Here is a 72,089-nt window from a genome sequence, read left to right as displayed (position 1 = left end):
GTGCGCAAATTAACTTACAAAGCGAAATAAAAATCGCTTATGCGACCATTTTTACCAGACAACGTGATATGTGCGAGTTTCTATTTCTTTATTTCATTCTATTCTTCTCTTTCCCCCTCGTTTTGCTGTTGCTCTGTCTAACCGCCATCTGCCGCAATTTGGCTTAATACTAAACAGCACAGTTACCACTCGTCCATTCGTCCAGTCACCAGTTGCCTTTGCCTTTGCCTCTGCCATTTTGCCAGTTGCACTCAACGCAACTCGCAGCCATCTTTTACTTTTTCTCGTTGCATAGTTTGAGGCGCTTTGTTTATGGTCGCGTCTTTTATTCTCCTTTTGCTTATCGCGTCGTCGACGTTGTCACCAGGGGGGTTAAAGCCGAGAGAGTTTGCTTATTAAGTAATTTGCGGATTTATTAAAACTTTTGCGCCTTTTGTGTTGTTGTCAACGTCTTTTGTCGCATGCCCAAACTCCCAACTCCCGACTCCAACTCCATTTCGATTCATACAGACCAATTACGCGCCTAATTTTCTAGGTGAAAGGCTAAATGGCTTAACAGTTTAACAGAAAAGTTATTAATCCTTTATTCAATTACGTCGAGGTCACAAACAAAGTTTTTCAATTGAAATTTGATAAGAATTATTGACTCTTTAAAGTACTTCAAATATGAATTTTTATGTAATTTTAGACTTGAAGTTCAATATTAAAAATATTGTTATTATTATTATTTGAATTTTCGAAACTTTTTAATTTGAAGTTTACTAGAATCTTAATTCTAATGTGTCACTTTATTGGCTCTTTAAACTAGTTTCAATAGCAATTTCTATCTGCATTTAAACTAACTTTATTTACCGCTCAAGTTTTTATGGAGAAATTAGTCTACGCTTTAGAGGAAGCAAATTATAACATTCGCATTTTTTAATCAAAATTTTTGTTCACTCTGTGGATTGACATCTGCAATATTTATATTTATATACATTGACTCTTTAAAACGAGTTCATGTTAAAATTTAAATTCAAATGCAAATTCGCAGCCTTATCAGATATTAAAGTCACATTAAATGCAGCTGGAAAATCTTTATGACATTCGTTTTGGCAAATATATAAATCAAAACAGAAATCATCACCGAAAATTACACAACTCTCGACGCAGGACACGCATATAACAACATAAATCTACTTGACGCTACACGCCTCCAACTCCAACTCCGAGCAGGAGAAATCCCCTTTGGAGAGATGTGAGCAGTGGCTCTGATGCTCAGCGGGTGCTCTGAGGGCGTTAAGATTTATGAAACAGTCAAGTATTTTCTATTTAAGTTAATAACAATCATAATAATGGAACTATGAAAATTGATGCAGCTCAAGCGTGATTGTGTGGGTGTGTTGTATGTGTTTGTTGTGTGTTAACCTGATGATAGATGATGTGCATATAAGCTCAAATAAACACACACAAAATCGCTATTGTCTTCCCTCATATATTTTTTCGTTGCATACTTTGTGGCGCGCACTGAGCTAAAAATAAACAAGAGAGAGAAGGGCAAAAAAACCCAGCAGGTCGTATACGTAATAAGCAGCTAAGGTGTCTGTGAGTGGGGAGCGAGGACAAAAGTCTTTGCATATTTGAGCAGCTGTTTCTGCATTTGTGACATTCACTTAAAAATTCCATTACATTGAGCTTAAATAACCACATGAGTAGCTGAAGCATCTGCAGAAAGACAGCAGCAGCAGAAGCAAATCTTATTTCAGGCAGCGTTAAGCACACAAATTGCAAGTTGACATGATGAGAAGTTCTTCACTTCACTTGCTCTCTACTCATTACATCTGTTGAAGTGTCCTTGAACAGCCGAGCACTTCAATCATTATTACATATTTATTTCTTAAAGATGTGTCGTTGCCTGCGGCTGCCAAACACTTACCCAACACCTCGACTTATTGCGGGCAGTTGAAATATTTTCCAATAATTTTGACACATTCATTTTAAACATTGCGCGCAACCCCACAAAAATCATTGCCACAGGCGTTGAACTGCTTTGTAAATTTTGTAATCAAATTAATTTTGTGTATTTAACAAAGTTTATGTGCTCACTACTTGCGACAACAGTTTACAACAAATCGCTGAAGTGGCGAACTTCAAGTGGCCCAGAGTATAAAGAAAAAGTCGACGTTTGCTGATTTTAACATGCTGACAATTGAATGCTCTTGTTGAAAATGTTTAACGAATCAATAGAACTTTTAATTTTTAGTAAAATATTGTATTTTGATACGTTTGTAGTTCAGCAGAAAATAGCTTCTTAAGCCATTTCCTTTGGATATGTCTTATGTGAAATGATTTATCAAATTTTAAATATTTTTTCCGCGAAACTAATTGTTCATTCAAGCTTTTAGTTATTAGATGACAATAAAAGTAATTCATCGAAAGCAATTCTCAGTCGAAGTTTTGAGTTATTGTAATATTTTCTTTTAATATTTATACCCGCTACTCAGAAGGGTATTATAACGACCCCATAAAGTATATATTTTTGACTGAAAATCTAGAATATGTTGACCTCTTTGGTATATTTAGAATGTACTACAACGATATACCAAATATTACCTTCGGTATATTTCATTATTTTTTGGGGTAAATTTTTAGTATCTGGCTTTATTGTAGTATTTTTACTATTTTTGTGGTATATTTTTAGAATACGGTTTATTGAAAATGGGTAGTATTTCAGTATTTTTGTGGTATATTTTTAGTATATTCGTGGAATATGGCTTAAATGAACATGGGTAGTATGTTAGTACTTTTGTGGTATATTTTAAGTATATATGTATATTATAGAATATGTGTAGCGGGTATTTCGTAGTTAAGCACATTCTACTGTAGCTTTCTTACTTGTTTAACCCCCAATTCGTTGACTTGTTTCCATATTGAATATACCCTCTGCAAGAGTATTCCAAAGGGGAGTGCTACTACGCAACAATACCCAAACCAAGAAGTTAGCCCCAAGCCAAATGCGAAAATCAAAAGCGTCAAAGAATTCACTTTTACATTATCGAAAAAGAAATCATTCAGCATCCAGGCTGTCTGAGTGCTTCGACTACTCACAAGTCAGAACTCATTCCGCTTGCAGCCTGCGGCAAGATGTTGACGCTGAGTCTAAGACTGAGACTGAGAAGTTTCTAGTTGCCACATTAAATGTTTAATCAGCAGTTTCGCAACTAAATATAAACTGTCAATACCAAATATTGTGTGGTTTCGACAAAGCAGCAACTTCTCTGTCAGAGAGCGAGTGAGAGATCTGTTTAAGTACAGCTGTTGTCTCTGAGTATTTCAAACTTAATTTGTTTGCATTTGCATTAGCATGAGTGAGTGTGTCTGTATGTGTGTGTGCGTGTGTGTTCGTGTGAGTCTCTTAAACGACTAGCAAACATGTTTTGGCATGTCATTTGGTCATGTATATTGGTTTATTTATAATTGTTGGCATGCCTTTTGGGGCCATTCAATAATTTAAGCGAACCGCTTGCGCTTGCCTGATTTATGCCAAAGTGGCATGAGCTAATTGAAAATGATTAGCACACAGATGTCGAGAGCTTTGTATTAAACCTAAGTTTAAATTGTGTTTATAAGGCAGTTCTGTGATTAAGATGAAATACATAGTTTATGGTGAGTACTGATGTTTCTAATTGATTGAAATGTTTTAGTAACATTTTCGGCTTCAATATAAATGACAAGAACTTAATATTAAGAATAAATTTAAATTGTGCTGTAAAGTTGTGATTGAAATTCCATATTGCATATATATTTTGGTATAACAAATTGTATTGTATTGACTCTTTAAACACTAATTTGTAAAAAAAGTTTATACAAATATTATTATTTTAGAGTTAAGTAGAATCTTACTTAAATAGGATATAAAATGTTAAATTAATGTACCTTATAGCACATTCCTTTTAGTATATTCCAAACTAATGTGCCAAATTAATGTACTAGAAGTTGTACTTTATAGTATTTGATTTGGGATCTTATGCATTATGCATTGCAATCTAAACAGAAACACCGTCTGAATTAGTGAACTGATAAATTCATATTGCCCATGTTACTAAATCCCTTAAGTAGTTATGCTTGAATGCCCTGAGGCAGCTATCAAAACTTGTCAATCAGTCAGTTACAGTTGGACATGTCAATCAGTACATCAATGAGTCAATAGCAAGTACTCGAGTACAGCTGCTGCAATGTCCAAGTTAAGAGCTAGTAAGCAACATTAAGCGGATCAGTTTAAATATGCGAAAAGCCTTTAAGCGGTTCTCCGACTCGAGACAGTTGATGGCCAAACAATGACAGTTACTAGACAACATCAACAAGAAACAACAACTATTTATGTGCGCATAGGTATGCGATTCAAGGCAATTTCCTTAATGCTATTTGAGGAGCGTCTGGCGTCTAGCAGATGGCCATAATTAACGCACGTTGTCTGTCTGAAATTGGTAAGAGGAAAGTTCTACGACTCACACACATTCACATTCACATAGACTGGGAAACTTTGACTCAAATACACACATGACAATAATAATTATTGTCTTGATTATGCTCCTGTGCATGTTTTACTGTTTTACTTATCCGAGTTTTGCCATTTAGCCAAATTGCCAGACATTTGTCTTCAGTTCCTCGAGTCTCGAGACTGTTTGCCGCTTGGCCTGTCATTCCTTGTTCTCTGTCTCTGACTCTCACATCCTTCATCCTTTGCTCTGTCTGTTGGCATTTCGCTTTTTTTTTTTCTTTTTTTTGGTTTGGCCCTGCTTCACCTTGATAATGGGTCTCAGCAGCTCATCATCGCTGCCTTGCGGAGTTTATGCTTAAAAGCTTTTCATTTAGCTTAATTAACTTATAACAATTTGGTGGTTTATTATCTTAATTTATAACCCCAAGGCATAAATCGTTCGACGTCGTTTTCTCAACTCGTTTCTCGTTTCTAATTAAACTTTAAGTGAATTTCATTTATGAACTTGCCTGCTTTTATGTATATTTAATTTTTATGCCAGCTTACACGCTTAAAGCACATTGTATAGTACATTTATATGCGTTGATTTATAAGTTCATGAAGGTCCAGCTAATCAGAGCTTTCTATCAAAGTCGCAATCCCAAGTCTCAATCAATTTGACAACGTAATTTATTATATGCTTCTCGCAAACAATCAAAGAAAACGCAAAGAAAGTAGAAAGTGGTCCACGACATGAAGTTACCATTTAGTCATAGAAAGAATATCTTATTCATTTTATAAGAATGCTACCCGCTTCTTGACTTTTTCTTATCTGCAGGGTATTATCAAATGCAACTGTAATACAACTAATTTATTTAAAATGCTCATTCATGCCATATCGAATTCTTGTCCATTCATCAAAAGTCAACGCAAAAGGACGCATGGGTCAAAGGCTTTTGTGTTTGCACTGACCCTAAAGGACTTTCTTTGCCGCCCACACATACACACTGAGACGACTTTCTCCTGCTATCTGTAAAGCTATGCAATTAATATTGAAAAGCTCAGCAGTATACAAAACATGATGGTCTTAGCTTTGTGAGGGGTGACAACTGTATGCAGTCTGTCTGAAAATGGACTTGAATGAAGAAGATGATGATGGAACTGATGAAAGCAAGCGTGTGACAAATGTCCGAAGCTGCTTCTGTTCAAAGATTTACAAAATCACAAATCTGTCCTTTTGCCTCCGCCCCACAGAAAATTTCTTGAGGCTAATTAATTGAACTTTCTTGGTCAAGCAAAAACGGTTGACAACCCAACAAACAAGTGTCAGCAATGTGAATCGTTGTACGTTTTAATGGAATTACTATACCTTTGTGCAAATAGAATTTGTAATTAACTTGTTAAACAATCTCTCTTAAACAATTCATAATTGAAGGTGTGTGCTGAATTCTAATTATGAAATTGTTATTGTTCAATCAATTAATAAGTTGTTTAGTTGACGAATTTTATAGAACGTATTTGCACAGTTTGATAATTAATAGAAAATGTAATTGCCATTTGAAATGCAATAATTTTACCTAGATAATAATTTAAAATTACAATATTAAAAGTAACTGAATGTATTTTAATATACATGACAGATCGATTATTTGTGTTCTGCTTAATTTGCCAAAATACTAATTTACAATTATTTTTGCCCACAAAATACAATATTAAAAGTATCAGCGACTCAAGCTATAGATTATTTGAAGACCTGCTTGAAATCCTGTTATTTTTCGTGATTTATTAAACGTTTAGCTACTTTTTGGCTCTTTTCAAAATTTGTCTGTCAGTCGTTTAAGGAGTTTATGGGCGTGGCATGACTTTGCGCTTTTTGTCGCGCACTTGACGGGTGAGTGTTTAATGAGCTATAAGTATCTCGGAACAGTTGCGATGAGTGCCACTCATTTCTGGTCTGTCATCGCGCCGCTAAGTATGCAACAACTTTTGACAAACGACATTACGCCGCAACGGCAATTAATTGCTAGCCCCAGCAACATGACAAAGCCGATTCAAAACAGGCTATACAGAGGAGAGCTACACTGTGTATGGAAGCCAACAGTCATGGACGTCACATTACGTCTCATTAGTGGCTCGGGATGCAGCGGAAATGATTCATTTCCGCCAGTCAAAATGAAAATGAAAATGAAAATGAACAGTTTTCGGCAGTTTTCAAGTGAGTTCTGCCAGCAAACAAAAAGCGACAATGTCATCGAGTGTGCTGCTGAGTAGGTGGAGACAACTCCACCAAAAAAAAAGAACACCAACCAAAAACGAAAAAATGAAAATTCGTATTTCAATTGAATTGATTTTGAATGCTGCTGCTGTCTGCCGCCTGTCTGCTCGGGCTATTGAAAAGTGCGTGCGTATCTTTTAAGGGGTCTGGGGTTCGTTGAAGTTCTATAAAGTTTATGTCTACCTCACTTTCTCTGTGCCGCCCCCTTTTCCCCCCTCAGTCGCTGATTGACTTTTGCGTTGACATTTGCGCTCGGTTATCGCGCGAGCTTTTGCTGCCGCCCTTTTTGGTTGGCCCTGTTTGGGGATTTCTCTCTTCTGGAAACTGAGGGCTTTCCCCCTGCATAAAACGGGTGTCTGTCTGTTGCTCTGTTTGTGATTCCACAATAAACGCATTATGCTGCCATTAGTTGAGTGCCAGAGCCTTCCGCTTGTTTGCCAGCTTCCGTTTCTGTTTTTGTTTGTTTGTTTGCCAGCTCCACACTGTATTCAGTTCACTTCTGTTCGAGGGGGTCGCATTTTTTTTCTTTCTTTTTTTTTTGCTTTGTTGTCGTTGTTGTTCTCGCCTAACAATAAAGAAGAAAAAAATGTCCATGGCCAAGGGGGGTCCAGGTAGTATTACTGCATGCTGTGTTTGTTCCTTGTTTGAAGGGGGGAAACTTGCTTGCAAACTTTTCATGCAATGAATTGTTAATTTCGTTAAACAGTTTCCACTTTTCCTCGCATTTGACTTTTCATTTAGCCTCTCTAAACTACGTCAAATGACATTTACGTTGATTGCATTTCTATGAGTTGCTTTAGCACTCAGCATAAATTCAAGCATCTTATTTTAGTAATAGGAGTTCAATACGGGGTTGCTTTAGAAAAAGACTTCTAAGTACATACATTCGATATGTTTGCGGATAAACATTGCGACCAGCTGTCAGCTGCAGTTTCAATTCGAATTATTGTTAAAGAGGAAGTCAGTGAAATGCCCATCGATCTATTATCTGTATTGGAAATTGAATAACAGTTGATTTGTATCATTTGATTAATATTAACTTAAAATGTACATTAGTTTAAGGGTGTGTTAAGCAAAGCTTAATGAGATTTTTATAAAGTTAAAATGGATTTTTAGTAGCCAAGAATTTTATGATTTTTTAAAGAAGAGATTTAAGTATGCGAATACAGAAATGCAAATTATATTAGTATATTAGTATATTAGTACATTACTGCATTAGTATATTAGTATATTAGTATATTAGCATATTAGTATATTGGTACATTAGTACATTAGTGCATTAGTAAATCACTATTTTAGTATATTAGAATATTAGTATATCAGTTTATCAGTATATTAGTATATTAGTGCATTCGTAGATCAGTATTTTAGTATATCAGTATATTAGTATATTGGTATATTAGTATGTATATTGGTATATTAGCACATTAGTGCATTCGTAAATCAGTATTAGTATATCTGTATATTAGTATATTAGTACATTAGTATATTAGTATATTAGTATATTAGTATATTAGTATATTAGTATATTAGTATATTAGAATATTGGTATATTAGTATATTAGTATATTAGTATATTAGTATATTGGTATGCTAGTATATTAATACATACATATAAGTGTGTATTTACCTTTTCTTCCAAAACATACATACATATATACATACATTAAGTGTCTTAAATTTTATCAATCTTTTTCACTGGAATGAAAATATCATTTTACCATCCACTTTTCAGAAATTTCACTAAGAAAATAATCTATAAAATGAAATGATTGCACTTGTAATACATATTTATGCAGATAATTACTTTGAACAAAATTTTCTATCGCTCTTTGTTTTTACTTTCTCCTCGCCTCTAATATATAAATGCATCATTATACATTTTCCTCTATCTATCTTGCTTTTGCTTATCATATATTTCATTTGCCATTGCCTCTATTTTACATGTATTTGTTTTAATCCAATTATCTAACAATATTAGTTGAACATCAGTTCTACAATAATACAAAATTTATAGAGTTTAATACTCCCTCTCGAGCTGTCTAGCGCTGTTTGGTTTAATACTATCCTTGCTTTATATTTACCTTGCTTCCGATAATCACATCTCGTGGCAGCTTCCTCGTTGCAGGAGTTAATGCTCAGTTATACGCACTTCAAAAATCAAAGTATTTTTATGCTTCTGTTGCGCGTTCATCAATGGTCATTTACCCTGTCGCTTGATGCTCTTACAGCAGCAAATGGCGAGACATACACACGCCCACACACACAGACTAATACTACTTACCACCCACCCACACACCCACACATTGAATCAGTGAGTTGCGTGTGCTGGGATGTGTCACCTACCGTTTAACGATATTTTGCTGACAGCGACAACGGATAATTAGTTTCGCTAACGAGAAAACTTCAACGTGCTGGCCGCACACACACACATACACACACACATTAACATTACACTTGACACATGATGTGGATGGTCTTTCTCTCTCTGTCTCTCTCTCTCTGGGTAGTGCAACATGTTAACTCAAGTAGCGTTAACTATAATAGCAACAACAACAAGAGAACAGCAGCAACATGGCCGACACGTACTCAAAAACAGTTGAACTGAGCTCAGCTCATGGACGTAGCTTCGCAGGATAGCTCAGTTATTTCGAATGTGAAGAGCAGAGTACGGCAAAACAGGATGAACAATCTGCCGGAATCCTTTGGACACGCTTCAGTGCGTTCGCCTTGCAGCTAATAAAATGATTATGTGTTGTTTTTATGCTCGCCAGCAGCAGACGAAGCAGCAATAGACAGCAGTCTCACATTGCTGCCACGACATCAGACAACGGACTCTGCATCGTTGTCTGTTGGGCTTTTCTGGATAGGCACTTTCAAAACAATTGCTGCGATTGTTTACATATTAATGACGACAGCAACTTTTATGGAGTGCCAACATTTCGGCTACATAATTGATTGACGACAGAAATTGGCAGGATATTGAAAAGGCATTTAGACATCACCAAAATGAGACACAAATTGTGGCAATTTCCTCGCTAGTCTCTTTTTCTCGTAAGTAGATAATTAGGTTGCTGATTTATTTCAATAACTGAATTGCTTAGTCAGATGTGCTAAATATTCTACTAGAGAATATAATTTATATAGAAAATATTGTGAAAAATTTAGAATAAAAAAATCAAATGATTTAATACAGTTTTTTTCTCTTTTTCTCATAAGTGGCTAATTAACTTATTGGTGGATTTCAATAAATGAATTCCAACTATGTAGTCAGATGTGTTAACTATTCAGCTAGAGAATATACTACTATATATTTCACATTTAAAATATTGTCACTTTTTTAAAGCAAATTCTTTAATAAAGTTTTCTTTGCATTTAATATATTTACATAATCTTGGGTAAATATTCAAAATAATGAATACACTTTTAAATGTGTTATATTAATTTATTATATTTTTGTTTGTTTGTAATATTTACTTATTGATAGTAATTCAGTTTAATTACATTTTCAAAATTTTTTATTTGATTTCAACTTTGCTGCCTTTGCTTTAATAGTTTATTTTGTACATCGTTCTCATATTAATTTCAATGCATTTTTTCATTTAGACATTATTGATTTAATAGTTCATTTTGTAACTCATTCCCATAATTGTCGAATTTTTTAAGGAAGTTCTTTTGTATGGGAAAATCGCCCACAGCGATTGGATATTAGTTCCTTTGGCTGACAATCTGGTATATTTTGTATTCTATGGTATATTTTGTAGAGTGCACTACTATATCAATATACCAAAAATAGGCTTTGCTATATTGTTAGTATTTTGCGGTATATTAATTTAGTATGTATTTATACTATATGATATATTTCGAGCACACTACTATATCAATATACCAAAAATAGACTTTGATATATTGTTAGTATTTTTGCAATATAGTAATTTAGTAAGTATTTCTATTATACGGTATATTTCAAGGGTAGTACTATATCGATATACCAAAAATTGTCTTTGTTATATTTTAGTATTTTTGCGGTATATTATTTTGATACATTTTTAGAAAACAGCTTTATTAAAAATGCATAGCGGGTATCTCATAGCCAAGCACACCCTTTAACAAATTTTCCTTTTATTAGTTCATTTCATATATCTTTTTCATATTAATTTCCACCCATTTTTTCTCCAACTGAACTTTAGCGTATTCTTAAAAAAACACTCCACAAATTTAACAGATGCTTTCGCAAACCCGAATGATTAAATTTACATTAAGTACATTTTTCATAATGCGTTTTTCTTTGTGTTTCTCCCGGCATGTAACTGAAAACCGCGTCCCTTTTTGTCCCCATTCCAGAGTGTTGCCTGCATACCGGAAGTAGCTGTCGATTTGCACAAATGGCTACCGGATGTTGCCACATGCTGCACGTGGGTCTGCACTCTTCTTTTTTTTTGTTGAATGGTACTCTAACCCTTTGGCAATTAATTGCCTAGCACGTAATTATTTTGTAGTTAAAATGGGCGCGGTTGCCCACACACACATACACGCAGATACACACACACATCGACACACACATTTACACTCGACGTTGGCCATGCATAATTTGGGTTTTTGCAGCTAATTAAAAGCGCGTTGCTTTGTTGAAATTAGACGCGAAGCGGCAGCTTGTAGATAGAAGAGAGAGGTGAAATGTGGAGGTGGAGTCAGTTACAGGTGGAGAGTTGTGACTTCAATTAGCGCTGTGTTGCAGCATTTGTTTGCGGGGCGTTGTAGACTAAATTAAAATTAATATCGCCTACTTTGCAGCGTCGAAACGTTTTCTCTCGCCAATTTCAACTAATTTCGCCAGCGGGAAATGAAGTGTCTTTAAAGTAAATGTTTAAAGCAGAATTAAACAAATGATTGTTGATTGTTGACATTGACTTTATGTGATTAACAATCGTTGAATGAATGCATCTTTCACATTGTTTTCCCCCTCCCTTTCAGTAATTAAATAACTCGACTTTGTTTTGTTTTTAATTTCATAATTATGGCATTTTTATTTGCATTTTAATTACTACATTGTAAATACACACGTATTCAATATCAATAATTACACATAGACATATAGTTAATTTCAGTATTTTCTAATGGATAAACAACATAGTACGGGAACGAATATAATATGTATGCATTGTATCTATTTTTATTTATCTCTGTGTTGTTGTGTTGTGTGTATTCACTTAATATTCATGTAATATTCAATATGGTATACTATATATGAATATAGAGTAGAATGGGTTTTAAGGGGGAGCAGTCACATTTCAATGCATATCTAATTGTCTGCCCAATGCAAAAGTGCAGTTCATTAGTGCGGCAGTTACTGTGTTACAAGTTATAATTATTTATGTACGTACTATGTATATATGTATATTTATCAGTATATGTTTATGAGAAATGGGTTAATAATTGATTTTTAGACTGTAAATTGAAGGAGTTTTTGCCATATGCCTAATGGTGGTATTTACGAACTATATCGAAGTGTATATTTATATTTATAGTTATAGTTATGTGTATGTATGTAATTAAACAACAACTAAATAATGTTTCAGCTATAATTAGAGGGTGATTTCTAAATTACTATATGCACAATTTCATTCACTTATTGTTTTCTTTCTCTCTCTTTACAGATATCCTATTTGCATATTTGAATATTTTAATTCAATTTGATGTTGCGCGTAAGTCTAGCCTTATTACAATATTTACACTTAGCAACTAAAACATTCATTCAAGTGCAATATATATAGCTTAAAATTTACATAATTTACTTTATCGATTTAATTAGCATAATTATCATTGTAGCTGCGTTAAGTAACAATCTAACTAACTGTCTATGTAAGCGACGGGCTTTTGGCTGCCCGCATACTTGGAGGAACTTATCATACGTTTTTTTCTTTAACATTTACAATCATCTACAAGCTAAGTACTAATTCTATGAAAGCAATTTGTAGAAACAGGGAGAGATGTAGAGGGAAAAAAGAAAGCGACAGTGGGTTTCTTTTTTGTTTGTTTTTTAGTAAGTCTATCACTAGCATAGAGCCAATCGCCACTTTTGATTGGCACACATTTGTTATACTTTTTTGTTTTGTTTTATGAACTCTGCTTTTTGAGTAGTTGAAGCACGAAACCTTTACAAGTAAGAAACAATTGAATTTAGCTTTTTAAAATAGTCGCACACAGTTTGGTTTCAGTCTTAGTCACATATAGCAGTTTTACGAAAGAAAAGCGGAGCTCGAAATGATTAAGAGCACCTAAAAAGCTTGCCAAGCACATTAAAGCTCAGCCAACAATTTTGAAAGCCTTTGAGGGCATTTAAAGTGGATGAAAGCTATTTTAATTGCTTTTCGATTTATCTTGCTGGCTTTTAGCTGATTTAAATGTGTTTTAAGGACAGATTCGAATTGTTGTGCATAATTTTTATCGCTTTTTGATTAATCTGGCTTGCATTTAACTATTTTCAATGGACTCGCTAATTTTTTTTTTTTTGCTTTTGGCTTAATTTTTTATGGTTAAACGGATACTTTCGCATACTTTTCTATTGCTTTTGGATTAATTTCGCTTGCTTTAACTCAGCTTTCGGTACTCTGTGTGTGTTACGTATACGCCCCGTGTCTTCTCAACTCTTACTCGAAATTCTCTGCCCCGCCATTGTTGAATCGCTCACACCAAGCAAGCAATTCCCTCACTTCCCGCGCATACAGTTGCTCCTGCGCTTGCGTTGAAAGCTGTCCACCACCTCCTCCTGGCACTGGCAACTGATTGCCCGCTGTGGCCAGAGGTCAGACATTGTGGCAAGGCTGCTGATGACTGCTGCTGCCACTGCCCGAGTTGCTCAGCAGACTGCGCTCGCTGGCCACACTCCCGGGTGCATAGATCAGTTCGTTGGCCTCCTTGGCCAAAGGTTCCTCCACATGCGCCTTGCGACTGCCGCGTGTCGATTGTCCACGCCACGATTGCGTTTCCAGCGGCTGTGGATGCTGCTGCGAATGTGGCACAAGGGGCAGCAACTGTTGCTGCTGTTGCGAGGGTTGTTGTTGATCATCCACCTTGACATACAGCCGCTCCATGTCGTCCAGATCACCGTCGGCCGTGTGATAAAGCGCCTGATCATCGTCATGGGACATGAGCATGGCCATGGGCGAAGGCGAGCCACCGCAACCTGAATCAGCCAGACCATTGTAGCAGAAGGACGAACCATCCAAGTCGAGCAAATTCTGATGCTGTTGCTGGCTCTTGGTGGCAAGTGTTTGATCCACATGCTGTGCTGCCTGAGGTTGCACCTTAAAGCGTGCACTGTCTCTGCCAATGCTGCAACCGTGTGGCAACTGTTGACGTCGCACGCTGGCAAATTGCGATGAATTGCTGCCAGTTGTAGAGGATGGTTGCTGCTGCTGCTGTTGCTGTTGATGTCCATTGGGCGCTGCCTCGTACGTGTGACAGTTGCTCAGCTTATTCTCGGTGATGTGCATGTGCATGTGCTTGTCCTTGGGATAATAATACTGATCCGAATAGACGGAGCGAGCGCCATTCGTGTTGCTCGGATAGATCTCGCCTGTCGTTGACATTTGCTGATAGATGTTGGCGCTGGAATGCGGCTGCTGTAACTGTTGCTGCTGATGTGGCGACTGTTGTTGCTGCTGCTGCTGCTGTTGATGCTGGTAATGCGGATGCATGGGTCGCTGCATGCCATAGGAACCGGGCATTGCCGCTGGGCCTGGACGTTGCTGATAACGTGGTTGCTGCTGCTGCTGCTGATGTTGTTGCTGCTGCTGCTGCTGTTGACCGGGATTGAGGATGGCTGAGGTGGCATATGGCGCTGGTGAAGCATTGCCATGACGTCCATATTCGCTGGGCGCCTTGCCAAAGCTGGACACCTCAGCATAGTCCGTTGGTATGTTGGAATATTCGCCCACGTAGCTGCAAATGAAGAGATAAAACAAAAACACAAAATGAGTACAAAAAAAATCGGTTATTGCTGTTGCCTGTTTATTACAAGAATTCCCACGCCCGCATTGAGGTAATTGGAGAGGTTGGAGAGGGGGCAAAAGTGTGGTGGAAGCGCAGCCAAACCAAATTTTTCAGCTGCCCATTTTTCGGTTATAAATTTGGTCAAAAACGAGGTGGAGAAATGGAATTTATGGCGTGCGGTCTACACGCCACAGACGGAAATTTGCATTTCGGTTTTAGTCCGGCCGGAACCAGATCCGTGCATGGATCCACACACCCACACACACACATACGCTGACAGACACACTCGCAGTTGGCTGAGCGCGTGCTCATGTGTAAAAATGATATTTATTTCGGATTTAACATTTTACATATTTACACCTGCAGCTGAGGTAAAAGCGCTTCAGCAGCTCTGTAATGTGGTGCAAATGGATCTGGCTCTAAGCAAAGATAACTCCAATCAGCAGCTGCAACTAAGCGAAGGATCTGCTTTACGCACTCAAATAACTAAACAAGCAAAAATAGTCGCGTAAAACAGCGAAATTAATTAAGTGCGAGACTAAAGAAATACCCTGTCAAATACTGAATGAAATTTGTGGGATAAAAAGATGATATATTAATATAATATACTAAATACTACCAAATGTAGTATTGTTGATCCCTACAAAATATAGTATTTCGTATATTTTAGTATTTAGTATCAAACTAAATTGTAGGATGAAAAGTTTATATATTAAAATACCAAATACAGTATTTAGTATATTTTAGAATTTAGTTGGTAGAATGAGAATTTGGTATTTTAAAATACCGAATACTGTCAAATCTAGTATTTGGTATATTTTAGTTTGTATGATGAAAAGTTGATAGATCAATATACCAAATATTACCAAATATATTATTTAGTATATTTTAGTATTTGGTAATTTTTAGAATGAAAAGTGGGTACAATAAAATACCAAATACTATCAAATATAGGATTTTTAGTATTTTGTAGGATGAAAAGGATGAATTAAAATACCAATTACTATCAAATATGGTATATATAGTGACTTATAGTATTTAGGATTATTTAGTATTTGTTATAAATAGAAATTAAAACATTTGGAATCCGGAATATTGGAATATATGCTATAAATAAACTCACACTAAACTAACTCATTACAACCCTTATTATCTAAACTTTTTTTTTGCAATATTCAACATTTAAAATTCAAACCATAAATCAAGCTTTATTTTTTCGGTATTTGTCATATTCTTTGTATCTCTGCTTAAACACTCAAGATACCCTTTTTCCCAATTAATTCACCTGATGTCGTGGTATTAAAAGGTGTAAAATAACCACCCACACACGAATTTTTTAGCATCATTTTCGTATTTAAATACTGAAAGCGGATTAAACAGCAGTTCCCGAGCGAAAAAAACGTAAACGAAAATGCAGCCAAAAGCTGACAAGCAAAAAAAAAAAGGAACGAAAGCAGAAGATATACGATGTATTGATGGAGTTGCCATGGTGAAGAAAAAACTTCAGTGCGTGCATTTCAAAATACGCTTTTAATGCCTTTAATGAGTTTTCATTTTGGCGAAGGGAAATGCTTGCAACCAGCATAGAAGAGCCAGAGCAGGTTAAATGTCAGTGGAAACTATGCAAAAAGTAAAACTAAATAGCAGTAAGTAGCTTACAGCTAGAGGGGAAAAACCTGGCAGCTCAAAGTGTACAAATTTTATGTGCATGAAACTTGTTACACACGGCTAATTTGAACAGAACTCTCAATTATTTGCTGCAATTTTTAAGGGTACATTTAAAGTGAATTCAGAAGTCTTTATATAATTGGGGGGAAATTGCAATTCGTTTTTCTCCACACATATGATATTCATTAAAATGTGATTACTTTTATTGTTATTATTATTGTTATTGTTATTGGAGTTTTCGCGCACTATTTTGTTGCAATTATTTTATATTAATATTTGCGTTGAGCTCTTGCTCTTCTCTGCACAATTTTCGATTCGAGTTTTTAATGACTAATTAAGTGTGCAAAAATAATTATAATTATCTCGGCACAAAATTTATGTACACAGAAGTCGCGCGATGGAAAAAATCACACATATATTTTAAAATATGCATGAAAATTGTGCACAACAAATTTATATAAATTCTTTCATTATTTTTATATGCGTTTTGTATGTCGACTCTTCAGCTTTTTGCGCTTGATTGGCATTTAATTGCCATTTGGTAGACAGCAGCAGCAGCTGAACTGGCATTGATTTGTCGTCTGTAATTTAACATTGATAGGATAAATTGATAGGAAATTATTACAAGAGCTTAAACACTTGTCGCATGCCGAATAGAAAAGTATTTTGAGCAGCGATTTTAAAGCATTTATTATGTGAAAAATTATTGAATTATTTAATAGCACTTTGGCAAGCACACAAAAAATACAACTCGATGACCTTTCCTGCCTATTCGGGCTAATTTGCAGCTTTTGTGGCTGGCATTAAATTGGCCACAAAATAAATAACAATTACGGTTTTGGCAATTTCAGCTACGAGAACTGCACAAACATTTGCCCATTGCTATGCTATGCATCTGCAAAACGCAAACAATTATTGTTCCCTGTGATTCTCGATTGGCCAGACAAATAAATTAGCCAATGCCTGGGCAATTGCTTGCCAAATGCAGCCAGCCTTGTTTTGATTAACCATTCCACTGGACATTTTGTTATGCATAAATAAATTACAAAAATGCCATAAGCATTAAACAAATTTTAAAACATATTTCGGTTCGAGCCCAAATAAGTATGCAATATTTTTTGCGACTAACGAATTCTGACTTTGATTTATTAAGTAGTTGAATCAGTAAAATAAAGTACCTTAACAACACATTTTACGAAAGTAAAATACAAAAATATTAATAGCATTTTTTCAAATCACCCACTGAAATACTTTTTCTCGACATTTAAAGCTGTCCCTAGTTGAAGTTTTTGTAACGTCGCTGCGATAATTACATTTGTGCCAACAGGGAGCTGGACAAAAAACTATGCAGCCACTCTGTAAAAGTGTCCATTGGGAGGTGTGTCCACTGCCTGTACACACCAAAAAATCAACATAAATACCGCGCCAACATCTCCATTTCTAACTTGATTTTGTTGGCGCCGCACAAAAACAAAGAGAGTAAAAAGCCAAGCGAAGCCGAAAAAAAACTGAAAATGCTACGAAAATTTTTCGACGCGCCAGAAAAATGCAATTTCACAGTTTGGTGAATTTTTATTGTCGTCGCTTTTGAGTGGGTCCCCAGTTAAATTCGACTGTTTTCTTTTTTTATTCCTGGTTTGTTGCAAATGGCAAAAAAAAAAAAAAAAACAACAAGTAAACTTACCGCTGATGGTTGCGTTCGCTGGCGTGTCCATGAATATCATCGATGTTGCTGCCGTTGGCGCCGCTGCCGGAGGCAACACCAGCGCCTGCATTTGCACCACAGACGGGCGCATAGTCGGCGATGTGATCCTTCTGCATGTCGAGGGTGTCGCCGCTGGGCGAGGTGCGCCACACCATGCCACCGGTGGAGGCGTCCAGCCAGTAGCCGTTGCCATTTCGCGTCGATAGACTCGGCATTTTGAGCACGTCGCTGGTGTGATTGCCTACAGGTGAGAAAGAGAGAGAGAGAAGACACAGAGAGAGAGTTAGTGTGGGGCATGATGAGACAGAGCAATTAAATGTTTTGCAACAAATTGCGAATCAAATGAATTGTTGCCGGAAATTAACAAAAATACAAAACTGTCGCTTAGATGTTCCCAAAAACGTAAAATCCTTAGCTACCAATTTTTATTGTTCAAAGGCAATAAAAAAAATAATAATTTAATGAAATGTAAAAAATATGCCAGAAACATATTTATATCTAATATATATATATTTATAAGCATTAGAAGCATTAGCAAAAGCTACATAATCAAATTGCATTTAATATGATTTATTTTGACCACCGGAGACAATACTTTTTTAAATTCCTCAAAAAAAAGTTGGCGAAATGACAGCGAAAGTGTTTTTCACTGGCTTTTGGGATTTTAAATGTCGCGCTGCAGTGGCTATAAATTCAGCGCATTAAAATAATATTATGGAATTGTGGGGTTGCAGGCTGAAATGTTTTCCACACACACGCACACACACACGGTGAAAAATCAAATAAATTATTGTCAATTTTCCAGTTGTCGCCCCCGCCTGCTCCCGCAACGCAAAATGTGTTGCATACTTTCGCGCTGAATGAAAAATAAATAAGTATCGCATAAAAAATGCACCAATTAAACTGTCCCCGGGTTATAACTGCACATCAGTCGACTATTTTATGGGCTATTGTTGTTCACCTTATTGTTGTTGCTGTTTTTTTTGCGCTCGCTTGCCCGCTCGGACTTTTATTGTCTATGGCTGTCGTTCTCGTTCAGGTGCCTTGCGCTTTTCCCTGCTTAGTTTATGTTGGCCCCCATGAATATGCAATACTTTTTTTTGCTTTGCTTTGCAGTTGTTTAAATTGTCGGTTAGCTGTGGCTTGTTCAACAATTCGCAAAGTTGAAAAACCAAAGGCAGCAGCAGCAGCAAAAAATGGGATTACAACTATATTGTGAACTATAGAAATTGAAAATAACGGACACGCGGCTAGAGCTTAACGAGCATTGTTTTCAATTCTCTTTCACATGAATTTTGCTTTTGTTTTTTAATGGAGTGAGCGCCAATTTTTTATGAGTTTCTTGAGCAGCGCATCAAAAACAAAAAAAATGCAATCAAATAGTTTTTGTTAACTTAAGTATGTGTCAACATATTGTTGAAAGGTTTTGCTTTGTGATGGTATTTAATAATGACAAGGGATAAATTTCGGTAGAGTGATATTACAATAGAAGCAATATTTAATTCAATATACATATAATTTTGAATTTTTGATAAGAGTATGCTATGAAGATAAAATTGATGAACTAAATAATTAAACAACAAATTTACCCAATCATTTCTTTAGACTTCTAGGAACCAAAAAAATTGCTATAAGAATCTAGTCTGCTAACTAAATAATAATTAATCAAATTAAACAGAGTGATTAAATTTCCATTAAATGCTTGTAGTTTAAATATTCTTTTTCATTTTTCACTTGTTTTTAAAAACATTTCAATTTACTTTTCCTACAAATTTCTATAGCTGAAACTTTTCCCTTCCTTTAACTAGACTTCAATTGACTTTCCTTGAAATACGCACACATTAAATATATCCGACTGATTTTCAGTTTCTTCAACTACACTTCAATTAAAGTTATTTGAAATTTTAATATTTTAAACAAATCTCACTTCTTGTAAACTATATTTCACTTCTATTTCAATACATTTAAGTTTAAAAGTTTTCACTTCTCTATTCTATGCCACTTTTCACTTTATTTTAAATACTCTTTAATCGGCATAGTTTAAATATTCTTCCCAAATTTTCACTTCACTTTAAATACACTTGAATTTCCAATCAACTGCTTTCGTAGCTTAACAAGCGCTGTCATTATCGAATCAACACACACATATCACAACTAATTGATTTTATCCAATTTCAATGCGAATGCCATTTAGATTTCCCCTTCCTAAGTTGACTATATGTTGCTGAATTTATAGTTGTTGGGGGTCTGCCACAAGCCCTGCAAAGCGTTTACTGCTAAACCAAAAAGCCTAAGCAGCAACGTGCCACACAATTTCGGTAGAGTAGAGAGAACCCCGCTGCTCTTTCCCCTTCCTCTTCCCCGTTCTACTCCCCACTCAATGCACTCCACTCGTAATGCTGCTAATTTCAATTAGACCACAAGGTCTGGGAGTCGAAACATGCCGGGGACACACTCGGTGCAGCCAACTTGTTGGTTAATAATGCACACAAAACTAAATGCATAATTGGAGTCGAGAGTGGGCCAAAAGGGGGCAGGGAGAGCGACGTGCAAAATGTTAATTTCTATTATGTGCGCCCAGCACGAAAATTCGTGCTGCTAAAATATTTATTCGCACCTATTTTGTTGTGCCGTGCTGTGTGTGGGAGTGTGGGAGTTGTGTGTGTGTCTCTAACAATGCAAAATTAGCGTTATTTATATATGCAAATGCCACGAGGAAGGAAGCGCCACTAGCTGCCCACAACGGATGGCAACTCTCTTTACTCCCTTTACCCTTTCCCTTTCCCGTACTCACCTCGCATCGTATTCAGCGCAGACTGTTTCATCATCATGTGCTTTCGCTTCACAAAGACCATGGCACCAAAGGACAACATCATGATGGCCAAAATGGCGCCGAGTAAAATGATGAACCACGGCTGTGTTAGCACATCATTCACATGCTCCGGGTTGATGGGATAACTAAGCAGAAAAGGAATTTCGAATTTATTATTTGAACTTTTTAATCAAGTTTCTTTAACTTACCGCTGATTGATGAACGGATCGAGACGTTTGGTTACCGGATCAAGACGCAACGTAGCAGGCACACAATATGGTCCAATGCCTGCATTATTGCCCGCTGCCACGCCCACCGTGTACATGACGCCCTCGGTGAGATTGGCCAACACAAGTGTCGGAGAAGCAGCATCGATGGTGACATTTGTTAGAATACGCGAGAAATTGTGAGCTGTATCAATGCCACGCACAATGACGTGATAGTAAAGCAATTGACCTGAGAGAAGAGAGAGAAGGGAAAAAGCGAGGTTAACAAAGGGTTCGAAATTAGTGTAAAAGGTTTCCCAAACTTACCATGTTGTTCCTTCATTTCGGGTGCTTTCCATTTCAAGAACACGGCGGAGGCATTCAAGAGTATTGCTTCCATGCCAAATGGTGCATCGTTGGGCACTGAAAAATTGAACAGAGAGAAAACAAAAGTTGTTTTAGGTTTCGAGTTGAGATTCGTTTTTGATTGCCATCAGCTGGCAGATGGCAGCTGGCTAACAAAGGTCTAATGAGACAGTTTCACAGCCACGCTAATTAATTGCCATTTAGTTTGTAGTTGGCCAACAGTTTCCGGGTTATCTTCTTCTTCTTCTACTACTCGAGTGTGACACACACGCGGTATGAGTTATATTTTTAGAAGGAAACATCAGCTGGAGGCTGGCTGGCATCATCAAGTGTGTGCAACTCACGTTTGTGCTGCGCGCACTTCAAAAGCTCATCTTCATTTGTTTATTTATTTCCTTCTCCCTACTCCAGTTGTGTTTTTTGTTTTTTTTTTCTGTAAATTTTTTCAGTGTCTGTGTCTGGTTGAAGCAATTTCTTTAAATAAACACACGTGCGAATGCGAAACAAAAACAGCGCGACAGTCAAAAGCAAACGTCTCTCTAAATAGGTGCAGCTAGGTAGACATCCCTCTATATATGGTATATGTTTATGGGGTTAGCAATACTTGGGGAGTCGTGAGTAGCCTGGCATCGCTTTCTCTCTCTCTTTCTCCTCTCTCTCAGCTCATCGCTCCTTTCTATTTTGGCTTTGTTCTGCGACATGCTAAAGTGCTTGTCAGGCTTTTGTCTGTGCTTCTAGAGGGATTTCCCTCTGCTTTCTTTTTGTTTCATATCTATTTTGTTTTCTTTTTCCTGTTGTTGCTTCTTCCACTTCTTCTATTTTGAGACGTGGCTGATGACGCGCTTAACACGTAGCTGCCATTGTGTGGCATATACGACCTCGAGGCGTTTTCGCTCTCTCGACTCTCTTCTTGACTCGTTCAAATGTGTTGCACGTTGCATTTGCCAAAAACCAATTGGCCAGAATGGCAATTGAAAATGTCTGTATCAAAGGGCTAAGTAAAGCTAAGATCCATCAGTTAAATGACAGTAGACTGTGTAAACGATATCAATTGGTAAAGTTATCTGAGTTTGCAGTGTTCCAGAGAATTGTCATTTGTTTTCTTTTTAAAAGAGCTTGCACAACATATTGCTATACTTATAGTTATAGTTGCTATACTTATAGTTAATGCTACATTTGGTTTGGTTTTTTGCTATACATTTCTACACTAATTATAAATTAGAAATATTTATTATAATAATATTCAATATTCTCAGAGTTAGATGTCAGATCTTTTTTTTTCTTCCAAAATTTTCTATATTATACATCAAATTCTCTTTGAGTTACAGTCTTTTCTTTATTGCAGGGTATTATATATAATCATATAATATAATATAATAAACTTGGCTGTTGGCTATACTTTTCTATTCCAAAAATATAATTCGAAGTTAGGAACATTCATTTATATTTTTATGTAACTCAACATTTGCTGAACTGTTTCTTTACTTGTTTTTTTTTTTTTCATTTCAATACTTGTACTATTAAAATTTGCTTTAAGTTAAAATGTTCACTTTATTGCAGGGTATAAGCTAATCGTTTCCTTTAGAACTTGCTACTTTGCTGCAGTTTTGTGCCCACTTCCGCAGCAGCTCAAGGAGCTGTGCCGAATGCTTCCTGTGTGGCATTTGCCTACACAGGATGAACAAACGCACATGAAATTTGCATTTGCATGGCGCTGCAGCTGTTTTGGAACCACTGTGCAGCAAGCAGGTGAAAGAATTGAAAAAGAAAGGGGATTAACAAACAGAGAAAGGGAAAGAGATAGAACTTCGAGACTGCGTCACGCAGCAGCAGCAATAATTGTTGTTTATCTTTACACAATTGCGTTGGCAATTTCTTTGAGTTGTTGTTGCAATTGTTGTTGTTGTTCCTCCACTGACTGTTGCTCATAATACTTTAGCTATTGTTGTTGCTGCTGTCAGCAAAAGTCAGACGCGCAAGTGGAAATGTGATGCATACGAAATGAGTTTTGATTTGAAGAGCCAAAAGCAGCGACTGTGACAGACTCCTGAATTTTGTCTCCTCCTCTTCCTTTTGGTGGCTGCAACGCGTGCAACGTTTGTGCATTTTATATATTGCAGCTGCCACACAGTTTGTTGACTTATTTGTGGCACGGTCTTTCGCTCGCTCTCTTTCTACCTATGCTATCTCTTTCGCTATGTTTACTTCTGCGTCGTCAGACATTTGCCTGCCTGTAAAATTCCTGTCGCTTTTGCTGTCCTTTCGTTTCTGTTTTGCTTTTTGTATTTAATTATTTTTCTAAAAGTCGCCTCATTGAGAATTGCTCTCTGTTTATGTTCTCTTCTTTTTTATATTAATTTTTTTTGGGAAGTTTTCGGGTGATAAAATGAAGTGATAAACCTGTCTGCAAAGTTTCGACTGTTGAGTTGGCATTTTTGCATTTTGCCAACGAGAAGTACAAAGAATAAACCATAGCAAGAAATGCTAGAAAAAGTACGTGTATCTGTTGAAATATTTTCGAGGACAGTTTTATCAGGTGGCATCTATGGAAAACAAGCATGTGTCTTACTCAAGAGAGCAACTAAGAGGAGCTCAGTAATCCGAAAAGAGTTTTGCCAGCAGATAGTAGAAAGTATATAGCTGCTTTTTTTATAGCTAAACTGTCAATAAGAAGAACAACTTTCAGCTGGGGAAAATTTTGAAAAAAGCAAAGTTTAAAGATATTTTGGTTGTCTCAAAAGAAGTAAAGATATAAAATGTACTTGCTGTCTTAAGATTAATTTAATAAAGCTGTTTTGAGATGTTCTTAAGTTTGATAATGCCAAAAGAATACTAGAAAATTCAACGAATTTCAGCAAGAAGTGTCTTTTTATTCTATGCCAATTGTATTTTCCTTTAAGAACCTAAATTTTTAAGTCAAAGAGTATAGAGCTGTTTTTTTTTAATAAAAAAAAAGCTGCCAATAAGACGAGATTGGCTGAAAAATTTTTGAATAAGAAGAGTTTATAGTTGAGGAAGTTTGAAGATATTTTAGTTGCTGGCTTAGGATCAATTTAATGAAGCTGCTTTGAGACGTAATGTAATTGCTTAAGTTAAGGAAATTCTAGTCGATAACGATAAAAGAGTATTCTAGCTCTAGTCTCAATTGTATTTGTCGCTAAGAACCTGAATTGCTTAGTCAGTTTTTTCTCTACCTAAATTACACTTCGTACTTCGTGTTTACTCTCTACCCCTTTCTGGCAGCTTTAAATGATCCTTGAGCACACCTTAAGCCCCTACCGAATCATTTGTGGCCACACAGAAAGCATCCTTTTTTCGTGATTTCACCTGCGTCGCTTGTGGCATCAATAATGCCACACATGAGTTGAGGCGCCTCCTTCACGTTCGCCTTGGCAATCGCTACGTGTCGCACGCATATCCTGGCGATATCCGTTTTGATTCGCTTATTTCGCTTTTTTATTTTTATTTTTGTTTTCCGCCATTTCCCGATGATTGACATACATTCCATTTCGCCAGATTCGTAAAGTTGCAGCCCCCTTTTCTGAATGTGTTCTTTATGCGACCCTTGGAATTATATGCGATTATTGGAACCCGCATCTGGCAGCTGGGCCAAGGAGGCAATGTCGAAGGCATTTATATCCTTTTATTGAATTGGTTTATTGTTGCAATGTCCTCCTCCACGCCCATCGCATTTGTCACAAAACAGCAAACTACCCCCGCTCTAGGGTGGCAATTTTTATACCCGCTACCCATATGAGAGAAGGGTATTATAACTTTGTGCCTGCAGGAACTGTATGTGGCAAGCAGAGGAAGGCATCTCTATACAATATATATATTCCTGATCAGCGTCAACATACGAGACGATATAGGCATGTCGTAGCCTTTGGTATAATTGTAGTATTTTTGCGGTATATTAATTTGGTATATAGCCATTTACGTATGTATGCCGCTTTGGCTGACAATCTGGTATATTTTGTATTTTATGGTATATTATGAATGCAGTATATCAATATATCAAATATAGTCTTTGACATATTTTTAGTATTTTTGCACTATGTTATTTTGATAATCTGACCATTTTAACGTAGTACTATATCAATATACCTTTGGTAAATTTTCAGTATTTTTGCGATATATTAATTTGATATATTTTAAAATTAATACCGAACTGTTTTGCTTTCTTCACAATGTGTAGAATTTTTGTGGTATATGAATTTCGTATATTTTAATTCTTTATTTGCAATGACTATCGGGTATCTCACAGTCGAGCACTGTAGTTGTTTTATTTTTTTTTCGTTTTTTTTTTTGGTGGTTGTTGTGAAGGTATTTATATGGTTTGTTGAATCTGACTGGTTCATTAGACGCCGTGGCGTAAACAGACTTTAAATCAAGTAAAACTCTGAACTTATATTTGCCTACGAGTATGTTTTTGCCCTATGCCCTAGCATAAATATTACATCAAAAGGAGAAAAACTCCTTCCTTATATTATATATGTGTGTGTGTGTTTACTTACCATCTTCGAGGGTTCGAGCGAGGCGCGAATTTGAAGGTTTGCCCTCAACGGATTTGTAAAATGGCACAATGAAAAATTCATAGAGCGTATACTGCACGAGGCCGGTGAGGGTGCAGGATGAGGCTCCGCCACCATTGAGTATCGTTAGCATACGATATTTGCTGCTAAACAACGTGGCCAGCGATTGCTGTTGCTGCTGCTGTGTGGATTCCATTGCATCACGTTTCCCGGCAGCGGCAATATTTGGTTTTGTCGAAATCAATGCCGATGCCGATGCGGAAGCCGAGGCAGAAGCTGTAGCTGATGCTGATGTGCCACCCAACAGCGGATTGGTATTGACGGTGACGGGCAGCGCATTGTTTGCAATGGGATTGGGCAACTGCCTGGCATAGATGTAGAAGCCCTCGACGTATTTGCCATTGATGATCTGCATAGACAAGAGCGAGAAATACCAGGGAATGAGTTTGATTCGAATGGTTTTTTCAGGTAGCTCTTTCGTTGCTTACCTGCCAAGTGAGCTTCATGCTGGTCGAGTCCACAACGCTGGCATTGGTGAGCTCCACCACATCGCCAGACAACAGACTGGCGCGTGCTTCGCTCAGATCCAGACCGCTGTTGAAATAGCGCTGCAAACACACACAAAAATGAGATTAAAGTTGGTGCGGAAATTAGCAAGAAAGTAGTAGAAAAAAAGACCAAGTTCTAAAATTAAGAACATTCGTCTTAAAAATCGTGTTCTTGATATAAGACTACTTTCATAACAAATTATTAAACTAAGAATACTGGTATAAAAAATCTCATATTTTCAAAAATAATATAAGATTTTTAAGTATGCTTAAACTTTAATTTAATTTAGCTTGTAATTGGTTTTTATACAATTTTGTGGGCTGTTGTGGGCGTGGCTAGATTGTTTAACAAATTCTTACTGCGTGTTTAACAAATCAACATAATCAACAAATTTGGTAGCTCTAGCTTTGCTGTTGTTTGTGTTGTACGTGTCTTAAACAGCGGACAGACAGACAGACAGCAGGAGCATCGAACTTGAAAAATATGCTTAAATGAAGATATGATCAACTCTTTTAAGCTATAGCAACTTTCTTTTGGCTGTTATACAGTCTCTAGCAAATTTAATGTTAATATTTTTTGTAGTCTCTGAGTTTGCAGACTTTTAAGACGCGGACAGACAGCAGGACAGGAAAACATGTTTAGATTAATTATAGATTTTTAAGCTGAAGCAATCTATTTATGGGTTTTACATCTATTATCGATTGCTGCTAAATTTTACAAACAAATTTGATATTTATATTTGTGATAATCTTTAAGTTTGAGGACTTTTAAGACTCGGACAGACAGAAGTCAGTAACATTCATAGACGAATAAATGATTTACTTTAAAAAGTTGAATCTGTCTTTCTTTGACTGTTACCTAAACTTGCAATTGCCACTAAAGTGTTGAACATTTTTAACTATATATATTCTTGTTATATAAATTCCATAAATATTATTTGTTGACTTACCGTGCCCACAGCAATGGGTTCCGACATGGGGCTGGGCAGCGAGAGTCCGTGTGAGTTCTCGGCGCGTATCAAAAAGAAATAATTGACACCCGGCACAAGACCGAGTTGTGTGTACGTTGTATTCTGAATGCGAGTGCCGACTGCCACCCAGCCATCGGTCTCGTTCTTGCCAAACATTTCGACCACATAGCCAACCAAACTGGAGGCGCCAACTTTGTTACTACGCGTCCAGCTCAATGTGACTGAATCCTCGCCCTTCTCCACCAGCTGCGGTTTACCTGGCGGTCCAGGATACGTGGACAACTCGGGTGCGCGATAGAACTTAATGTTGGGATTCGTTGGAGTGTCGAGACGAAGGTAACCGCTCCACGAGGATTTGCCATTGCGATTGCTGGCCACACAGGTGTACAAGCCTTCGTCCTCGTGGCGCTGCAGATCGGAGATGGTCAGGGTGCCGGCATCGGATAGATTGCGTCGCTCGTGGTCCTGCACATCGATGGGTATGCCATCCAGATACCAGGAGATCTGTGGAGCCGGTGTGCCCAATGTACGGCACGGTAGCACCACAATCGATTTCACGGGCAACGTCTGATTGACCGGACCCTGCTCAATTATCGGTGGCGGCAGCTCGAACTGTGTGTCCACACTCACCACCGTTCGACTGCTGACACTGCCCACCGCATTGAGGGCATTGCACACCACCACTTTGCCCGAATCTTCGCGTGCAAATCGCGCTATCGACAGCACCGAGCGACCCTCGGGCGTGAGAGTCACCTCGAGGCGGCCATCGCGATAGCCAGGCAGCAGCAGCGAGCTGTTGCCTTCGACGGACCAGTAAAGGGTGGGGCGGGGATGACCGCTGGCCTGGCACTCGAAGAGCACCTCGTCGCCGATCTCCACCAGCTGGTTCTTGGGGCGTGTGATGAATTTCGGAGGTGCTAAAGAAGTGGGGGAAACGGTAGAGAAAAAAAGTTGTGTTAAAAGGAGGGAATTGAAAATAATAATTTGATAAGAGAGTCCAAAAAAAGGAACTCAAATAAAAAATCGTTAAATCATTATTGAATATTAATTTAATACTTAAATGTAGAACCAAACAATTTCAATTGTAAAAGAGTAGTGAAATAATTATAGAATTTCAATTTTATATTTAAAAGTTAGACCATACAATTTCAATTATAAAAACTTGATTTGAATATACAAATGAAAACTAATAATCCTGTCTAAAGTTGTATAAAAAAATAACATTTATGTTATTTTTGTTCTATCTACATTTTTTTTAAAATTTTTTTGAATTAATAATATGAAACTAAATTTGAGTTTTTTAATTAAATTGAAAAAAGAATAATGATTTTTGTTAAAATTAATTGTTTTGTAATTAAATTAAAGCTAAATTGTATTTTTTAAATTAAATACAAATATTGTGAAATCATTATAAAATTTCACCATTACTATTTCCCAAAATATTTTTTAATATTCAATATTAAAAGCTTGTCTTTAAATTAATTTGTTTTTTTTTTTTGTTCAAGTCACAAATAAGAGTAAAACCTTAACTTTTTTTTTTAAAGAAAAAAAGGGGTTTAACTTTGTAGAAAAGGAATTTTATAAATGTTCTTTAGTTAATTTTTACGAAAATTCTTCAATTTTATCATTTTTATTAAAATACTTTAATTTTAAAATTCTTTATTAAATTTTTTACATTTAAAATTTTTATTAAAGTTTAATTTTTAAATTTTTATTAAAATTTTTTAATTTAAAAAATATCAAATTACTTTTATTTAATAAATTCTTTAATTTTTGCGAAGTACTTATTCATTTGAAATTCTTATTGAGAAGATAGAGCAATTTTTTGTATTATTTTTAAACTGTAATTTTTAGAAAAAATATTTAATTGAATAGATAACAAAAATTGCCAAATATCTTTTATTTGGTAGAATAAAAATGTATAATTTTATATGGTTTAATTTTGATAAAAATATAATAGAATTCATAAGTTGTTTTCCAACATTTTAACCCAATAACAAAATTTGGCAAATATCTTTTATTTGGTTGAATAGAATTTAGACAGACGGTTAAGTGGCTGTGAGGTCGATCAATTAACTTACCATGAACGGTGAGAATGCCCGTGGCCGTAATTGAGCCGACCGCATTGTCCGCCTCACAACTGTATTCGCCCATGTCCTCGAGCGTGACGTCGTCCAGCTTCAGACTGCGGTCCTCAAGTATGTGCACACGACCTGCAGTCGAAAAAAGAGTGTGGAGAGAGAGAAAAGAGGAGAAGGGAGGTTGAGTTAGTTGAGTGAGAGATTCATGTGAGTATTGCAAAAAGTAAGAAAGAAAATAAAGCGAGCAACGAAAGCGCACACAACGTTTTCATCGTCTTCGTCTTTTGCTTCTACTTCGTTAGTAGTTCAAGTAGCGTAAAAATGGCCAAGAGTGATAGAGAGGTTTGTGCGAGGGGTGGGGGGAAAGCAAGTCAAATAACCGCAGCAAAGTAAGCCAAGCAGTTCGAGAGGGGGCGTGGCACCTTACAATAAGAGATTTTGAAGACAACGAGAGAGCAGAACAACAACAACTTTGCTTTCTTTTTGCTCGGTTGCCTCGCTGCGAAATATCCTTTAAATGTGTTGTTGCTCTTCTTCTTCTTCAGTGGCCACTGTGCCAATTGTTTGCTTAACAAAAGTTTAGCCCAAAGCAGAGCAAATGTTTTTTTCTCCCCCCTCGGAACGTATTTTCTTTTACGGCTGCGAGGGCAGTTTAAAGAAGCGTAACTAGCTTTTGCGTGGGTTTGTCTAGTTACACTCACACACACACACCACAATTGACTGTGTGCGTGTGTGTGTGTGGGTTGCATTTTGGCAGAGGGTGCGTCCTGTCTGAAGGACAACATTGCAACAGTGGAGACGAGTCGAGTCGACTCAGTCGAGTGTTGTGCAAGCAAAATTGTTGATTGCTGCCAACAGAGATTGGCAATTAACGGAATTAAAAGTTACAGTTGTGTTTGCCCAGTTGGACGCTGCCCCTCCACCCTCCAGCCCCCTCGACAGTGGTTTGAGCTGCCAACCACACTAACAACAACAACAACAACAATAATAACAGACTAACTATAACAGTTAGCAGCGCAGCCTCTGACAACGTAGGTGTTTATTACACAGTGCGAAATGTCTAAATGAGTTGTTTAGTTGAGATACAAATTGGTCGTAAATAGAGAAATCTTTCTGTGCATTTTTGCCTAATCAAAAGATGTATAAAATTGGGTGTTAACATTTTATTGAAATAATCTAAAAAGTTCTTCTTATTACAGAGAACTTTAAAGGTAATTCAAAGTAAAAGAAACTTGGCGAAAAATGTTGTATAAATGCTTACGCTAAAGTGTATACAATTTGGTAAGAATTTGAACAGAAAAAAACTTCAATCACCATCAAAGTTTTCTTTAAAACATATTGTGCAAATATGATCCTCAAATATCTAAAAAGCTTTTTATTTTAGAAGTCGGCTTGAGCATCAAATTGTTGTAGAAATTTGTTAACATTTTTAAGTAAGTGTGCGCCTATTACATAAATCAAATTTTTAACTTTGAATATCCTTTACTTTGATCTTAAAAACATAATCTCAAATTGAGGAAAAAACTATCTTAAAGTAGTCATTTATTGACAATGAACTTTGTCTTTGTGTAATTCCTTTAAATTAAAGTAAAAATAGCAAAGGAATTCCTTATAAAGAGGGAAGCGAGTAAAGTTTCTTTATAACTTTTATTCTTATAGACATGATAAATGAGGAAAGATTATCACTAGAAAAGTAGCAAAAAAAAAAGTGACTGAATTAATATTTTGTACAAACTCTGAGGAAAAATTCTCGGTTAAAAAGTATCTTAAGAATGTAACTGAATTTAATATTTTATACAGAATCTTCATCAACTATTTGCAGTTCTCTTTGTAGACCATTTCGCTGAGTGTATTTGCAGTTGAAATGCTGACAGTTGAAACATGAAAAGCCACAGGCCAAAGGCCAAAGCAACCGCAGAAAGTAAACTTTTTTTTGCTCTGTGTGTGTTGTTGTTGTTGTACTTTGTTTGCAGTCCGTGTGTGTGCCGTTCATTTTTGTCCCCTTTACTGTGGAGGGGAGTGAGAGGGGGAGTTGAATGCAAATATGGTAAACAGAAAGCTTAAATTTCATTTGAAATGGAAAAACTAACAAAATGGCAGACGAAGCACTTCCGGTTAATTGACCATGAGATGGATGCTTGATGCTGATGTTGATACTTACGCAGAGGCATATTGCCACCGGAGGCGGTGCGACGCCACAACACATCCGGCAGAGGATCGCCGCCGATGCGACACTGAAACACAACCGAGCTGCCAACAACCGCTGTTTGATTCTGCGGACCACGTATGAGAAAAGGACGAACTGCAAAAGAAGGATATTGAAATGATGTTAAAGAGTAGGAAAGAGTTATCTTCCTCTTCTTTAGCTTACCGTGCACTTTGAGAAAAGCTGTTGCGGATTCGCGAGTGCCAACAACGTTCTTGACCACACACTGGTAACGCCCATCATCCGATTGACGGGCATCCTGTATGGCCAAATTGCCGCCATCGACGATGCGAATGCGCTTGTTGTTGCCGCTGTTGCCAGCGCCATTCAGATTCAATGTTTGTCCATTCTTGCGCCAAGAGATTTGCGGCTCTGGTGAGCCACGCGGTGCACCGCATTCCATCAATGCAACCTCGCCTTGGGCAACTCGAGTGTTTTGCGGTTCCAGTCGAAATTCATCGCGTAAAACTGATGGAGAAAGAGACGAAGAGATGGAGAAATGTAGAGAGCTAAGCTTTGATTGATTCAATATTAATAACTGTCGAATGAAAGGGCAAAGAGGAGAAGTGAAGTAAGGCAACACTCAGGTGAAACGAAACTTGCTTGATTCATCCCTTTTTTACCATTGACCAAGTGGCTGCTGCTTTGAGTATTCTTCATATTTAATGCGTCTGCCATTTGAAATCTCTTTCGCTTCTCCCTCCCTACTTTGCCCCCTTCTACAACTTCTGGCCGATATGCCAATAAAAAGCTTGATAATGATGCCTGTCCAGGGCGCTTTGAGCTGCATCTGCTGCAATATTAATAAGCTTTGCCATTTGCAATGCGTATTTCGCATTTTTATTGCTCAAAACAGAAATTGAAAAATGTAAAAAACACTTGAGCTGAGGCTGCTAAACAGGAACATACCCTCTAATTGAAAATTGGCAATGTGAAGAGCTAAATTATTTGCCTGAATAATGAATAATTTCAAAATAAAGGTGTTTTGGAAGTTTGTAGCTCATTAAAATGTAAATAAAATTAAGAAATTGTATCAATTTTGTCTGCAATTATTTTAAAGAAGCTGCTAAACTCAATTGTATGTGAAATGCTTTTTAGATTGTCTACAATTTATTTCATCAAAATAAAAATTGATGCCAGAAAGAGTGCCTTACTAGTTTGAACATTTTTTTATAGAAAAACGAACAAATGAAATTTTAAATTTTAATTTTCTTCATGATTTAATTTTTAATCTTTCTCATTATTACTCTTCTAATTACACCAGAAATATATTTTCAAAATAGAAGGACTTGATGAATGAATTGATATTTCAAATCCTTATTTAATAAATGTATGAATAATATAAATGATTTTCTGATATAAAGCGATGTAAACTACTCCCAACTTGGCATAAGACTTACCTACGTAAGTAACTTTCCCTTTCTACCAAAAATATATCTCATAAGCATTTCAATGAAATAACATAACATTTTTTACATATCGTTTTGCATTTTTCTCTGATTTGTTTGCTTTTATGCCTGGCATAAGACTTCCCTAACTAAGTTTAAATTTCTACTGGGTATCAAAATGTTGAATGCCAAATGCGAACTGCACTTGAGGCAGACGCATAATGCGCTTCAGTTGCTGCCAAAGGCAACAAAGCAACTATGCACAGACAATCTACAATCTACATAGAATTGGCATATTACCTTATGCTTAACTCTCAGTGAGGATGTTGTTGTTAAAGATGAAGGATAAACAAGGTGAAGACTATCAAATGCCAAAAGTTGATACAACCCTTTAAATGAGTTCAAGGACTGGAGCACAAATTGAAAATCCTTTTTGTGCTTATTATTAATTAATCTGCTTGGGAGCAGCCGTTGGCAACGCGCCAAAGCAGCCCCAAAAATACAAGTGAAAGAGAGAGATATAGAGAGAGAGGGAGAGAGAGCGACTCTGACTTTATTTTGTGTTTGTATCAATTACAAAACATTTCTGCGAGTGCTTTATTTTATTAATTAGAAAGTAACGTGGCTAACACGTCGTCTGTGACGGAAACAGGAACTAAAACTGGACATGCAATGCAGTTGGAGGTATCAAAAAAAAAAGTTTCCAAAAAAACTGAAACTGAATGCAAGCCACAAAAGTTCATTAGCTGAAAATGTGCAACGTCAATCGATCAATGTCAGTAAATGTCTTTTTTTTTTTGTTTCGGACTTGTGTGCCTATTGTGTATTTTATTAAATGAGCACTTAAAAGCCACAACCCCGAAAGGTAAAAATAATCTTGGAAAGCTGAAAAGTGTAGTTTTATTTTAGCTTGACAACTTTAACTTTTTTCGAATTTCAACCCTTAACTGACAAGGTAAAACTTACTGTGAGTTTATTTTAACTTTAGATAGTTGTTTTTTTATTTTGTCCTTTAATAAAATGTAGAAGAATATTTTACAAATTTATTAGGAGAACTTTGAGGAAACAATTTGTTTAAAGGATGCTGAAGTATTGACTTGATTTATTATACCTGCTGTCCATAGAAGGTGTAATTTGGTAAAGATCTTTAAAAAATGTATTTCAGAAATACTTTTTTATGGGAAAATCGCATATTTTGGCTGACAGTATATAAATATGCTAAGTATGGGCTTCAGTATATTTTTAGTATTTTTGTGGTATATTATTTTTGACAATCTAACAATTGTAATGTAGTAGTACATCAATATACCAAATATAGTTTTCGGTATATTTTAGTATTTTTTGCAGTATATTAGTTTTTACTGTCTGAAAATACTATATTAATATACCGAATATAGCCTTCGGTATATTTTTAGTACAACTTCGGTATATTTGACTATTCTAATTAATAGACCAAATATAGCTTGCGGTATTTATTTGTAATTCGGTATTTTTAAGAATAATACTGTTTTGTTTTGGTGCATTAAAATGGCTATTTGACAGTCGAACACACTTGACTATAGATTTCTTACTGGTTACCATTATCATCACTTCATCTCTAAGTTCACTAAATTCTAGTTTATTTTATGCAAGAGTAGTTTTGTGATACTTACATGCGACTTGCAACGTTGCATTTCTCGACCGCGCCACACCAAACTCATTCTTGGCCTGGCACCAATAAGTGCCCGCATCGCTTTCCCTCCTCGAGTGTATGACCTGCAAAAAGAAAAAAATGAGAGAAGGAAAGAGATTATAGACATTATTCGAGAGAGACACTCGTATGTAGACCGGATGGGTATTAAGTAGTTGGAGGACTTAAGTCGACACGTGTCAAGCTCGCATGAGATCAAAAAGAGTCAAGGAAATTGCTCAACCAAAATCAAATAAATGCTGAGAGAAACGTGCGTATTTTGGTCTGGACCTGGGTCAGTGTTTGACCCACAGCCTGCACACGCTGCGTATACGCAATTTAATTTAATTAAAAATAAAAACGTATACACTTGCTGCTTTGCAACCCCAATTTTTGGGGTCTCCTCGGCCTTAATCACTTGGCCTCTTCAGTTTTAATTGGCAACAAACTGTATGCTCGCCGACAAGTCACTTAGGCTGGACTCTCGAAAAATGCCTTCTCAAATGCCATTGAAAACAATAAAAATAAACGAGAATGGTGCGGAGAGGAGAGGGAGGAGAAGGAGGCAACAACAAATTACCCGTCTGCTTACTACGAGATATGATACGAGGAGATTTTTAATGATTTATCCCTCTCTCAAACCTCAACATTCCGGATATGCTTTTTTTTTTTTTTTTTGTTTTTTTTTTGGGGGGGGGGGGGGGGGGGGGTCGTCCGGCTTGACAAACGTTGCTGTCCAACAAAATATTGCAACCCATTTAACATTTATTTATTTTACACAACAATTTAACGCAATTTCAATTCAAAACCCACTCAGCCTGCAATAATTTGTTGAAACGAAAAACTTGAAATAACAAAATAGATAACCGAAAAAAAATTACATTTTTGTTGCATTTAATGAAAAACAGAAAACAACGCGGGGGGTGACCGGGGTAACAAATTTAATATAAACACACACACACACAGAACTGCAGTCGAGACAGATAATGTGGCATTGGATTGGGGAAAACCCAACCAAACCTAACCCAAGCAGCCCTTTCCGCATCGGCGTCTCCTCGTTAGCTCAAATTGTGAAATGTGCACGCACGCAGGGTTTTGCTGTGGGCGGGGTTAAGCCTTAGAGATGTGCAAGGGATGTCACATAGAATACGATGATTGTTGTCTAGGTTTCGATAATGACTTGTCAGCATTTTACGCAAGAGACTTTCTAAAGAATTTAAAGTTGTTTTATAGAAATATTCCATTCTCCGTTTTCGGTATTGTTGTAAAATTTAAACTGCTAACAAATTTTTAATGCATCGTTTTATTAAATGTGATTATCAATTTGAATTGCCAAACTTCTAAAATTTCAAAATTGTCAATTTTACTTAAGCGACTTTATTTGTTAACTCAAAAATATTTGATGTATTCGATTGGTATAATTTCCCATGCTTTGAATGATTTAAAAATATTTGTACAATCTTTTTGCATTCTTCTCTCAAAACTTAAAGGTTATGATGACTGGTAACTAAATTGTGAATTCCCATCCTCTTACACAGGTTTTTATATAAGATTTTTTCGATCTTAAAAAACAAACTTTTAAATAAGATTTTTAAGTTGAAAAATATTGTTGGCTTCTTGGTCTAATTTTTTAGATATTTCCATTCTCGAAACCAAATTATAATTTTGATTTTTAAGATTGCGGAATCGATATTTTTTGTAGACTTTCCATCATGATTTAAGAATAAACCTGCTTGGTTCGATTTTGATATAAAATAATCTTTGATTCAAGATACTCTTATACAATTTATTTCCTACACTTTTTTAACTCTTTTTTTTCAACCCAAAACGTTCATCTCTATGCCTCTTCCCATAGGCTTTGACTAGACGCAGTCGAAAGTGTTTCTCAGGCCTATCCTTAACAAAAAAAAAAAAAGAAGAAGAGGGAATACCGCCCTCTTCCCTTGTCGTGTATGTCTTATTATTGTTACTTCTGTTATGCTGTCTGCGTTTTGTTTTGCTTTCCGATCAAAATGCAACCATTCGGAAGCGCATAAAATAATATGAGCAAAAATTTATGCGCAAATGTTGCGTTTCTCAGCCAAACTCGAGAAGAAGTTGTGGAAACATCGAAATGGGGTGTTGTATGTACTTCCAATGAATTCCAAATGATAGGCAGACAGACAGACAACAACAACAGTTTGCAACAGATAATGATAGAGTTATGCTGTGTGTGATGTGATGTGAAGTAATGTACTCTTACCTTCAGAAAAAATAAACCACCCGCGGGCAGCATTATGCGATGTGAGCCGCCATCCGTTTTCAGTTCCCGTCCATCCTTGAACCATTGAATTGTCGGTGTTGGATTGCCATCGGCCTTGCAATTAAACGTGAATGGATCATTTTTTGGCACCGTCGTATCCATTGGATGCTCAATGATGTGTGGATTTTCACCTGGTGTACAGAAAGAGAGAAATAATAATGAATTTTCAGTTTAAGTGGTCTTCTAATATTACAGAGCATGTTTTTTAAGTATTGAGTAACCACATGTGTTTGCGACTCAAGTGGGATCCTCTCTCTCTCTAGGGAGTAGAAACATTTTACATCTTGTTACATCTTTCTCTTTAAACAAGTTTTGTCACTTAGTTCAATTAATGCAGCCATTAGAATATCGTTAAAGGAACATCACAAGCAAGAAAACCCCACGCAGTTTTAGGGACACAAATCTCAGCTAAAATTACGTTAAGAAGCAACACACAGATAAATTCACTTGAAATTTTTGGGTCCTCGCCTCAAATTCAATTAAGTTCAAGAAAATATTTGCTCGCCCACGGTGCGACGGACAGACAGACAGACAGACAGAATACAGAATAGAGAGGAGAGACTAAACATAAATTTACAGCATGTCGATAAGCATGAAACAAAGGACAACGCTAGATAAACTTTATTAAAAGCAGCAGCAGGAGCAGCAACAACACAGCAATGACCAGCGAAATGGAGAACAGATGAAATGTAATTACAAAAAGCGCTTAAAGGTGAAAAATGTCGATGTGTGTGTGTGTGAGAGAGCGAATGAAAATGGAGAAGTGAAGTTGCAGAGAGAAAAGCGCCGTTGGGTTGGCTTTTGCTTTGCTTTGGTTTGGTTGGGGTTTGGTGTTTGGTAGTAGTACCCATCATTCAGCCGGAAATTAAGTTCTGCAGATTTATTGAAAGCGGATAGTAATGAGAGCTGAGCGAAAGAGAATGAATGGCGATGAGACAAACAGTGATTGAAGAGACAACACAGACAGATTATTAGAAACATAGTGAAAGAGAGCAAAAAAAAGCAAAATATGTAAATTTGTTGAACTTTTTAAATTTGCATTAAAACGTAAAAAATTTTAGTACAAAAATCACATGATAATGTAATTCAATGTTGTTGATTTTTAGTTATCTACTAACTTTAATAAAAATAAAGGCTAGTGACGAATTCCATCACTTTAGCATAAAAACTGACAAAGTTACTAACAAATAAAGACACAGACGGACAGACGGAGCATAATAAATGCGATTTGTCTTTCTTTAACCCGTTGCATATTTAGTTACAAAATTATTGTACTCTACCAGAAATGAAGAGCAAGTCGAAAGAAAGGTCTTTAATTCATGGAAAGTGAAACGAAAACTGCAAAAACTGTGAATAGTCTATGAATCTGCATACAAATCAAAGCACATCGTGACATTGTTATCACTATGAAAAATCACCATTCAGTGATTTCATTTTGAGCTTCAACAACAGAAGAGTAAGAGACAGGGAAAGAGAGCGCACCTTGGACATTCGACAATTGCTTTGTACTGAGCGAGACGCATCTATTGTGAACACAGCGCTCTTTGTTTGTTCCAAAGCTTTTTGGTTTCCATTGTCTATTTTGAACTCACTGTATGACATGCGTATCCCTTTGTTGTTGTTGTCAAGGCGACAGCGTGCTAATTTAAATGATGAATTACTTGAAAGAGCAACACCACACTACCAAATCCCTTTTCTCTCTATCTATCGCACTCTTACCCACTGCAGTCTTAATAAAGCATGCAGCAATGCAGCCAAGCTGATTATTAAATTTTGCACTGATTCTGATTCTCCATTTTATTTTATTTCTTTTTTTATTTGCAGGTGACCGCAGTAGAAAAACGCAAAGAAAAAATTCTTTGGCAGCTAACAAAATATTTAATTAAGCAAAAATATGTTGCAGTAAAAACAACAAACAGAAAAAAAAACTACGTAAAATTCATTTTTGCAAAAGAGAGAACATTGAAGTAAAGTCAACCACATGCACACATACAGACAAACACGCGCGGGGTTATATTCATGTGTGTGTGTGTGTAAACAAAGCAAAAACTTCGATAAGCCACACAGAGCGAAAGAGAAGGAGAAAAGAGATGAAGCTGGAACTGCAAATCAGGTAAGTGCAAATATGTAAAGTTTACAACAAGAATTTCTATTTCAACAAAGATGCAAGTTTTTATTTGCTTTTTGGTACTAAGAGGCAGGGGGCATTAAGCTCGACTCGAAATTAAGAGAAAATTTGCTAGCCGCAAAAATTTGACAGACACACGAAAGCAAGTCTGCTCAGAGCATGGGATTTAAAGAGAGTGTGTGTGGTGTGAGTCAGCAGCCTTTGCACTTAATTACGCTCATTTGGCGCACGCACTTCATTTGTGTAAGTGTGTGTGCATGCCTATGCATGTGTCTGTGTGTGTGGGCGGCTGCATTGCGTTGGCAATTTATGCATATGAAATGTAATGTAAAAGAAGTCTGTGTAAATAAACAGCAAAGTGCTGCCGGCGTTGAAATCATGCAAGCGCACATACACCTAAGCAAACACAAGAACACACATACACACACACACACACATGTCGAGAATGGAGAGTGTGGAGAGAGTCGGCTCATAATGCAGCAAGAACAACAAAGACAGCAACAGCAGCAATAATAACAGGAAGTGCATTTTGTAGCTGTTGCTGCTGTTAAGAAATCTACAACTGTTGTTGTTGTTGCTGCTGCTGCTTGTATTATTATTGTAGTTGTTGCTGTTGCTGTGGCTGCTGCTTCGTGTACTTGTACAATAGTTGTTGTTGTTATTGTTGTGGCTGCTGCTACGCTGTTTCTCTCTATGTTTGTGCGTGTGTTTTTCTTAGTTTATGTGCTTTTGCGCTTCTTGTTGTTGTTTGCTATTGCTGTTGGCCGCAGTTGTTGTTGTTTGTCTGGCATACGCATAAAAATTGTCTGCCTTCTGCCTTTGAGGCGACAGAAGCAACAACAGCTGTTGTACTGTTGTGCTCTTCCCCCTTGCATTCTCTCTTCCTGTCCCTTTTACTTGCTAATTTTTTGCCGCTGCTATTTGTCCACTCTACGGGGTGCTAAGAGGTTGTTGCAACGCCAATATGATCATTATTAGCATGTCAACACACACGGCAAAAATCACAACTTTCCACAAACACAACACACAGAAGACGGCAACTTGAAACGTCAATAAACAGTTGCACAAATGCAAATAGAATCCTCTAATAAAAGGAATCCAAGTGTGGATTCTATTACCAAATGATCTGCTTATTACTATACACATGCAAGTATCTCCTTCTCACTCTAGCTGCCTGAACTTCCACTCCAAAAGCAAAACGAAATGAAAGAGCAAAAAGTAAAAGTCAAATGGTGACAAGAGCTTCACTACAGAACGGCAAAAAAAAGTTCAGTGGCTGCTGTTGAAAAATTAACAAAGCTTGACAACGCCAATCGAGTTGTTCTTGTTCTCCTTCTCGTTACTGTTGTTTTTGTTGTTGTTGCTGTTTGCAATGGCTCAACATGGCAAAGTCGACAATAATTTATAAGCTTTTAGTGCAATAGCAAAGTGAATACAACAACAAGAGAGGAAAGTTCTTGATTTGCCGCCAGCAGCTGGCATCGCAGTTCTTCTTTTTACTTCCACTTGCTATTTCTACTTTTGCTACCATTTATTTATTTATGTTGAATGTTTAATTTTTAATGTGCATTGCAAGTTTCGCGAACATTATGAGCAGAGCCTCGGCTTGCGGGCAAACAGCAGCATTAGGTATTGAGAAGGGGAGCGGAAGTGGGAGGAATTTGCGGAAAGGGTTCGCCGCCTAAGAATACATTCGAAAGAGCAAGAGAGTAAGAGAGAGACGGATGCTGGAGTTTTGTAAGCCCTTTTGCACAACTTTTGCCACTTAAGCTTTGTGTAAGTAAATATGAGTATATGTGTGTGTGTGAGAGTGTGCGTGTGTGTGCTCTGCAGATTTGTGTTTACTTATGAATGTTTTGTTGTTGTTATTGCTTTTGCTGTTGCTACCGTTTGGGCAACAAAATACGCGAAGGCGCTTATAATTTGTAACCCGCTTGCCTGCTGCCTTAAGTCGATCAAATGGTATTAAAATTGAGCAGATGAAAATGACGATAAAATTGCTAACAGCGAAATTGATGAAACGGACGAAAAGTTGTGCGATGTGAACGACTTGAAGATACCCTCAAAACTATGAAGGCAGCTGCTAGAATGGGCGCTAGATGGCGCTAGCGTCGCTTTGGAAAACTAAGGTGCATAGCAAAATTTTAAGGCAACTTTGATTTTGAGTATAATTTTTACACCATTCTATACTACATTTTCAACAGTTCAAGCTTTTTCACTTTTAGGTTAGACTTTATATAATAAATAAATATTTATATATTCACAACCTTGTAGAAACATAATTTCCACTACATTTGTTGAATTTTAAATACATAGATTGCATTTAAATGCTACACATTTCATTATGTTATATTTATTTGCACCTCTAAGTCCCCCATTTAGCATTAGAGTTGACATTAGTCTCGCTTGCAGGATTCTCATATAATAAATGTGGCATGCCACATTCATTACAGTCGAGAACAAAGCCAAAGCCGACAAAGTTTCGCGGCTAAACTGCAGAGTATTGCACAGTGCAATAAAACTTTTCGAGTGTGTGTGTGTGTGCGAAAGAGAGAGAGAGAGAGAGAGAGAGAGGAAAAGAAAGAGAGATGGTATTGTTCTTGTTGCAAAGTGTAAGAAAAAATGGTGCAAAGTGCGCATTGTTCTTCCTGTTCCTGTTTACAACACTGTGTTTGTCTTTGTATTTGCGCACCACGCTTGTTGTTTGTTTGCTTAGGGAGCGAGAGGGGAGCGCGTGTAGGGGCAGCAAACAAGGAAGAAGAAGAAGAAGAGTAGAGACGAGCCTAGAGCGGAAGCTGCATGGCTGCCAATTATTTAAATGCTGGTATTTACCTAACAACACAACGCGAAGTCGTCGTCGACGACGGATGTGGGCCAAGAAAACAGCAGTTGGGAAAACCGGAGACAACGGGACGAAGCCGACGCATAAATCATTATCACATTTATGTAATATGCACAAGGAGTCGAGAGGACACAACAAGACACAGACCGAAATATTTGCAGCCCAGGCAACAGAAGTTGAGTCGAGGCCATAAAAACCGCAATAAACCAACGGGGATTATGGCCATAATGTGAGGATTTCATTTCGTGCGCCAGACGAGGCGAGGGAAAACAAGTTAGACCAACAACAAGAGCAACGAATCCCTTGCGTGAGTCAATTTTTAATTTATGATTGCAACAAACAACAAACAAAAAAATGCAAGAAATCAAAAAATCAAATAAATTATTCAAATGTGCCAAGGATATTAATACCGCAGACAGCAGCAACAACATAAGGAGCGGATAAATTACCACAAAATCCCTTAACCCCGCTCTCTCTCCCTCCCTTGATCCTCTCGCCTAGCCACGGGCGCATTTGATTAGACAAAAACAGGGAGAAAAACACGTAAACCGCAACACAGAAGACTCAAGCCTGCGGCTGCCATCGAGCGAGTTTTCAATGTCAAAATTTATGCTTGAGCACGATGAGCACAACAACAACAATAACAATACTCTAAAGTCTGGCAACCCTGGCCAAAATGTCTGAGACGACGCCACACGCTAATGAGCCAAAACGCCCCAAGCAGGTTGTTGCTTGGCCAAAAATGCTACAGACGCCAAACAGACATCATCATCATCATCTCCGGCTTCGTCTGCTCTGCGTCTGGATTGTTGGTTAAGGGTTAGATGGGTTGGATTCTACTTCTCACACTTTTCACTTGTTTCACACATTGTTCCCCCAAAGATCTGCCCCCTAAAGGCGAGTGCTTTTTATACCCAATGTCTATAGGGTAGTAGGGTATTATAATTTTTGGTATATTTTGCAGTCTATGGTATATTTTGAATGTAGTACTCAATACACCAAATATACCAATATATATTTGAATGTAGTACTATATCAATATATCAAATCGCAATACGAAAAATATACCAAAAGTTTTATTTGGTATATTAATATATTATTACAGGAATACATATTTGAATGTAGTACTAAATTAATATACCAAATATAACATTCGGTATATTTTTAGTATTTTTGTGGTATATTCATTTGGTATATTTTAAACTTAATGTCACACTGTTTTGCTTTTAAGAATAAAGTACTATACTAATATTACCATAAGTATATTTTTTGGTATATTAATATGGTATATTTTAAAATTTTATTCACAATAAAGTAGCAAGTATCTCACAGTCGAGCACACTCGATTGTAACTTTCTTACTTGTTATTTTTCTGGGGAGTTAAAGTTTTGCCTTTTTCCCTTGCGACTTTTTCAACTGTTAATTAAATTCGACATACACACACACGCAGGGGAAACCATATTCTTTATCAAGTTAAAATATGCATTGGCATTGAATCGAGTCCAAAAAGGTTGCGCCTCTGTTTCTCTTATCAATAATTTCATAAATGTGGCGGAGAGAAAAAAAAAGAACTGAAAAATACATTGAAATCCTTTTAAAGCTGGCAGCAAAAACCTAAAAGCCCCAACAGTGGCCCCCTTCGACCCATAAATATGCGCGAAACAAAAAAGAATATCCATGGCATATAAAGGACAACCCAGCACACACATGCAACACACACATGCACCACTCACACTTGGGACACAGCGATCAATGTCATATACAATCCACATCGTTTTTTTTCTCCTCCTTTCTTTATCAACTCTTTATAGTTTATATCTCTGTTTTCTATCTGGTTGTGTGTGTGTGTATGCTATCTTTACACACAACTTTTTGGCATATTGAAAAGTTGCATTGGCATTGGCCGAATAACCATAATGGATGGAGGCTTTTAAGGACTTACTCGCTATCGCAGTTCAAGCCATAAACTTATAAAGTGCTTTATCTCCAATGCCATATGCAAATGCTTAAAGTGATGCGTAACCCTCAAAAAACTCAAGTTGGGTTTCGGGTTACGTCAAGTCAAAAATCTGCATTACAATGTGGCCCTTACATTTGTCAAAAGTTGCTCAAAGAACACACAACAAAAAAAATGAATAATTATTTGCGATAAGCGCTGTGACACTTGGGAGTAGAATGAAGAGAAGATGGAATTAAAAAATGACGAAGATGGTATTCAAAAATGAAGATGATGAAGTCTAAAAATCAATAAAGAAACTAGCACAATTTAAAGATAAGTATTTCTACTTTAAGTAGTAGTGACATTTTTTTCTAGTGATAACCTTTTGAGCTGTCGCAACTTTATTCTTTGCCCACCGGGAATTCCTCATCATAATATGACAATATTTATATATGCCTGACAAGTTGTGCGATAAGAGTTCAGTCTATAGACTGTCACTCAATATATACGCTGATAAGTCCTACCCCAACATTATAATAAGCATAAACAAAGTGACAGCAAAAGCGAGAAAGAGAGACAAACTTCAAAAGAAATAAACGTGGAAAAAGCCACAGCAAATGCAATTAATCATTTGAATAATCTCTTAATTGTATTCTATTTAGATTTTAATTTGTTTATTTCGTAAGCCGATTACAACAAACACAAAATTTCATAGTTCACAATGCGATAAGCTCTTTGAATTTCAAATTCATATTTTGTTGCCAGTTATTATTATTTTTTTCTTTGCTTCATAATTTGTCAAGCAAGAAGACAACGAAAAAAATATGGTTTGAAATTAATTACATTTGTCATTCTCATTGACATTTCGACAACTTTTCTATTAATTATTTTTGATAGATGTGTGTGGAATGTACAATACTATATATACATCTATATTTTTCTTTTTTTCATTTTGTTATATTTCGTAGCATGTGTCACTTGGCGGCTGATTTATGGGCGCGACACAGTTTCCAAATGCTCCACATTTTACTTACGATACGTGACATTATTATGATTTTCAGTTTTGCTTTCTTTTTTGATCATTCGAACTTTTGAGCTTACCCTGGAAGAGAGAGAGAAAATAGAAATTAGATCTATGTGAAATGATATACCATACATATATTATATTCGGTAGTTGAGGCTGTCAAGAACTAACGTTGGGATATGAGATATGCATCTCACAACTCGCCCCTTAACTAACTACCCAACTATATCCAGCTGCTGTTCAACCTCTATAGCTCAACAAAGAGATCATTATCAAGGACTGAGAAGGGGAAGCAAAAAATGCACACAGATGTCGTTTATTGAATATCGATTTACGCGGAGAGTTCGTTAAGAGAGTGAGATGAACGCGCATGTTAAATGTAAATATGAATAAATGAGCTGAAAAACGAAAAACCAAGCGCATATCATAAATACCAGAAAAAGCAAAAGCAAAAGCGACTCTTTAAGCGCCGAGGGTCGACTTCAAGTTTTTCTTTTTTTTGTATATTTGAGTTTTTGGTTTCAATGTCACATGTTGCATGGCCAAGGCAAAGGGCAACAAAGAGGGGAAGGGCAGATGGGGGGGGAAGAGGCAGCATGTCCTGCAGGCAAACGGACGCCGTCGCAATCGTTGGTCGTCATCGCAAAAGAGGGTTTCGCCTGCCTTTCGGGCCACTTCAAGCGCGAAACTCAACACGGCTGAACGACAAATGCCGCCAGGGCAAGATTTTAGCAATGGATAAGCAGCAGGACACAGAGAGAGAGAGAGACTAAAGAGACTGCAGTCGAAAGTCCAGAGCCAGGTTTTTGCAGTCGCAGAGACCCTGAAAAAGGGCCGACGACGTCTGCTACGATGATTGATTTCATGGCAAAGTTGATTTCAATCAGCAAATGTTTATGCAGTTTTTTTTTTGTCTTCATTCGCTGTTGGTCGCTTGGGGGTTTTGCAAAACTGACAAGAATTATGACACTATCCATATTTGGAATCGGTTGGGGATCGAGAGACTTAAAAGCAAAAAAAACAATGAAAAACGCGACTCTCGTTTAATTGCCAAAAGCGCATAATTAAGCTAAACGGACAATGAACTCTTCTCAACGTCAAGAAAATCGAACAGAAAATTGCTAAATGAAAATCATCAACTTAATCGCCTTGAAGTGAAAGAGAAAACTGAAGAAAAGGAGCATAAAAGAAATCAAAAATGCTTAGCCAACTTTTATTATTGAGCCTGTTGAAGATGATGTTGATGATGATACAAATTGTGTGTGTGTGATGATGAGACTTATAAGCCTTAAAAGCAGAATGAAATTGAGGTGAAGAGAACGAGAGAGAAAGATAAGTATAAAAAGGGAGTTAAAGTATGATATGTGAGACCTAATGTGCTTGGCTAAGAAGTTAGACACTGAGAGAAAAGGGGAGACGAAGAAACAAGTATGAAAGCCACAATCGAGTGTACTCGACTGTGAGATACCCGCTGCCCATGGTGAGTAGAAGCTATACTGACAAAAATACTAAAAATATACCAAAAAATATATTTAGTATATTGGTATAGTACTACATTCAAATATATATAAATATAGCATACATGCAAAATATACCATAAAGCACAAAATATACTAGATTATCTACCAAAGCACATATCTCTATCAAGAATATACTACATACTTTATAGGGTTTGATATGCCTTGCTTGGAGGAACAAAGATATAATACCCTTCTACCCTATGGATAACTGGTACAAAAAGTTAGTTAAAGTATGATTTGTGCGAACTAATATGCTTGGCTGAGAAGTTAGACACTTAGAGAAAAGGGAAACACAAATCAAGCACATAAAAAAGTAAGAAAAAACCAAAGGAAAAAGTCTAGAATGGAACTAGGAAATGCTGTTTGAGTTGTGCCTTAATTTTTCGCTCTGTATGTTGCAAGTGCAGAATCCCTTTTTTTCCGGCGTCCAGCAAATGTCCAGCGAAATGATTTAAGCTGCTCACACAACATTTAATAAACGCTGAAAGTAAATGTCATTAGAGAGATTCTCGCTCCATGGAACACACTTTGCTTTGCTGCCAGCTGAAGAAGGAGCGAAAAGGAGAAAAGGGGGGTGGCGGCATATGGGGGATGTTGCACTGACACTTGATGAGCTGTCATAACATTAGATCATGATGTGTCTGGGGCACAGGCAGGCAGCTCATTAGTCGTGGAAAACTGTTTACTCTGCTTATTATTATAAACATTAAATGAGGAAAAGCAAAAAAAAAATGGGAAGGCAAAATGGCAGCTGACAAAAGAGAAGAAGGGACAAAGGGGAAAGGGAAAAGAAAATGCTCGGCAACTTTAACAGCTTCAACTAAAAATGCACTTTAAGTTCACTAGCTAATTGATTGATGGATTGACTTGTTGATTGATGTACTATTGAGTGTGATTGACTGGCTGACTGTCTCAGTTTTAGTCGCCAAAAAGGTGTCGCTCAAATACAGAAAAACAAAATATTTATGCACAACTGTTAAAATATTTGTTTTTCACAATACTTTATTTTTTTTTTAGTTTTTTTTTTGGGAAAAAAATCACGCAGCTGTCATTGCTTTTAAGTGATTGAACGCGAGGCGGAAAATTCGATGCGCTTAATGAAAGCGACACTTGACGTTGACGATGATATTATTATCATTATTATTACGTTCTCTCTCTCTCGCTCTGCTTATGGTTTGGCAGCCTGACTAATCAAAAAATTATGAGACGATTTGTTACACCAACTATAGAGTTCATTGGCAGCGTTGCTTCTTAGCGAATGTGTGGAGAAATGAAAGCAAGTTGAAATTGATTGAGATGTGGGCGCGGGCAGAACAAAAGCATCATCAAAATTTGAGTGCAAGATGTGAGAAAGCAAATAAATGACACACAAAGAAAAGTGTTTTAAGTAGTCTAGAAGTGCATTCAAATTGTTATGTAATGAGCAGCTTTGAAAGCACATGAGAAGGAGCTTTTACAAGAAAAGCTTTGATTATAAAATATTTACTTGTTTGTATTTCTCTTTAGATTATGAATTTGTTGATAATGAAATATACTTTGGGAGGAAATAATTAAAGAATTATTTAATTTGTTTAAACTGTCATTTTGAAAAGGAAATAAACAAAAGCATCAAATTTTAAATTGCAAGCTTTTAGTGGAGAATTTAAAAGCGATTTAGAAATATTACATTATTATATTATATATATTATATTATTATATTATACTTTAAACAAAGATAATTTGAGTTTAACTTGCAATTTAACTTTATTTAATGAATGTATTGCTTGATAGCTTTTAATGGTTGAAAGCTCAATTAAACAACTTTTAATAAACTTAAATTCCATTAAAGCTCTTTAATCGCTCTATCAGCTATAAGCTTGACAATCTTTAGTCCCCAATGGCTAATGGATTAAATTGTTATTGAGTCATAATAAGTTAGTTATCGATGAGGTGCATAGGGAATTTCAAGATGAATGCTCGAGAGTAAGCAACTTAAACCTGATCCACAGAGCTCGAGACACAAATGACTTCCGTTACAGACACAAATTATAATGTAAATCGATGCAACATGAACATGAAATATAATTGAATTGAAAATGTTGCCACACACGGCAGCAACAACAGCAACAGCAACAGAAGGAGCAACGACAACCAGCAACAGCAACAGCAAAACAACTGACAAGCAACAGCGACCACATGTAGAGGACGTTAGTAAGTAAAGGGCAAAAATGCTAATAAATGCTGCGAATAAAAAACAAAAAACGAAGAGAAGAAGGCTAAATAAATAGAAAGAATGAAACTCGAAACAGCAAAACGGCAAAAGCAGTCAACATTGTGGCTCGTTTGGCCAATGACAACGACGTTGAACGTCATGTAACATGTAACTGCACATCAAATATGGATGCAACACAAGCAGCAGCAGCAGCTTGAGATGGGGCATGGAAAGAGCAGAAGCAACTTTGGCGGCAATATATCATCCAGCAAGAGCAGCCAAAGCAGCAGGCAAAAGATGTTTGCCAATGTTCAAGCAAAATCAATGCAATTTCTATTTGTAAATGACCAAAAATGAACAAAAGAACTGCGTTGAACGTTGCATGTAGCAGGTTGCAGGTTGCAAGTTGCAAGTTGTTGTCAGTGGACCACCTTTGAGGCAAGGCGACTGCTTGTATTTCTATTTATTTCACAATAATTAATAAACACATTGCGCACAATTTATCAGTGGCATGTTGTTATTTGCAGCAAGGTTGCAAACTCTCTCGTTGCCGGCAAATCGATTAAGCTATCTGTGCGGAGTTGAGGGAAAACGAATTAAAAACGCAGCTACAACAAAACATGTGAACAAAAAAAAACGCATATGAAAAACGAGCGCCGGCTTTTGATGCATGTTGCTGTTGCTGCAGGGCGCGCGCGCTTGCAACTTGCCACAGCAGCAGCATCCTCTGTGGCAGGCAAGACGCCTTTTCGCTGTGCATATTTGTTTGTTTTTTGCTTGGTCTCTATCTCTTTCTCTCGTTGTAGACTCTTTCTTTATGCCGCACACAACTAAAGAAAAAAATTCAATTTAAAAATTATTGCAGCACTTGCGTTGCGGCAACATGTGCTTGTTGCTACTCCGTCTGCTGCCTGCCTGCGTCTGCTGCCTGCCCCCAAAACATGTTGATTATTTAGCAGCAACATGCAGCGTGCAATGTGCCGAGGCGTGCATGACAAGTGCATGCAACAGGAGACGGCAGGCAGCAACATAATTTGTTGCCAGCAACATGGATGCTGCATTCACAGAAGAGAGTGTCCAACGTTTAAGTTCGCATTTTCGCAATTCGCATTTGGCATTTGCCTCATTTGCATTTTACTGTCAAATTAATCCAATTTAACACAACAGCAAACGAACATTGCGAGCATCAAGCGTTGTGTTGTGTTCGCTGTCAAGCCAAAGTCAAAGAAGCTGCCCCAGCTGCAACAATTCCCTACTCGCCTGTTGTTGTTAGGGACTTTACGCAGTTCAGACAGAATGTTTTTGCTGCCAAAACGAACAACATAATTACCGTTAAGAATTGCGCAGAACGAGAGAGAGAGAGAGCGAGGAGAACATTTTAGGAGCAACCGCTGCTGTCTTCCCTTAATTGCCAGCAATGTCCACTGCTTGCTGCTGCAACCATTTGAGGCAAGAACTGCAGCACGACTTGGCGTCTTGGGGGCATTAGCAATATGGGAAACGAATCGTTGACCAGACGCGCCACTCAACATTTGCGGCATGTGCAACATGTTGCTGCTGCAGTTGCTGTTGCTGCTGCTGCAGTTGCTGTTGCTGATGTTGCTGTTGCTACTACTTAGCTGCAGGAGATGACCGCACGTATCGATCGCATTCCGCGTTCCTAATTCGCCAGCATTTTGCACAAGCTCAGCAGAACTTTACCATATTCAGGCAGCCAGGCAGATAGCGCGCTCTCTCGACTGTCGCAAATCAGATACCAAAAGGCTGCAGCTTCCAGCAGCAGAGGGAAGGGAGAAGGCAGAACATCGAGATAGACATGGGCTTGGATTAGAGTTGAGCGCGTGTCGTGTTCTTTTGTTGCGTGAGTTCAAAAATGCAGATTATAGTAGTGAAAGAAGTGCAAACAAGTGTTTGGTATTATTACAGTATATTATTGACCAGGAAATACCGAAACAAAACAATGTTCTTCTATTTTGAAAGAGTTTTTTAAATTAAATAGAAGTAAGAAATAAATCTATTTCATGTTGCCACTTTGTTCTACCAAAAAATACTTAGTTACTTGCTCTGAAATTTTTTTTAGTATTTTTTTGTTTATCAAGTTTTTTTCTAATATTTTGACATAAATGTTTAAGCGAATTTATGGAGCATTAACATTTATTTTACTTAGTAACACTCATTATCCTGGTCTGATGTTATTTTAGTATTTTTTGTGTATACTAAATATTTCTATAGTTTTTTTCAATGTGTTTACAGAATCGTTGAAACGTATTTATTGCGTAATATTTCTTTTACACGTTAATACGTATTATCTGATATTCTTGTAGTATTTTTTGAATATACTAAATAATTGTATAGTATTTTTTTAATACTAATACAGGAATTCTTTAAATAATTTATTGAATATTTTTGCATTATTTTCTGAGAGCGGTATAATTTCAGTATTTTTTGAAGAAAATATACCAAAATAAAAATCAGCTATTTTTTCAATGTTTTTCCATAGCTTTCAATAAGTTTTAATATATATTTTTGTATACTAAATTCAGTATTTAGTATATTAACAAAATATGTATACCGAAAAAATACCAAATGCTACTAAAAATGGATTGTGTAATTTGCTGTAAAAGAGTGAAAGATAATCTATGCAAAACGAAAAGAGCATCTTTCACAATCAGATCGTGCCTTGGGTCGTGCCACATTTGGTGGCGCATCTCTAGACGTTGGCAGCGGCAAGCAGAGAGTCTTGAGATTGTTTAGCATATGCAGATGGGTAACTCAGTTTGGGTTTAAGTTGGGATAGTAGTTAGGATGAGGTTTTTGCTGCCTTTACGCAATGCTTGATTTGCGCAGAAATTATTTGCATACGTTAGGAGCAACAACAACAAAAAGAACAACATCAGCAGCAGCAGCAGCAACCGCATCGCAAGTAGCCGCGGAGTTGAGACTTTGAGTTTTTGTAGCTACAAGATACAATATTAAATTTAAGACGCGCAGACGAAACGAAACGAAATATGTTAAACGCGTGACTAATGTGAGAACGTTCCAAGAGATACATTTTGTTCGTTAGCCCAAGACTTGATCAATGATCAGAGACCGACATCAGCAAAACAGCAACATAGCAGCAACACAGCAAACAGTCACAGCAATGGCAACAGCAACTTGGACTCGGCTTTGGCTAATTAGCTATGCAAACTATGAGATACACAGCAAAAGATACGCTCGCAAATCTTCTAGACAGTGTTTTTCTTATTTTTTTTTTCTCCCTACTCAAAGTATTCGCTGTTTCCTTTTTTTTTCTGTTGGCATGTTATTTGCAAAATGCCTGCAGCGTCATGCGTGTAATCTGCTCCACAACAAAGTTGCAAAGAAAGTTTAACTCGATTTACTTCCAATTAGCTTGCCATTTTCGGATTTCGTAGCTGTATCTTTTGCCTTCTCTTATGTGTTATTGTGTGTGTGTATGTTTGTGTGTGGGCGCCAAATACGTTAGCTCAAAATTGCTTAGACGATTTTAAAACGCGCTGCGATTTAAGACTGTAATTTAACTAAACACAGATATTTCGCGTTGCCTGTTGTCTGGTTAAGTGGTGCACAAACATGAGGAAATATCTTTTGAAAACTCAACGAGTATCTTTCAGATACCCACACACACACACACACACACACATACTGGCATTTCAAAGCTATTATCAGCTGAATTAAGATGTGTTTAAGATCGAGTTCAGACCAAACAGATTATCCATACACCCATCTAGAGATATTAATCGCGTGTTGCGCTTTTAACTGCCATCGTTATTAAGTATAATGAATATTTTAAGCGATTTGATGCTAAACGATTGGAAAAAATGCTTACAATCATGTGTGGACTGCATTCTAATGATTTTAGCTGTGTTATTAGAAATTTAATTGAATTCTTATAAGTCAAAAATTAGTTTTCAAATTAAAAATTAATTTTTAAAACTTTTAAAATGACAGCAAATTAAAAAGCAATAAGAAGAATAAGAAGTTTTTAGAGTTTTCAAATATTTTTTAGCTGCCTCAACAACTTTCTTCTTAATTGTCCTTCTTTTAAAGAGAATAATTCTATATTTTCAGCAGAATTTAAGATGCCTTATTTATGCTGATGAGTGGCAGTTATAATCTTGCAACTTCCTGCTGCAAAGTATCCTTTAATCTAGTTGTTTTCATCTGCCTTTCACCAACCAGCGATGAAATGCCATCTGAGCACCTGCCTCTCTGTTCAGGATAATTTCTCCTGCTGTAACTATTTCAACTTTATCGAATGCATTGTATCTATTGAAACAAAAACTGAAAGAGTCTGGAGCCAAAGTCCCAAGACTCAGCTAGGCTACAAAAATTGTCTACCTAACTCTCTTCTTTCTCTCTCTCTTCTTGAAAACATACCAAAATGCCATTGTTATGGACGAACCTTTTCTTCTTTTATTTTTCTTTTTCACCATTTTTATGTCTAGTTTTCATTTGCTGCAAGCGTCGACTACTTCTTCTTCTTCTAGTGGCTGCCTGCTCTTGCCTGTTTTCTCTATTGTGAGTTTTTCGTTTTGTCGACTATTTGGTTTTTATTATATTTTGTTGGTTAAATTTATGACTCGTTGCCGCCAGAGTTTTGTTGCATAGTAGTGTGACCATGCCATGTGTTGCATTCAAACTTGAGAATGCGTTTTCTTCTTCCCTCTCTTTTCCCTCTTTTACACCATCTCCATTGTTTGGCTATTCGTTTAGCGTGCTGCAGCTAATCGTCTCCGTTCTCTACCTACGCACTTCGATGATGAGAAGTGAAGTAGAAGGAGAAGTTGAAATTCAACCGAGAAAACTCGATACCCGAAACCAAACCGAACCCAAAGAAAATTTCTACTCTATTTGGCGGCACAAATTGCCTTTGACCTTGTCCCTTAAGTTTCTACCGAGGAAAACTGCAGGCAACCATTTGACGGCCATTTTGAAGTTGAGTGGAAAATGTGGAGTGGGAAAGAGTGAGAGAGAGAGAGAGAGAGACGAAGACGAAGAAAATGTTGTCGGTGTCGGTGTTTTTTTGGAGGCCATTGAAATAATTTTTGCCGCCTTTGCATTGTTGCTTCAATTAGGCAGCATTTTGAGGCAAACTAAGGAAAACTTTGCACATTAAATGAAAATGGGAAATGGCAATGGCAATTGCTTTAACTGTTACTTTGTCTGTCTGTTTGTTTGTTTGCCTTTTGGATTCACGCTGTAAAAACAGATAATCATAAAAATTTAGCAGCATGAAAATTGTTAAATTTTATTAACAAACTTTTTTTGGTCTGCATTTGTTTTTTTCTCTCTTTCTCCTTCTGTTTGCTTTTTATATATGGGCAAAAATTTAATTTGTAACACTCGCCGAACATCAAAAGCAGCTGCTTTGGGCCACTGACCACGTAAAAATAAAAAGAACAAACAAAGAAGTGCGCAACAGTTGCGCGTTGCACGACTAACAGATGCTCTAACAGATGCTCAATGAGATACCAAAATTATACTGTAAATGTATTAAAATATATGGAAGGCTATATTTGGTATGTTGTTACGGTACTATATTCGTAATATACCATAGAATAGAAATACTAAAATATATAAGAATACTAAAATATACAGAAGCCTATATTTGGTATATTGATATAGTACTACATTCATAATATACCATACTCTAAGAATACTAAAACATACCGAAGGCTATATGTGGAATATCGATATATTTCTACATTTATAATATACCATAAAGTGAAAATTGATTTTATGTTGGGTACAAAATTACATTAGAATGGTTATTTATGTTACAGAAAAATATACAAAATATATTTGTATTAATTTTTATATTCATTTATTTTTATTATAATTACTCAAGGTGCCATATTTTCAGCTATATTTGTGTTCAAGAATTTGTAGAATTTTATTTTCTTTTAACTAATAAACTTTTATATATTTTTCAGATGATGATACATCGATCGGTGAGTAATTTATTATATATAATATATATCAACTTCAAAAGGCATTACAAATAGTGCCTTTGAAATGATAGTTACTTTTCAAATTTTGTTCAATTGCAAATGTAAAATTGATATATTTCTATTATTCCAAATCAATAAACATAAGGCCCTGCTTTTACCCTCTGATAGTTACAGGGTACACCAAATATAATCATAAATAAATGGAGTGCTTTGTTGTTGTAACTTTTTTCGCTTGGATTTAGTGTTGTTGTTGCTGTTGTAGTTGTTTGCTTGCGTTTCGCAGTTTGCAATTGCGTATAGACATTTATTTGTAGTTGCGGGCATTAAACAAACGCATGTGTGTGTGCGAGTGTGTGTGTGTGTGTGTAGCTGGGTGTGCGTGTGTGTGGGTTTTACCTGACTCTGTGTGGGATTATTCCTGCCAATGCGAAATTATACAACTTTGGCAACTTTGGCCTTTTGTTTTCGCTTCCCTTTTTTTCTCTTTCATTTCGTGTTTTTTCGTTTGCTTCTACGAAATTGTTGCTTATTGCTTTTTGGGCGCTGCGTTTAAGCCGCTTCAGCTGAGCTCCGCTCCCCGCTCAGGAGCTGCTCTCGTTGTCGCAGTCTATCTCCTCGCTTTTGTGTGGATGCAGGTAAGCGTGAAAATTTTGCTAAGCCAACTTAATGCAACTTCTTCTTGGGATCTGGATGCTGTTTCCTGCTGACCCCTACGCATTGTATTTTTTTCGGTTTTTCATTGTTTCCTCTCGATACGACAACGTTCTCTGACCCTGTGCCTCTTCCTTTTTTTCTTTCTTCCCGCTGCGTTCACAATTTATGCAGCATTGTTGAACAGAAGACGACGACGACGACGACACTTTATCTGCCCAGTTGTATCTGCAGAAATATCTTGAGCTGCATCTGTATCTGAACAACTGCAGCCTAATAGAGATATGAGCAGAGAGTGTGACTTGTATTTAATTTATACATTAACCCCTTTGGGTTTTCGGTGTGGAGCTCGCTCATCGTGTCACACGATTTACATTGCATGTTGTCACGTCATTCTGTCAACTGGCAACAACAACAACAACAACAACGCAACGCAACAGAACACGGCGACACGCCCCAGAGTCACCTCCTTGATCGTTTCTCCTCTTTGTTTCCTCCTTTTTTTCTCTCCATTTCCTTTTGGCTACCGTGAGTAATTAAGCCGCATGCCTCGTTGGCTAGTTGGCAAGTTCTTGCCGGGGCCACAGCTTCAAAAGCGGCTTCTTCTTGGGCCCATTCCTAGATCCAATTAAAGTGCCATAAAAATCACTTAAGCGTCTTTTGCGCATTTGACAATAAACTTTAATAAAGACCATCAATGGCTTGTTCCCTCGTTTACCCTCAACCTTGACCCAGGCAGGCGACTGCCAAATGCCCGTTGACAATAAATGGGCAACAAACATTGTTGCAAGCAAGCCGAGTCATGCCACGCGAAAAAGGGAAACAAGTTGCGATAACAACAGCAACAGCAACAGCAAAAAAAGGGCGCAAAAAAATTATGAAAAATTAATTTCTGCCCGACGGCAGACACTCTGATGTTATGGTAGGAGGCGGGGGGTGGGGCAACAAAGGGGCACAGACAGACACATGGAAAGTGATTCGCAGGGTCAGGGAATTGCTGCTCTCATATTGTTGTTTTTGTTGCGTTGCGTTTATGCGCGACGGCAAAATAACGAAGTGAATCACGAAAATGTTGCCAGATGAGTGTTAAATGTGTTTTAATACTTTTATGGCAAAAGGAATTAAGTTAACATAGCAACACAGTATTGCAGCATTTTTAAGGGAAGTTTGTCAGTTTGATGGAAGTCATAAAAAATAAATGCAGCAAAGATATTCAAATTGTGACTGCTTTTTGCATAGTATGCAAAACAGGTGTAAAATAAATTTTATATTAACAAATATATAATCAAGCAAGGTTTCTTGTTATACATTTTAGTTATACTAATTCGAATTTAAACATTTTAAGACCTCGTCATAAATTTTAGTTCTATAAATTCTTATGTTTTGTTTCCTTAGAGGTTTTTTTATTAGAATAGCTTATAACCTACAAATTCTTATATTATATTTCATAGATGGATATTCCTTAGAAGAAACTAACTTCTTTGTAATATTTAACACGCGTTTACTGGAAAAGTTTCCTTTGATTATGATGCGACAAAATGTGTTCAAGATAACCGCCAGAAATATATTGAAATTATAACTAGTACAGTACATGAAATGAAATATTTAAACAATCTTTCATTTACCATCAAGGAAAGATACTAAAACATATCGAAACTTATATTTGGTTCATCAATATACAACTCAACAACTCAAAACATACCAAAGAGTGCAAAATATACCAAATTGTCAGCCAAAGCGGATCTCAACAGTTGTTTTTAGTCATATAAAACTATTTCTCGAATTACTTCTATTTGAAAATCGAAGGGCAGTTTAACTTTAATCAAATGCATTTCCTAAGCTGTCACACTTTTCTTCTTTGATTGACAACTTCCATATTCAATACACAAATCTATATTGCTGAACATCGCAAACAGCTGTTACGCATAAACTGAACGAAAAGTCGAGGATGAGGAGCAAAAAATAAATGCAAAGATCACGCTTGAATTTACCCTTAGTTGGGTCTTTGGATATTGCGCTTTTGTGTGAATGTTTTACAATACATTCCACTGTTGCGGTAACGATGACGATTGCCACCACCACCATCAGCAACAACAGCAACAACAACAACAATAAACGTGGCAACTCTGGCTGCAGGCGGCATTCGTAACCCTCTCTCTTTCCTCCTCTTCAGCAGCTGGATATGGGCGCATTCTACATTGCGCGGTCCCTTCGATTTGTTGGTCTGTCATCATGCCTCATCATTGTCAGCCGCCTGGACGACGACGATGATGATGATGCCGCGATGCCTCATGCCTCCTTCTTGACTCGTTGTCGTTGTCGTCGTCAACATGTGCAACATTTTCATCATCATTATTTTGTGTTGCAGGCAGCAGCTTCTACCTTCGCTGTTTTTTTCCTTCTGCTGTCTTATTTATGCATTATTGAATTTTTGTTTATAAAGCGACATGTAGCATTTTGTTGCAGTTGTCGTGCAATTATGATCGTTCTGTTTACAGAGCCTGGGAATGTTTATGCTCTCTAAATATTTACACAACATTCTAAAAAAAAGAAAAGAAAACCCCATGCAATGAGTTTTTCTGTGTGCAATTGAGCCATCAATGCCAAAAGCCAATTGTCACCAGTGGCCAAATCACAGCGCAAGTGTCAGCCAAATGTCAATTTCTTGCTGCGCAGATCAAGCGCAGAGATCACTGCACAAAGATCATCAAGTTGACTGTGGCTGCCTCTTGCTATTATCTCTTTCTTTTTATACCCGTTACCCCTAGGGTAGAAGGGTATTATAACTTTGTGGAAAAGGCAGAAGGAAGCAGCTTCGTCTAAAGTTGAATTGGCTGGTAATCTGGTATATTTTAATACTCTGGTATTTTTTAATGTCAATATACCACAAATAATCGTTGGTATAATTGAATATATTTGTGGTATATTAATTTGGTATAATCTAAGAATAATACCAAACTGTTTTGATATATTTTAGTATTTTTGTGGTATATTAATTTGGTATAATCTAAGAATAATACCAAGCTGTTTGTATATATTTTAGTATTTTGTGGTATATTGATTTGGTTTATTTTGAAATAATAATGCTCTGATTTTAACTTTTAAAATATTTGTGCAGTATATTAATTTGGTATATTTTAAGAATAATACACATTAGTATTTTATGGTATATTAATTCGGCATATTTTAAGAATATTTCTGCTCTGATTTATACATTTTAGTATATTTGTGGTGTATAAATTTGGTATAATCTAAGAATAATACCGAGCTATTTGTATTTATAATATTTTAGTATTTTTGTAGTACATTAATTTGGTATATTTTAAGAAGAATAACGCACTGTTTAGCTGTTAACAAAAAAGTGTAGCGGGTATCTTACAGTCGAGCACACTCCACTGAAGCTTTCTCACTCGTTTCTCTTGTGCCAATCTCGACGTTCGAAAGACGTTCAAGACGTTGATGTTTATTGACAGCTCACAGCGGTTTATTAATGATCGTGCTGGGTTCAGACGAAGAGAGAGAGAGATTTGCCACAGATACGAAAAGACGAGATGAAGACGACGATGAAGTTGCACGCGATGTGGCAAGCAAGCAGACATCAATCTGTTGAGCGCATCCAGGATCACTCAGCTGTCCTGCCTGACTGCCTGACTGTCTGTCTTTCTGCTGTATCTCGTTCGTTGTCATGCAAATTCTTCAGTTGATTAATTAACCGCACAAATTGCAGCCGTGGCAATAATTAATTTTCAAACCAAAAACTGCAAAAGTAAATTTATGATGCAAGAAGAGAAGACATAAAGCAGAATGCGCGAATAATTTTTGTTCGTTGTCAGTCGCGTCACGTCTGCGAATCGGCTGAATGGCTAATTAGCCCGTAAATTCTGTAGACAGTCAATAAACGCATAAACGATCAGCCTCTAATCGATCTGACAATTAATACAAAATCATGCTGAATCAATTAACAGACAGAGAGAAGATGGCGATGGAGCTAAAGATGATGAGAATAAAGTTGGAAGTTGAAGTTGATGTTGGAAGATGATCAGCGATCGCGTTGCATGACTTGACATTTCTACTGAACGATTTTTCCTAGAATCTTTTATGCCTCAAAGGCAAATGAACAAAATGCCGACATTTGCATGGGCGTCTCTGCTGTCTAGTGAAATCCCATTTCCCACAAGGTGCGTCACTAATTAAATATTTACTTTGCGCTGCCAAAGGCCACACCCGCCTAACCCAGTTCCAGTTCCAGTTTTTCTTCAGTTCTGATTCTTTTTCTCTATTGCAAATGTTTACAGGAACAATAAAACAACAACGCACACACACACAAAATACAAATAAAATGTAAAGAAAAAGTAAAGAATGTAAACAATTCTACGGCGCAACACTCTAAACAAATGTCTGCGCTGTAATTTGAGCCTCGAAAAACAAAAATGAAAAAAAGAAGTATAAAATGTCTGCTTGTCACTCAAGCTGCTGCTTCTAGCTACACTTTGCCTCTTAAAATGTAAATAATGCTAAAAACGAGAAAAACTAGGAGATGACGATGGAAATGTGGAGTGAGGGGACAAAAAAGAAAATGCCAAAGGGACGGCGACAAGTGACGCCTTATCTTAAATGCATGCCTCATCGAGAGGAGAGCTGCGACTTCTTCTCTGCACTCACTCAAGTGATTGGCCTATCGCATTTCCCTCTCACAAAAGTGCAATAAATTAACTGGCGCGTAGAAGGAAAACTGCGCGTTGCATTTTCAAGTGCCATTTGACAGAGTCTCTGTGACTAAAACTAATGAAATCGATGACAAAACTAGTTGAATTTAAAGCTACCAGTTTTTGGTTTTTATGACCACTGTGCGTGGGCAGCGTGTCGAAAGCCAGAGTAGTTTCTCATAAGCTTAGAGAGAGAGTTTGGTTCACAAATTTAACGAGTGTTAAACAAAAGACTTGCGCCTAATACTCTAATTTATAGTGCAGGCAATTTACTGCGGTGTGGAAAAATTAATCGAAATACATTCAGATATTTCTTAAAGAAAATTGAACTAATTTCACATATTTTTAAAATTAAAATTTTCAATTTATGTTCGTGTTTATTTAGAATTCAAAGCTCCAATCAATTCTTTTAAATAACTATATGAATTTTTCACTTTCCATTAAAGCATATAGTATTTTAGTATTTTTATTATATTACATTTTAGAATATATATTTTCTTCTAAGCTGAACTCAACACTAAAACGATCAAGTCTTTAAATTATGTTCTTCATATAGAATTCTAATCCTTTATTTTTTATTTAAAGCTTACTTTTATTTTTCTAAGCTGTCCCCGTCACTGAGAACATTTCAATTTATGTTGATGTTATTTATTAATGCTGCCAGTCAACACAAAACTGATCATCTGCGGCTCAATTGAAATTAAAATGCGCTGCAAGCTGCAAGTTGAGTCGCTTCATGGAACTATGTGTGAGTCTGTTGTTTTTTTTGTTTTCGTCTAGTCGTTAAAATGCTCCCACAATTCGTATATAATAATAAACAAAGTTGAAAGGGAATATTTATGGTAAATGCGATGCCGGCGCAATATCAATATCAAGTTCTTGGCATATTTCAGTGTGTGTCTTATCAGCCTGGCGGCAAATGAGTTTAGGCTCAAGTCTCTCTCTCTTAACTTGCAGCGAGTCTGTGGGCAACATGTTGCAACAACGCGGCGTTGCATTGTGGGCCGCTGTTTGTGGCATGGCTTGGGTTGACAGTCATTTAGATTTATGGCTGATTGTCTGCGTGGCAGCAGCCACAGCAACAGCAGTCGAGTTTGTTGTTGTTGCCATTTTAGCCTTATTTGCACGCAGCGCAGTCCAATTTTGCATGTTGCAAGTTGTTGGCCATTGCCCGTTGATCGTTGTCGTCGTCGTCGACGTTGCCGTTGAATGTTGGTTGTTGGCTGTTGCAGTTGTCGTTGTCGTTGTCGCTTACGCAGGTGACTACAAGAAAGCAGCGTCGAGAGCCCGACGCAAACTTGTTTTCCACTCAAACATGGCCAATTTGCATGTGTCGCACTCGACGAGGCGGAAGATGACTTCAACGAGCGGAGAGGAGCGACGCGAACGTGCAACACAGAGAGTGTGGCAAGAGGCAGGTAGAGGTCTTAGTCATTGGTATTAGATATCACAAATGCGATAAACGTTCCTCTTGTGCCTCTTGCCGCATCTTTTATTGATTTAAATGCCATGTGGCAATATCGTTTCTGCTGCATCTTTTCATTTTGGCCACAAAATCGTTTAGTTTACGAGAGAGTCTGGGAAAAGAGATTAGGATTAAGCCGTTTGTCAACTTGTCATAATTGCAGACAAACGTCGCGTTTGCGTTGTGTTGCAGCGGCGGCGCCGCCGCGTCGATCGTCTTGTTAGCAAATTATAAACGTTTTCTCTCTCACTCTCTTGGTTGCAACTTGCAACGTCGCCAACTATGACTCAAGGCAATTCTTTTGAAATTTTTCATAATTTTCGTGGCGCAGTCAGCGCGTAGGCAGCGCCGCCAAATCTTTCTCAACTGGCAACTTGCAACTTGCTGCCGGCAAAATTACCTCACTCTTCCCTCACTCCCTCTGACGTCGTGCAAATCGCCAAACTTCAACTGCATCAAGTGCAAATATGCAAATCTTCTGGTTTTATCTCCTTGACAGCCAGCCACACACAAATACACACACACATAAAACCTACTCACAAGTTTTTGGCGCATCTTTTACCTGCCGCTTGGCGTCTGTTTTTCCTTCTTTTCTTTTTTTTCTGTGGTGCCCGCGGAAATGAGTTTTCAGCTGAGCGAAATTATGCCTGAAATTATCTCGACAGATATCAACTCTGATTAGATTTAGCGAGCATGAAAAATGCAGATGCATTTCAAGTTAAACAGCTGCTCAGTTTACTAGCAAATGCTTTAGTTGAGAAAATGGTATATTTTTGACTTTATGGTATATTTTGAAAGTGGTAGTATATCAATTTTTCAGTATATTTTCAAGGTTGTACTATATCAACATATCGAGTATGTCGTTCGGTATATTCTAGTATTTTGTGGTATATTTTGAATGTAGTTCCATACCAATATACAAAGTATAGAATTTGGTATATTTTCGTAGTTCTTTATACCAAATATATCTTTCCGTATATTTGAAGTGCATAAATCAATCAATATATCAAATATAACCGTCTGTATATTTTAGTATTTTTGCAGTATAAATTTGGTATGTTTTGAAACTATTGTTTTATTGCAAATGGTTAGATTACATTTCTTTCTTTCATACTTTTTTGCCCATTGAAAATCGAGAATAATGTTTTTTATTTTAGTCAAATTTGTATTGTGCAATATTAATTCACATTTATTCTATAATTCAAATAATTCACACAACTCTTTAAACTCTTTAATTCTCTTTTGAAATACTTCTATAAATTATCAAAAATCAAGACAGCAACAAAATTATGCAGTATTAAAAATTAAAGAAATATTTATACTGTGATTCACTTATCGGATTGCGGCAGCTGAAATTAGGTATGTGGGCGACCGAAAATGTAATAAATATATCACAAGTCAAAGATCTAAACAAAATTGCTGCAAGTCAGCTTAGGTCAAACAAGAAAAAACCCACACACACAAAAAAAAAGCCAGACAATATTATGCTGAGGCATTCAATCAAAGAAAAAAATACAAATATCTAGATACTAAATAATGGCAAACAAAATAGCTAAGAAAACATAACTGGCTAAGCGATGATGAAATGTTGTTGTTGTTGTTGTTGATGTACAAAATTGAGTTGCAGATAACAAGCGATACCGAAACCGATACCGATTAAGATCAGTTCGAGAAGTCTCTGAGAACTTGAAAGTCTTTCTTCTGAAAAATTGAGAAATGCAGCTGGGAAACTTTTGCTTTATGTGGAAGTGTGTGTGTGTGTGTTTGCAAGCTACTCCCGTTATAAGCTAGCATAAATCTAGCTGCCACATCACCTTTCAACTTTGAAAGCAGCTCGCCAAAACGCTTCGAGCTGTGAGCGGCGGCAGCCTCAGCAGCAGCAACAAACAGCAACGCCTTCTCTTTGCCCCGAAAAAAAATAGAAAAGAAAACCCATTTTTGTCGAGCGTTTCTCGTTGCATGCAAAAATGTGGCAAACTTGAACGCCAACTGCCATAACGGTGTGCAACATTTGGGCAACCAAAAAAGTAAAAAAAAATAGTGAACAGCAAAAGAGACAGAAAAGCGGCTGCAAGTTTGCATTTAACGCGGCTGCCAGGCTTAATTTTTTCCTTATTTTTAATATCGCAAAGCTCAAGAAAGACATGCAAAAAATAAACCCACGGCTATGTAAAGCTGTGTCCAACTACAACAAAAGGCGACTTGCCACACACACACACACACCGAAAGAGTTGTTGCAATTACTTGCAGCCGGTCGCTTGGTCCATGTCCATGTCCAGAATCACGTCCATGTCCAGGAAGCAAAACTCTTGCGTATTTGCGTAGGCAAAACTTGGCGCTTGAAAAGAACTGCGAATCGAGAGAGAGAGAGAGACTTGCTTTGCTTGCCTCCACTCGCTAGTTGTTTTTTCCATAATTAATTATTATTTAGCTGAAAAGTAACCCCCCCGGCAGATCAAATAACTCTCTGCCAGCAAAACGAAGATGAAAAAATGAAGTATTCGCTAGCGCTTAATTAAAATGGAAGCAAATACGAGTAATAACAGACAGCAACTAGACGAATCGAAAATACGCTGAAATTCCAAAGCAATTTTCAACATTTGTTAGTTTTGTAATTCTTTTTATACCCGCTACCCATGTCTGTATGAAGATCTCAGAGATTAAAAGAAAGAGAAAGAAATTATATCTCCTTTTTGACAGAGCTTGTTTAAAATCTAAGCTTAGTTTTTAAGCTAGATTTTGTGATACATACAATAATAACAACAGTATTTAGGATGCCTGAACATTTGTTTGAGAAAAATTGAACAAGATATTAAAAAATAATTGTGTAAAGCAAAAAACGCCTACTGCAATCGGGTTGCATCCTCAGTTGCTTTAACTGAAAATCTAGTATATTTTGAAAATAATACATTTAAAACATACCCATTCTCTGGTATATTTTAGTATTTGCGGTATATTTTAAGTATAGTACTATATCAATGTATCCAATATTAGCCTCCGGAATATTTTAAGTATTTTGTGGTATATTTGGAATATGTTACTATATAAATATACTCAATATCAGCCTTTCAGCATATTTCAGCAATATACCGAATATATTAATATACCGAATATTGCACTCGGTATGTAAATTTGGTATATTTTCAGACTACGTTTTAATTGAAAATGTATAGCTGGTATTTTTTAATTACTTTCTTTATTCTTTTACAGCATCATAAACTTTATGAAACATAAATTGTTAATTGTAGAGTTGCGAACTCGTAAAAAATTGCCAACTAATCTTGCATATTTCGGTTTAATAGCTCTAGTGATTTCTTAGTTTAAAAAGTTTGCCTGGTTAAATACTCAGCAGTCTTATAAAACATTTCGCCATACAAATCAATTTGGCACATTTTAATTTATTTTTATTTCATACTAAATATTTTTATGAGATTGGTTAAGACAACAAAAGCTTTTAACTAATCAATGTGAGTGTTGGAAAATAAAGTAATCAACAATTATCCATTTAAAATTTTCTCATACTCTAATATCTATGATAAACCCATAACCGATCTATATCAAAAGTTAAAAGGCTTAGCTGTATCTTTGGCGTCTTTAGCTTAGCGTAAAATTGATGCAACGTGAGTTTTACACCCTCAGTATTTGCGTAGAAATGTGTAATCTGTAATGCTTATTAAATGCTTTTTAATGCAACAAGCAAACACACGCAAACGATTTGAATTTCGGTCGGGGTGATTCCGATTACTTCACGATTGCACAGAATTCTCAATCCCAAAAGCGAAAACATTTAGCACGCAACAACAACGGCGCGTTGAAGCTGTGATGAGCCATGTGGCAAGTGTTGCACGCGACGCCAGTCGCACGTTGATAATAAATTGTATAAAATTATCTCAACACGGCACACGGCAGCAAAGCTCCCTCACTATAAATGCTATACTATACTATAGAGTGTGGCATGAACGGGGTGTTGTGTTGGTGGCATGACCAATCTCGAGGTGGTGGGTCAATCGTTGGCTGCTTGTGGCACCAGCAGCGGGCAGCAGCAGCGTGCAACACTTTCAAGAATCAGAATCAGAATCCGAATCAAAGCAACAGCAAAGCGGGTCATAAAAATTATCTGCTGCTAAACGTCGCCCTCAACACAACATGTTGCCCAGGGTTGACACCGAGACGAGAAGCAACGACAACTCTGACAAAATGCTTATAAATGTTACTCTGGGGAGCGTTTTTCCAGCTAGCCAAGCTGTTCAAGGGAGAGACCGAGAGAGAGAGAAAAAGGTGAATTGCAACTGGCGTGCAGTTTATCTCCAGGGAATTTCATGAACAATTTTTTTCTCTTTTTTTGTACATTGCCTAGTTAAGATTTTACCAACGTACAACAAAAAAAAAGTGTTACAATTGCTGCGGCTCAATTTTCCGAACGTTGCCCGTTGGCCTTTTTTTGTAATTTTCCCGCAAAAATTACCAACCGAGAGGAGCACAGAAAAAAGAGACTGTCGATTGTGTTGACTGTAGGGAAGAAAAAAAAAATCTCATGTGCATTATGCGAAATTGGGCTAAGTAGCAGTTGAGTTTGCCGCTTTTGGGGGCAACCTTTGAGTCATGTAAATGAAGTCAAGTGTTGCTGCAGCTGCAAAAGGCTGCAACATGTTATTTCAACAATCACATGATTGGCTCCACTCAATTGTTAAATCATGTGGGCAGCAATAGGGAAAAAGGGCCAAAAGCAAAGCAGGAAATTATCTAACTCAAGTCATTTGAGCAAAATATTTGTAATTTAAGACAATGCGGAAAACCAAAATATATACTAACATGTAATAAAAATACTAAGTTATACAAAAAGAAAAAAATATACCAAGATATATGCTAATATATGACAAAAATACTAAAAAGCTAAGCAAAAAGTTATCTAACTCAAGTTATTTGAGCAAAATATTTGTAATTTAAGACAATGTCAAATATTAACATATATACTAATATACTAAAAAAATACTAAGTTATATAAAAAAAACAGGAAATTATCTAGATAAAGTTATTTCAGCAAATATATTTGCAATTTAAGAAAACGCAAAATACCAAAAGATATACTAACATATAAAAAATACTATCTAACCAAAGTTATTTGAGTACTAAGATACATAATAAATACTTCATGGAAAAAGTGCATACAAAATATATTCAGTTTAGTTATTAAAAGTTGATGGATTTTTTTTTAACTATTTCTATTTCCACTGCGCATTTGAAAACTACAAATTTTTTTATATATTTTACAACAATTTTATGTCATGTTGCATAGCAATAAAAACTCAAACTCAAATCGACTTTAAACATAAATTCTGTTTGCCATTAAAATCTTAAATAAAAATCGAAATCAAAATCAAAATTTTGATCTACTTTAAAACAGAAAACCAATAAAAGATGTCGGCTTAATTTTCTACGAAATATTTCCATTAATTTTCTTGTACAATTTTTCGAGCTGATTAGCAGCGCATGTGAAGTTGCACATTTTTCCGACTAACCGCAATGATTATTAACGAAGACAATATCTTTTGAAATTTTCAAGTAAAAACCGCAACAACCACAAAATACAAACTATTTTATTTTGTTAATGTTTTTTTTTTTTTGTTTGGTTATTAAGTATGTACGCTTTGATATTTGTTATTGTTGTGCAAGAGGCAAATAAATGGAATCTAACGCAATCGGTTTTATTATAAAGAAGGAAGCTCTTGCTAAGGAAAAAAGGTTCTTTCTGGGAAACGATCGAAACGAAGTCCGAATAGTAATCTATCACTTTTCGCTATGTAATATGATCTTTGTTGAAACGTTTTTGTTGTTGTTGCACTATTAACAAGAGAACATCTACCCGAAATAATAGTCAGAATAGGTATCCCACAAATCACCCCGACGGTAAAAAAAAAACAACACAGAAAACGAGAGAAGAAAAAAATACAAAGTTGAATTATGCTTATAGACACGACTATAAAGCGGCATTAAAATCCATTAGCAAACGCGCCGCGTTGCCTTAATTTCAGTTCGTTTGGTGCGTTGTCGTTGCTCTTGTTGTTGTTGCAACTCGTGTCCCCCAACCAAAAATAGTCAACGCGAGGCACCAAATGTGGCAACGAGAATGGAAACAACAAATGACACTAATAAATATCGAGAGAGTGTGAGAGAGGAAGGCAACTATATGTACATACATATGTATGTGTGCATTTCCACAAAGGATTTGTTGGCCATTAGAGCGCGGAAATAGTTAATCATATTTGGAGTTTCTATGTGGCAGGGTTGCCCTTCAACCAACAAATATTAAAGTATCTAGGGATATGTGAACTATAATAGTATGGATGTGCATATGGACTTACCCTTGAGCGCTGCAACTTGTGTTAATCCATTTAATCCAGCAAACAGCAGCAGCAACTGCTGCAACAATGGAGGTGACTGACGCTGACGCTGACGCTGACGCATCATCTGTCGCCGCTTGCCACAACTCCTCTCGTTGTTGTGTTGTATTTTTAGCCGCTCAGCCGGCGACGTTGGGGCGACATTTTGATTGTTTCTGTGTCGTCGTCGTCGTAGTTGTTGTAGTTGTAGTTGTTGTTTGATCTCACTCGCGTTGTTATTTATAATTTTCACATTTTGTATTTTTGTAGATGCGTTAGAATGCATTTTGTCAGAATTCTAGTTTTCACTTCTTTGGCCAAAAACTGAATAAATGATGCACCGTTTTCAAATTCACTCTAGCACTTCATTTGAATTTTTTTGTATTTTATTTTGGCACTCTATTTACTATAATCATATATAATTCTATAATCCTTTCTTTTTTGCCTTTTTATGCAGCCATCATATATGGCGTTTAAACACCGCTAAATCCACACGTTACGCACGAAAATTCGCATGGGTACGCGCGTTCCCAGCTAAAATCTCGCCTTCTAGTGGCATGCGAGTTTTCCACAGAACTCGAAATTTACGCGAATGCCGACGACGCGTCGCGCGATACGAAACGGAAACCGAGAGTAAAACAAACGACGAAACCCGCTCGCACAACCGATGCGACCGAGTATCAGCAGCAAATTGAATACGCGTCCACAGCGACGACTGTTAACAGCGAGCGTCTCTGTTAACCGGGCCACACAATCCACACACACACAAAACGCACAGGCACAATGCATTACTCGAAATGGCACTGTTGAGCGCATCGTTGCGCACTCTTCTAGCCAACGCATTTGACGCTGTTAAACTTGTTGCATGCTGTGGATTTTAATATGCGCGCTCTCTCTCTCTCTCTCCAAACCGCTTCGCTTTGTTTACAATTTGGTTTGTTTTGTTCCATTTGCCAGTCGTTTCAATGCGGCGCCCACGTTGTGTGCGTGTTGAGCAACATTAGATTTGTGGACTGTGTGTGGGAATGGTTGAATTGAATTGGTGCACAATAATAATTGGATTTATTATTTATTAATCTATTTTGTTTTCGCCAAGAATTATCTTTTTTAATTTATGGGCCATCATGAAAATAAAATGTGACATGCATGCTCTAGTAATTTTTACTTAATTAGCCGGAATTGCAAGTAATCCAAGTCAAATGTGGAACGGAATTGGTGAACTTTTGTTGACTTGCTGTTTTTGTTTTGTCGCCTATATTTGCGTTAGGCTTTATTTCGGGGAAACACCAAATTAAGTCGAAGACGCCGCCGGAGTTTTCTTGATAAAAAAGCAAAAAAAAAAATTGTTTACATTTGGCAAGAATTTGCAGAATTTGTTAGAATGTTGGGAATGCTTGGTATTCCAAAATAAATTTGCTTTAAAATATGTAAATGCTCTACTTAAATCGAGCATTTTTACATTTTCATTATATGTATATTCATCAAATAATCAGCATCAATCCAATTTCAAAATGTTTGTCCATTTCTTGACACCTTTTTCTGTCTTCATATTTATTTTAAATTCAATTAATATTATTATGCTTTTGCTTTTGGTTTGGGGTTTGGTATCTTAACTCATTAAGGCGCCGATTGTGGATATACAAACTTTGGACGTCTGACATATAAAAATGTATTTCTATTGTTGTATTGTATTTGAATGTGTTGTGCCGTCTTGTTGTTAGCTCATTGGCAACATGTTGGCTCTGACCAATCGTCCCCCTCTCCAAACCCCTTTCACATGGTGTTCTTAAGTGGCGACCATTTGCTATCTAATCTGAACGAGTGCCGCACTCGCTCTCCAGCTGTTAGCTCATCCATTTCCAAACTGCAATAAAGACTGACAAAAAAAAAAAAAACTACAAGAAGAACTTTGAGCGCATTTCACAACACACAATATCAAACAGAATGAGAATGAGAAATAGAAACAGAATCAGAATCACTGCGATAGAGCCACATAACCAATATCCATATCGTCTCGGCTCCGTTAGAAGCCGCTAATGAATTTCCCCTCTCGACGAAAATCAATTGAATGGACGGACGGACAGACGAACGATATTCTATTAATTTATCAAAATGCATATCCAAGAAGAGGCTTTTTTTTCCTTACTTTTTGTATAAATCGCTGCCTAATTTCCCAACGTTTGTTAAATAATCAATAACTTTGTTCTCACTCTTCTACTTTTGCTCCCACTCAATCGCCTACTCAGGTAGATAGAGAGAGAGAGAGAGAGGTTCTTATATCTGGAGTGTGAAGTCGGTTCATTAATGCAGTTCACGAGATACATTTACTATGCCAAGTGTAAAATAAAGGTGTGTATATATATACATATATTTTTTTTTTATACAAGAAATGAAAATTGTGCGTGTTGTGTTCGAGTCGATGCACCACCTGCCTGCTGCGATCCTCAACAATATGCATTGTCTGGCCCAAAAGGTCAGAGTGCATACAATGCACGTACATACATGCCTTTATTTCTTATTTCATTTTAGTACTACATTCGGCACAGGTAACAATTGTGTGTGTGTATGTGTGCTCAGGCTCTCAGGTAAAGCATATTTCAAATGCTGATAATTGGCCAATTTATAGAGACTCCTCCGCTGCGCTGTTGCCGCTCAGCACTGAAGTTCGGCAACAGCGCAGACCAAAATATTGACATGGCTTAATGCTTGGCATTGGGCACATTTAAATGTTTTTGTTAGCCCTAACTTGACATTGTCGGTCTTTGTCTCTCTCTCTCTCTCTTCCACTCGGTTATCTGTCTCTGTCTTGCCCTCTGACTGTCAGTCATGTCATGTCTGCTTGTGGCGGGGTCTAAGCCCATGTTAATGACATGTAAGTTGCCGTCTCAATTGCGGATTTACCAGCTCCACTTTACTTCACAAAATGAAATGACATTTTGATTGCCAGCCCCAAAAGTTCACTCGACTCGAATTTGTATTTATGTGTATTTGTTATGCGTTCATATTCAAAGATGTTGGCTTTAATTCGGCTCTTACTTTCGTTATTAATTTATGGTGACGGCTAATTTGCCAATCAAAAACACTGAAAAGGCGTTAATAGCAGCTGCGGGCGGTCGAGAAATGCACTCAATGTTAAGGTATATTAGCTGGGTCAAGTAGTTTATTGCAGGGCCAGATATTTAAGCTACACATTTAAGGCATAATTAAAACAAATTTGAATGCTAATGTGTTTCAAAGAATATGTCAAAATTTAAGTAATGTATTTATTAGATTTTTTTTAATAGTAATGTAATTATGCTTCCTATTCATAATATCTTTTTCACGTAAATTTTAAAATAAATTTGGTTTTTTTTTTCAAAATGATTTAAATTATTAAAGTGAATAAAAAGTAATGACAATAGTAAGACATTTTTATAAATGAACTTTTATCATAATAACCAAAATAAATAATAATATTTTTTGTAAGCAGATTATACATATCTCAAATTACATTTAAACATGTATTAAGATTAAATATTTTATATAACATTACGCTAGTTAAACTATTTAAAATGCTATCCTCTCTAAAATATATTTTGCATTCTTTAAGAGCATCTGCTCGTTTATCTCATTCGCCCCGAAAAATAAATACAACGCCAAACCTTTCGCTTCTCCAGTTTTTTGTTAATCGGAATCCAAGAATCTGCAAAAGCCGCAAGCCGACGCCGATCAACGAAAAAGATACACAAAAAACAAAAAAAACTGGCTCAAGAGGCTCTTGCAAAAGTGTTTCCGCATTTAGTTCCAGTTGATATAGAGAGACCCAACTCTAAAACGCTGTGGCTATTGGTTAAATTTGTGTGTAGAGAAAGAGAGAGAAAAGACTTTGGAGCTTTGTGGCTTTGTGGCTGGCAAAAGTAAACAAATTACTTGTACGCATACACTCGAGATAATTGAAATTAGCGGCTGTGACAGGCTGATTGCCTTCTGCGATCCTCGCACCACAAATCTGCAAGACACGCAGATCTCCAAACATCGAGACTGAGACAGGAACAGAGAGACTTTGAGACTCTCGGCCGCCCACTCGACGAGACAGAGCCAAACCC

At 36.8% G+C, this 72,089-nt stretch overlaps 1 protein-coding gene across 1 annotated transcript; it reads right to left on the bottom strand.

Annotated features, from left to right (window-relative positions):
* Window positions 1–11,741: 11,741 nt before the first annotated feature.
* Window positions 11,742–68,681, bottom strand: LOC117564913 (protein sax-3). Its single transcript, XM_034243867.2, has 14 exons — window positions 67,987–68,681; window positions 37,124–37,314; window positions 34,865–34,967; window positions 31,990–32,292; window positions 31,780–31,920; window positions 29,619–29,750; window positions 27,517–28,454; window positions 26,507–26,626; window positions 26,001–26,427; window positions 21,448–21,543; window positions 21,124–21,370; window positions 20,897–21,060; window positions 18,082–18,343; window positions 11,742–14,678 (listed from the first exon to the last, which is right to left on the bottom strand). The coding sequence occupies exons 1-14, from the start codon at window positions 68,288–68,290 to the stop codon at window positions 13,541–13,543; spliced, it is 4,566 nt and encodes a 1,521-aa protein (XP_034099758.1). The 5' UTR covers window positions 68,291–68,681; the 3' UTR covers window positions 11,742–13,540.
* Window positions 68,682–72,089: the final 3,408 nt, after the last annotated feature.

This window comes from Drosophila albomicans, chromosome 2L (genome assembly GCF_009650485.2).
Source record: "Drosophila albomicans strain 15112-1751.03 chromosome 2L, ASM965048v2, whole genome shotgun sequence".
Lineage (NCBI taxonomy): Eukaryota > Metazoa > Arthropoda > Insecta > Diptera > Drosophilidae > Drosophila > Drosophila albomicans.
This window is presented reverse-complemented; position numbering and strand designations above follow the sequence as displayed.

Excerpts from the sequence above, each read along its gene's own strand:
- LOC117564913 (XM_034243867.2), bottom strand. The coding sequence starts at position 68,290 with ATGCATTCTAACGCATCTACAAAAATACAAAATGTGAAAATTATAAAT. Across the intron at positions 28,455-29,618 it reads GGGCATTCTCACCGTTCATG|CACCTCCGAAATTCATCACA; the intron begins GTAAGTTAATTG and ends CCACTTCTTTAG. Across the intron at positions 21,061-21,123 it reads GATCCGTTCATCAATCAGCG|TTATCCCATCAACCCGGAGC; the intron begins GTAAGTTAAAGA and ends TTTTCTGCTTAG.